Raw genomic sequence first — 72,089 nt, forward strand, 5'->3', positions numbered from 1 at the left:
GAAACATAGAGGATTCGACAGACCTGATCTCATCTCTCTCCATATTTTCTTAATCAAACCTATTTCTTTTATTTGATTTCTTAAAATCAAACCAAATCTACTGCCTAGTGGCAAACTAAAATAAACCTTTATACATCCTATTTTTATAACGCAATTGAATTATTGAAGTTAAAAACAGTCCTCGTGGGATCGATATTTTTACTACTTCGATAGTATTTGGTGCACTTGCCAAACGTCTATCAGCCATGATTAACTGCATAGGAAAGAAGTAACCTGATTGCTTCCAATCTTGCAACTGGAGCAAACGTTTCAGTGTAATCAATGCCTTCTTGTTGACTATACCCTTGTGCAACAAGTCTGGCTTTGTTTCTTGTTACTTCACCTTGCTCATTCAGCTTGTTTCTGAATACCCATTTTGTTCCTACAATGTTCTTGTGCTGAGGTTTGGGTACCAGATCCCACACATCATTTCTTTGAAATTGATTCAACTCTTCTTGCATAGCTAGGATCCATCCATCATCTGAAAGTGCTTCATCAACTGTTGTAGGTTCAATCATTCAGATTAGTCCAATCATTGACTCTACTTGTCTGAAATGTGATCTTGTTCTTCTTAGACTATCTTTGTTTCCAATGATTAGCTCCTCAGGATGTGAAGACTTGTGTTTGAATTTGTTTCTGGGAGGATCTGCTTGATGTGAGCCATCTTGTGCTTCATCAGAAGCAGCTTCATCTTGCGCTTCTGATGTGGGTTCAGCTTCTGGACTATCTTCAGATTCAGCTATCTGATCAGGTTCTGGAGTAACTTCAGGAACCTGTATCTCTGCAAAACTTTCATCTTGCTTTGAAGTTTTATCTTCAAGCTCCTTGTCATCAAATTTAACGTGCATAGATTCTTCAACACAGAGTGTTTCTGAATTATACACTCTGTATGCCTTTGACCTTTCAGAGTAACCTAAAAAGATTCCTCTTTGGGCCTTGGCATCAAATTTCTTTAGGTAGAGCTTGTTGTTCAGAATGTAACATGTACATCCAAATTGATGAAAGTAAGAGATATTGGGTTTTCTTCCTTTAAAGAGTTCATATTCACTTTTCTCCAAAATAGGTCTAATATAGATCCTGTTTTGAACATAACATGCTGTATTCACTGCTTCTGCCCAAAAATGTTTAGCCAAATTGTTTTCATGGATCATGGTTCTGGCCATTTTTTGTAAAGTTCTATTCTTTCTCTCTACAACCCCATTTTGTTGCGGGGTTCTAGGAGAAGAGAATTCATGGATGATTCCATGTTTTTCACAAAAAGCTTCAAATGGCTCATTTTCAAATTCTCCACCATGATCACTTCTGATTTTCAAAATCTTTGACTCTTTTTCAGTTTGAATTTGTGTGCAGAAGTTACTGAATACCTCATATGCATAATCCTTACTTTTCAGGAATTTCACCCAAGTCCATCTGCTGTAATCATCAACGATGACTAATCCATATTTACTTCCATATAAGGATGCAGTACTCACTGGTCCAAATAAATCAATATGGAGTAATTCTAAAGGTCTTGAGGTTGAAACAATGTCTTTGGTTTTAAAAGATGATTTCACTATTTTCCCTCTCTGGCATGCACCACAGAGTGCATCTGAATGATAGTCAATGTCTGGTAGCTCTCTCACAAGTTGCAACTTACTAAGCTTAGAGATTAACCTCCAGTTAGCATGTCCCAACCTTCTGTGCCACATCCATTTCTTATCATTTACTGATAGTAGGCAAATTACCTTCTGATCAGCCAGTTCAGAATAATTGATTTTATAGACATTGTCAACTCTCTTTCCTTTGAACACAATGGATTTGTCTTCCTTGTTGATTACTGTACAGTTGGGTTTTTCAAAAAGCACATCATAACCATTATCACAAAATTGACTAATGCTCAAAAGGTTATGTTCAAGACCATCTACCAACCATACATTATTAATTGAGGTAGAGGAATTACCAATAGTTCCTGTACCTATGATCTTGCCTGTCTGGTTGCCTCCAAACTTCACATTTCCTCCCTCTTTCATTGTTAGGCTGAGGAACATGGACTTGTCTCCTGTCATGTGTCTTGAGCAACCGCTGTCTAGGTACCATGATCTTTGCTTTGGCACTGCTCTTAGACATACCTGCATCATTGACATTTTTAGATTTAGGTACCCATTGTTCTATGGGTCCTGGAAGGTTAGTACTTAAGGCTTTACTCTTTACTTCTTGTACCTTGTGCTGTGAGTTGGGTTACTTCTGATTAACCATCACCTTAGGTTTTGGTACTTCAGGAGCAGTAACTGTCTTCTTCTGAAACTTAGACTTCAGAACCCCAGATTTTGGTTTCACCAGACTCTGAGGAATAGGTTCTGATCTTTTCAGGATCCTAACCTTTGAAGTCTTGGAATCAGATTTGATCATAGCCTTTGACTTAGAGTTCTTTAGCTTTGAAGTAATCTTAGCCTTAGAACTAGAAGCTTCAGGTTCTGATTGAACAACAGTTTCCAACTCAGCTCCTTCTGGTACAAAGAAGGTTTTCAGTCCTTCCTTGATGCATTCACAACAAGATTTTAGATTGGTTTTCTCAAGTTTCACTTCTGGAAAACCAATTCCTCTGCCATTGTTCTTGTAAATGCTATAAATCATAGAAGCTACTCTGCTTCTGTCAATGCCAGATATAATAAAATCTTCAAGAGCAATTTCATGGTTACTTAAAGGTTTTTCATTACACTTTTCTTGTAGCTTCTGACATAAGAACCTGAGCTGATCTTCATATGTTTTACACATGAAGTCAAAGCCCCTAAGTCCTTGTTCAGAAGCTTTCAGATCCAATAGAGTTGATTTTTGCTGTTGTACCAACTCAGCATATTTTTCTTTTAAATCCTTCAACTCATTGGTTCTTACTTCAAAATGTGTAAGAAGTTCTTTAAGTGACTCAACAAGTTCATCTCTGGGAATTTTGGAATATACCTCGTTTTCATCTTCTGAGTCTGAATCTGATCCAGCTTCTGAAGTTGCTGTTGCTACCAACCCAACAGCTACCTTTGCATCTTCATCAGCTTCCTCTTTATCAGATCCAGATTCACTACCCAAATCATCCCAGGTTGCCATTAAACTCTGCTTAATCTGCTTCTTGAATTTGCTTGGTTTGAATGTAGACCTCTTTGACTTGTCCTTTGACTTTTCTCTTTGAATATCAGGGCATTCAGCAATGAAGTGTCCCGGCTTCTTACAGTTGAAGCATCCCTTCTGATCTTCTTTCTTTGAGCTTCTGGAGTTACCCCTTCTGGAGAGAAACTTTCTGTTCTTCTTGGCCAGATATTGAAGTCTGTTTGAGAGCATGGCCATTTCAGCAGCATCTGGTTCAGAATCTGAACTTGACTGTTCTTACTCTTCAGATTCAACCACTTTGAGAGCTTTTGATGACTTGCCTTTGGATGGAAGAGCTATTGATTTACTCTTCTTAGTAGACTCATGTTCATTAAGACTTAACTCATGAACTTTGAGAGAACTAACAAGATCTTCGACACTTAAAGTGTTTAAATCTTTAGCTTCCTCAATGGCAGTCACCTTTGGTCTCCATCTGGCAGGTAAGCTTCTGAGTATCTTGCTTACATGATCAGAAGCAACATAGCTCTTCTTTAGAATCTGTAGCCCAGAAACTAAGGTTTGAAACCTTGAGTACATCTCCTCAATAGTTTCATCATCCTTCATCTTGAATAACTCGTACTGATGTACAAGCAGGAGAGCCTTTGCTTCTTTGACCTTCTTGCTCCCTTCATAATTTGAACAGAGAGAAGCAAACATAGCTTTAGCAGTGGATTTGTCACTCATCTTCATGTATTCTGCTTTGGGTATGGCAGTGACAAGGGCTCCTCTGATAATATGATGCTTCTTGTAAAGTTTCCTCAGTTCTGGAGTATGTTTCTTTCAATCCACAGCAGCTCCTTCTTCATCAAGAACTAAATCACCAACACCATCTTCCAGAATATCCCATAATTCTTCATCTAGGCTCATGATGTAACTGTAAAAGTTGGTCTTCCACCAAGAAAATTCTTCAGCATCTCCATTGAATTTTGGAATCTTCCCAACACTGGATTTCTTACTATCACTATAATCATGTGAGACATTTTTATAACTAGTATCACCAGAACCAGTAGGAGGAGGAATAGACATGTTTTTCTCAGATCTTTGACTGTTGCACGGTTAAGTGTTACACAACAGACCAAGGCTCTGATACCAATTGAAGGTGAGAAAAACACAAGAAGGGGGGTTGAATTGTGTTTTGAAAAATTCTTCGTTTCTCCTAAAAACTGAACACACCGATCAGAGGCTAAGAGAGACAGCTTCTGAAGTGATGATCAGAATCTAAATGCAGCAGAATAAAACAGAGAGAGAGAGAAGAAGAAGAACGACACAAAGCAATTATACTGGTTCCTTCCACAATCCGGAAGTAGTCCAGTCCCCCTTGCACTTCCAAGGAGATTTCACTAAGAGTAATATCTGATTACAATTGCTCAAGCACACAAGCAAGAGACTTCCTTTGCTCAAGCACACAAGCTAGAGACTTCCTTTGCTCAAGAACACAATCAAGAGACTTCCTGCTCAAGCACAACTGCAAGAGACTTCCTAACTAAACAAAATTACACAGAAAATTGTTTAAGATTGAACACTTGATATACAATCAGAGGTGCTCACAATACAAATCAGATACAGACTCAATGGACTTAAGAATTTCTAAGATATGACTTTGAGACACAGAAATTCTAAGTGAATGCAGAACAATTTCAGCAGAGATTTGGCACTTGTAAAAGTATTGAGAGTCTGTTGTTCAGCATTACAAAATCTCTAGGTCTTCACTCCTTTATATAGAGGTGTGAAAGAGACGTGAAATTGCCAGCACCCAAAGAGTCGTTGCTGAAGCTTGATCTTTCACCTTTGATCTTTTGCCTGATTTGGTTGTTGTCCTATGAAGAACTAATTTGAAATCCATTCCTTATCCAAAGGAACATCTATGCAGGCGAAGCCGTATTCTGGAGCTGTTTTCTTGTCTTGTAGCGTGGACACAAAACAGAGTAGTGGAGAACGTGGTTGTACAATTCGTACAAATGTCAACGCTTTCGTCCAAATTGCAAGCACATGCCTTCAAACACCTTTGAAATGACCGTTGCAAAATTCCACTAATCCTTTGTAGCATTTTCGAATCCAATAGACAGCTTTTGCAGTGATAATTCTTCAATTCTTGAATCTTTGCAAATCCAGTTGATATTCAGCTTCTGGTGAAATAGCTTCTGATGAGGCAGCTTCTGATGATGCAGCTTCTGATGATATGACTTCTGCAGCTTCTGATGATGCAGCTTCTGATGATACGACTTCTGGACCTCTTGTCTTCAGGAGCACTATTCTTACTTCAGAAGCGACTTAACTTCAGGAGCATGTTGCCTTCAGGAGCGTCCAAGCTTCAATTATGTTGTTTCCTTTGCTCTTTATTTGCTCATTCAGAACCAATGATGATGTAACTTTTTAATTATGGTCCTGTACACTTGAACAAATATTAGCTAGTCCAATTTACAATTTTTAATACCTTGTTATCATCAAAACTCTTTAAGGTTCATTGTTAAACACATTTTGTTCCAACAGCTTGATCATCCATACAAGCCCTTTGGAGCTCACTCATGACAAAATCCACTCTTTCCTTTAGCCTCTTCCAGAGCATCTCATAGCTATCTTGGTAAATCAAGTCATTCCTTGCTTGGATAAGACTGATTAGCTCCTAACCTATATTCTCACACACATCTGCTAGTATAGTAGAATCAAGAAACAGTGTGGGTGGAGATGGGATATTTGGTTTGGCAGGAGTTATAGGTTGGATGGCTAAGCTTGATGATGAAGGTTGGCTATTTGTGGAGGTATGAGTTGGATTGCTGGTTGAGGGTTGATCAGAGACAGATTGTATAACCACATTAGAGGAAGAGTGTAACTGCTCATCCTCAGCATCTGATGTGATCATATAGTCAGGTTCACTGACAGTTTCAGGGATAGCAGATGATGTAGTTTGATCAGGAACAACTTGTTCAGGAACAATATGTACAGGTGTAGAGATATGTTGATTGGTGATTGAGTCCATTTGGTGGTTTGGTGTTTGATGTTGGGGGCTTTCTAAAGTAACTTCCATAGAAGCTACTTCAGAGGCTATATGTGAGTTGGGCTCAACACCTGGTAGTTCACCAGAATAGTGATTAACCAAGTTATCTAACACAGAAGATTCAGGGGCTTGGTTGGATGAAGTGGGTTGAGATGATGATGAAGCAGTAATGTTGGATGACTCAGAACCTATATGTTCATTTAACAACTCTGCATCAGCAGGAACAACAATTATAAGTTCAATCATTGGTGGTTTCAAAGGATGATTAGCAGGTAGCCTATTACATAGATATGATTTCCTTTGTGACAAGCCAATGATTCTTTCATCAATCTCAAAAGGTTCATCGGGGATGTTATCAGCTGGCTTTGTGTGGTGTTTGGTTGAGTAAAGTTGGCCTAATGGTATATCATCTAAATTTAAAGATGATGATGAGGAGATAGATTGGGAGGATACAGATGGGGTTGAGTCTGATTCTACTACTATTACATCTTCAGAGTGTGCAGAATCAGGATTACCTCTTGGAGCTTCTGGAACAGCAGCTTCTGATTCACCAGCATTGTCCTCCTGGACTCCTTCTGCAGCCTTGACAATCATCAGCATATTTCCAGCTTCTGAAGATACCATTTCTTGCACTTCTTCAGTAGCTTTGACAACCTCCTAAGCATCTGTAATTGCATCTACTCTAGCAATGCTGGATGCAGGGACCTCAATCTATCTTGCAATCTCCATGGTCTTATGAAGTGCAGCAGCATCCTCAGCCTTCTTTCTCTTTACTTCCCTAGTAACCAACTCAGTAACAGGTGTGATTTTATCTTCTTCTTCCACATACACTGACTTTTTCAGCTTTCTCACAACTGTCTTCCTCTTCTTCTTAAGGATTTGAGGTTGATCAGGAGCAGTTTGAGAAGAAGCAGCAGCTTTCCCACTCCTGGTTCTCTTATTCAGAACCATATCAGTGTTCAGGTCCTGAACTTCCTCCTGAATGGTTGGTACAACAGGTCCAACAACATTCACCTTGGCAGGAGCGTTCTCCTTCTTTTCCTTCTTAGCTTTCTTAGCAGGTAGCTCAGGAGCATCTTCTAAATAGTCATCCTTGGTGATTGCTTTCCTTTTGGACTTCCTGCTTCTTGCTACAGGCAAAGCACCACCATACATCTCCTCAGGAACATCTTCAAGTCTGATGACTTTACCAGATGTTGCAAAATGGTCTTTGATAAAGTTCATCTGGACTTCAAGAGGGTCCTTCTTGCAAATGGGAGGAAAGTCTTCCATCAGAATTGACTGAGCATTTGATTCACTCAAGTCAGTGTTGAGCTTTGTGAAGATATATTTGGGCACATTAACTTTTTCCTTCCTGATAAAGTAATGAAGGAAAATCCTGTGCTCCAAAGATGGTTGATCACTGCCACCACATTTTGGTAGCAAGTTTTCATTCTGAATCTTTAGGAGCATCTTCTTCTCCATGCTCAAATCAGCATAAGTTCCTTTCTTGTCGCTGTTGAACATGGATTGATTAACAATCTCGTTCCATGGATTTGTCTTGGGATTGGTTATCCCACCTGTGTGTTTTCCTGATGCATCTCTTCTGAGAACAAATGCTACAGCCTCTTCTGAGATGAATACAGGGATGCCCATGATGTTAGATCTTATCTTTGTGCATCTGAATGGTTCCAAACCCATTTCTTATCTAGTCTTCCCTTTCAAAGTGGGGTCAATCAGCACTTTCTCCGTTTCTTCCAACTTAGCAGCATTTCTGTCATGCACAGAAGCTCTCACCCAGAAGTGCCTTATCAAGGTCTTGTATGTTGGGCCATTCAACATGTTAAAGTACTCCATCAGACCTTGCGTTTCATAGTAGCTTCTGATGTTGCAACCATGATGTTCTAGTGAAGTGAAATCAACTGGATTCTCCGTTAGAATCCTTAGTTCCCATTCTTCCAAGGACATAGTCCTTCCTTTGATTTCATACGCAGGAGCATCTTGTGTAGTTGATTCTGGAACTACTTCTTGCAAGCTTGATTCTGGAACGGAGCTTGATGATGCCATTGATGTTGAAGAAAGCTTTTTAGGGTTCTAGGTTTGATTTTAGAGAATGCGTTTACGTCGCAGAGAACGGTTGAGAATTGAAAGTGTTGGTTGTGAAATGAGTAGTGTGTGAATTGTCTAAGTGTTCTGAGTAAAACTGATTGCAATTCAGAAAGGGGACAAACAAACACAACATTAATGACATAGGGGGCGTGTGATAGTATATTCAAAGCTAAAATCATCATTGCCCTCTTACGTTATACACCAGTACACATAAGCCACGTCAGAAGTTCTCAGAGTAACTGCCAAGTTAGTGGGACAGGTGTTACTAAAAAGTAACCTCCAGCGTTTCCACTAACTCTGCTATTCAAGAGCACAAAACCCAGCTTCTGGACTTCAGATGCTGATGTCATCTTCAGAAGCATATTTTCCTCAGAACCTCAATAAAGAGCTTCTGATGGACCATAGCTTCTAGACAGACTTCAGGACCTAAATTCCTATTTAGGAGCAAGCAAATTCTAATCAGACACAAAGTGCATGTTCAAATTTTTCTTTATAAAATCAAATCTTTCCACAGTTAAAGGCTTAGTAAATATATCACCTATTGATGCTCAGTATCTATGAATTGTATATCTAAAATCCCTTTTGAACATAGTCTCTAATAAAGTGGTGTTTGATTTCAATATGCTTGGCTCTTGAATGTAGAATTGGATTCTTTGACAAACAAATAGCAGCAGTATTATCACAATAAATGGGAATACTGTTCGCATTAATCTGATAGTCTTCCAGTTGATGTTTCATCCAAAGTAGTTGTGTACAACAACTTGCAGCTGAGATGTATTCTGCTTCTGCTGCAGACATAGCAATAGTTGCTTGTCTTTTACTAGCCCAGGATATCAGATTATCACCCAAAAACTGGTAGTTGCCACTGGTTGACTTTCTTTCAATCCTATCACCAGCATAGTCAGCATCACAAAATCCAACCAACTGATAATCTATGGATTTCCTATAAAGGAGTCCAAGATTAGTTGTTCCTTTCAAATACCTGAAAATTCTCTTAACAGCAGTTAAATGAGATTCTCTAGGATCTGATTGGAATCTTGCACACAAGCATACACTGAATAAAATATCTGGCCTAGATGCAGTGAGGTATAACAAAGAACCAATCATACCTCTATACAGCTTCTGGTCTACTTTTGTTCCAATATCTTCTTTGCTTAAGGTGCATGTTGGATGCATTGGAGTGTTCATCACTTTACAATCTTCCAGCTTGAACTTCTTCAGAAGCTCCTTAGTATACTTTGTTTGATGAACATATACTCCATCTTTGCTTTGATTGATTTGAATTCCAAGGAAGAACTTCAATTCTCCCATCATGCTCATTTCAAATTCATCCTGCATTAACTTAGAAAATCCTTGCAAAGAGATGCATTAGTAGAACCAAATATTATATCATCAACATATATCTGCACAACAAGAATGTCTTTCTCAAGAGTCCTTCTGAAGAGTGTTGTGTCAACCTGACCTCTTTTAAAATCATTTTTGATCAAGAAATTACATAGTCTATCATACCAAGCTTTGGGAGCTTGTTTCAAGCCATATAGTGATTTCTTAAGTTTGTAAACATGGTCAGGATGCTTAAGATCCTCAAAACCAGGTGGTTGCTTGACAAACACTTCTTCTTCAATGACTCCATTAAGAAATGCACTCTTGACATCCATTTGATATAATATTATGCCATGATTTATTGCATAGGATAGAAGTAACCTGATTGCTTCCAATCTTGCAACTGGAGCAAATGTTTCAGTATAATCAATGCATTCTTCTTGACTGTAACCTTGTGCAACAAGTCTTGCTTTGTTTCTGACTACTTCACCTTGTTCATTCAACTTGTTCTTGAATACCCATTTTGTTCTAATAATGTTCTTATGCTGAGGTTTGGGTACCAGATCCCACACATCATTTCTTTGAAACTGATTAAGCTCTTCCTGCATAGCTAGTATCCATCCATCATCTGAAAGTGCTTCATCAACTGTAGCAGGTTCAATCACTGATAACAGTCCTATCATTGACTCTTCTTGTCTGAAGTATGATCTTGTTCTTCTAAGACTCTCTTTGTTTCCAATAATTTGATCCTCAGGATGTGAAGACTTGTACTTGAATGTGTTCCTGGATTGATTAGCTTGTTGAGAGCCATCTTGAGCTTCATCGGAAGCAATTTCATCTTGTGCTTCTGAGTTAGGTTCAGCTTCTGGACTATCTTCAGATTCAGCTATCTGATCAGGTTCTGGAGTATCTTCAAGAACCTGTATCTCTGCAAAACTTTCATCTTGCTCTGGAGTTTTACTTCTAGGCACTTTGTCATCAAATTTAACGTGCATTGATTCTTCAACACAAAGTGTTTCTGAATTATACACTATGTATGCCTTTGACCTTTCAGAGTAACCTAAAAAGATTCCTCTTTGAGCCTTGGCATCAAATTTCTTTAGGTAGAGCTTGTTATTTAGAATGTAACAGGTACATCCAAATTGATGAAAGTAAGAGATATTGGGTCTTATTCCCTTAAAGAGTTCATATGCTGTTTTCTCCAAGATAGGTGTGATATAGATTCTATTTTGGACATAACATGCTGTATTCACTGCTTCTGCCCAGAAATGTTTAGCCAAATTGTTTTCATGAATCATGGTTCTGGCCATTTCTTGTAATGTTCTATTCTTTCTCTCTACAACCCCATTTTTCTGTGGAGTTCTAGGAGAAGATAATTCATGGACAATTCCAAGTTTTTCACAAAAATTTTCAAATGGTTCATTTTCAAATTCTCCACCATGATCACTTCTTACTTTTAAAATCTTCATTTCTTTTTTAGACTGTATTTGAGTGCAGAAGTTGTTGAATACATCATAAGCATTATCCTTACTTTTCAGGAATTTTACCCAAGTTCATCTGTTGTAATCATCAACAATAACTAATCCATATTTACTTCCATATAAGGATGCAGTGCTAACTGGTCCAAATAAATCAATATGAAGTAATTCTAAGGGACTGGAGGTTGAGACAATGTCTTTTTTTCTAAAAGATGATTTCACAATCTTCCCCTTCTGGCATGCACCACAAAGTGCATCTGAATGATAGTCAATGTCTGGTAGGCCTTTGACAAGTTGTAACTTACTAAGCTTAGAGATTAATCTCCAGTTTGCATGTCCCAACCTTCTATGCCACATCCATTTCTTATCATTCACAGACAGAAGACAAATTACCTTCTGGTCAACCAGTTTAGAGAAGTTAATTTTATAGACATTTTCCATCCTCTTTCCCTTGAATACTATGGACTTGTTTTCTTTGTTGATTACTGTGCAGTTGGTCTTTTCAAACATCACATCATAACCATTGTCACAAAACTGACTCATGCTCAAAATGTTATGTTCAAGACCATCTACCAACCACACATTATTAATTGAGATAGAGGAGTTACCAATAGTTCCTGTACCAATGATCTTGCCAGACTAGTTGCCTCCAAACTTCACACTTCCTCATTCTTTCATTGTGAGGGTGAGGAACATAGACTTCTCTCCTGTCATATGCCTTGAGCAACCGCTGTCTAGGTACCATGATTTTTGCTTTTCCTTTGCTCTTAGACATATCTGCAGTATTGACAATTTCAAATTTAGGTACCCATTGTTTTATGGGTCCTTTCATGTTAGTACTAATAGTTTTACTCTTCACTTCTTGTACCTTGTGCTGTAAGTTTGGTAACTTCTGGTTAATCATTACCTTAGGTTTAACAACCTTTGGTTTTGATTCCCTAGGAGCCGTAACTGCTTTGTTCTTCTGAAACTTAGACTTCAGGACCTCAGATTCACGTTTCAACAGACTCTGAGGAACAGGTTCTGATCTCTTCAGAATCCTGATCTTTGAAGTTTTAGAATCAGAGTTTATCATTGCCTTTGGCTTAGAGTTCTTTGGCTTTGAAGTAATCTTAGCCTTAGAGTTGGAAGCTTCAGGTTCTGACTGAACCACAGTTTCAAACTTAGCACCTTCAAGTACAAAGAAGGTTTTCAATCCTTCCTTGATGCATTCACAACATGCTTTGAGACTGATTTCATTAGGTTTCCCTCCTGAAAATCTAATCCCTTTGCCATTGTTTCTGTAAATGTTGTAAATCATTAAAGCAACTTTGCTTCTGTCAATACCAGATATAATAAAATCCTCACGAGCAATTTCATGTTTTCTTAAAGACTTTTCATTACATTTTTCCTGTAGCTTCTGACAAAGATACTTGAGCTTCTCTTCATAAGTTTTACAAATGAAGTCAAAGCCTCTAAGTCCTTCTTCAGAAGCTTTCAGATCCATTATAGTTGATTCTTGTTGTTTCATTAGATCAAAATATTTTTCTTTTAAATCTTTCAACTCATTGGTTCTCAGTTCAAAATATGTAAGAAGTTCTTTAAGAGACTCAATAAGTTCTTCTCCGGGAATTTTAGAATATACCTCATTTTCATCTTCAGATTACCCACGGCTTTTTGCTCCTACAGACGGATTTTATCCGTGGGTAATAAGATATTTTCTTGTAGTGTCTTTTCTTTTAGAGCAGGACCTTGTATTGCTAGATTGGCCTTGTTCCCTGTCACATTATCAGAACTGATATTGGAAATAGTATTTTTAGTATCTGGCATAGACACCAAATCTCCGCCCATACTTCCTCCACCTTCAGTATTTTCAACTTGAGTAGTGGCAGACACCTTATGATGTTCAATCATTACTCGCAACATCTCAATGTGTTCCTCATACTCTGAGTCCCATTTGTAACAGTTGTCTCTAGATCTGACCCCTTTCATTATGGTTTCTCCTTCTTTGTTCACAACTCTGCATCCAGTCTTCCTGAAGGTAATTTCTAGATCCTGATCACACAACTGGCTTATGCTAATCAGGTTTGAGTGGAGTCCTTCGACCAGAAACACATTAGTCAACATAGGTAACTTACTCTTCTTAAGGCTTCCTATTCCTATAACTCTGGCTTTAAAGTTATCAACAAAGGTAACAGGGCCAACATCAACCAGTCTCAAGTCTTCAAAGTAATTGCATTCACCAGTCATATGTCTAGAACAGCCACTATCAAAGAACCAACCCTTCTCATCAGATGTTGCTGAGGATGTATGAATCATCAGACCCACACATTTAGATTTCCTTTCTTTATATGTTTCACTCTCTACAGATCTGGATTGATACAGTTCAGGTGTTTTGTACAGATTGAAACACAACAGATTTTTATGTCCTTGTAAGTTGTTAGGAGGACATTTCCAGGTGGAAGACTCTTTTTCAGGCTTAGTTAGGAGAGGTTCTGAAGGATGTTCTAACATTTTGCCAGGTTTATCCACTGTGCTGGAAGAAGTTACAAAATTTAACTTTTCAACTGAGTTCACACTTTTATCTATCTCATGCTGATCTAGAGACTGGACATAGTTACTAATCTTATGTTCATTTATCAAAGGTTCATGAGTATGTTCTATGTCATTAGGTTCTTCTATTGTTTGACCATCTAACGATTCAGTAAAAACATCAGTTCCAGCACTCATCATCATAACTTGTTGTGAGGCATTGTTAAGATGAGATTTGACAGATATTACCTTATGATTAAGATCAGCAACTTTGCTCGAATGATTAGATCTTTTATACTGGAGCTGGTTGATAATCTCATCATGCTCTGCTAGAAGCTTAGACATGTCTGTATCATCATAGTCAGGTACCACAATTTCCCTACCAGCAAGGTCTTTATCAGAAGAATTACACAGGGGTATCACTCTTCCAGTCAAAGCAGTGACAATTTTGGCAGCATCTCTTTCACCATCTTCATCATCAGACCAAGAAACCAACATCCCTTTCTTTTATTTCTTGAGCAAGGTTGCACATTCATTTCTAATGTGACCATAACCTCCACATTCAAAGCATTGCACTCCTTTGTATTGAACATTTTTGTCATTATTTCTGTCATACCTTGGATTGCTTTGTTGCTTGTCAATGTTGAATCAGATGTTTTGCCCACTGCCTCTGATTCTGCTATTGACTTGTTTCAAAAGTCTGTTGAACTGTCTACCCAGCATAGCCATATCATCTGCGATTTTGTCATCTTCTGCATCTTCATACCATTCATCATTATCAGCTGCATTTGATGTAAGAGCAATACCTTTTCCTTTCTTCTCACTTTTGTTGTCAACAACAAGCTCATAGTTCTGTAAAGAACCTATGAGTTCTTCCACTTGCATACTGGAGACATCCTGAGATTCTTCAATAGCTATCACCTTCATATCGAATTTCTTTGGAAGGGATCTGAGAATCTTTCTCACCAATTTCTCATCTGACAACTTTTCACCCAGAGAATCAAATGAATTTGCAATGTCTAAGACATTCATGTAGTAGTCTTGGATGGTCTCATCCTCCTGCATTTTCAGATTCTCAAATTTGGTTGTTAAGAGCTGAACTCTTGAGCTCTTTACTTTTGAGGTTCCTTCATGTGCTGTCTTGAGGATGTCCCAAGCATCTTTGGCAACATCACACTTTTTGATGAGTCTGAACATATTTTTGTCTACCCCATTGAAAAGAGCATTTAACGCCTTTGAATTTGCTAGTGACAATTCATCTTCAGGAACAGTCCACTCCTCTTCCGGTTTCAGAATGGTTGTTTTGTTTCCATCTTTATCAAGGACAACTGGATGTTCCCAACCTCTTAACACTGCTTTCCAGGTTTTGCTGTCAATAGACTTGAGATAGGCACTCATGCGTGACTTCCAGTAGTCATAGTTTGTTCCATCTAGTAATGGTGGTCTGTTAACGAAACCTCCTTCTTTCTCCATATTGCCAGAATAGATCTCCTCTGGATCTCACCCAATAACAGGCAGGGTGCTTGCTCTGATACCAATTGTTATTCTGGCACGTTAGACTTACGATGTTCCAAACGATGTTCCAACACAGGACACAGATACACAGATGTTGTATATGATGTTTAGAACATTAAGCTAACAAAGACAAACATAATAAAGCAAATAATGGACAAGAAAGAAAAGAGGCACAGAGAATTGTTAACCCAGTTCGGTGCAACGTCACCTACATCTGGGGGCTACCAAGCCAGGAAGGAAATCCACTAGTGCAGTCCGTATTCAAAAGCTCTCAGCAAACCACATTTGCACTTAAGACCTAGGACCTACCCCAACTAGACTTCAACCTAGGAACTCCTAGATTTGAGATCCCATCTCACTCCCTTACAACAGATCACAATCCCCTGTGATTCCCAAATTACAGACTCAATCCAAATGAGGTTACCCTCGAAAAACAACAACTTGCAACCTTGCTTAAAAGCTTAGATGCAGTCCACAATCTACCTAGCTCCTTGCTTAAAAGCTTCGGAGTAGTGCACAGTATTACAACTCAAAGCACAGTCCTAAACATGTATCAAGATGATACACGAAAAGGCTCACAATATGTATGACTCAAAACCTAAACAAAAACTCTATTTGTTGCACAATGTCTTGAAATGAATATCTTCAGGTCTTGCAGCCTTTTATATACTGAAGCAAGGCGTGTCATTCCTTCAATCATGCTTCAGATCGGATCAATGACTACTTCATTAAGCAATGGACGGATATAGAAACTCCTATAAAATAGGCTGTATTAAAAGTCACATAAAAATACTTTCCTAAGTCATTTCATCAATTCCTTAAGAAATCACATATGTTCTGATCTCTTCATAATTGCACACGGCTCATACCAACACATGCTGGTGTGGATTCCTTCAATCAAGCAAGCGCGTGCGTAAACATAGGTCAGGCCCAGAACGTACAGAACAACTCTTGATGTTGGAACATTGTGTTCCACATCTGAAGTGAATATTTGTTTTAGGCAAAAGTGAAGCCAACATACAAATATCCAACAGATTTCATAGAGGCTTGGTCCAAGCTTCGAAAGAAAGAGGTGAAGCATATGGGTGTGAGATCCGGTATTGCTCATGAGGCCTATACTCAGTGGGTGATAAACCAAGCTGAAAAGATTGGCATGCCTTACCCCGCCATGAGATATGTGTCTGCATCTATTCCAACCATGCCTTTGCCTCTACTACTACCTACTCAGGAGATGTATCAGGAGCATCTAGCTATGGAGAGCCGAGAGAAGCATCAGTGGAGGAATAGATACTATGAGGCTGAGAATTTGATCATGACTTTGGATGGAAAAGATGAGCAGAAGACTCATGAGGTTTTGACATTGAAGAAGGAGTTGGCTAAAGCTAGAAGAGAAATTGAAGAAAAGGATAAGTTGCTTATGAGGGATTCCAAGAGGGCTAGGGGTGCCCGTAACTTCTATGCCTGATACTGCATCTATGAGTCTGAGACTGAGTCTGAGGATAGTCCTTCCACTTCCTATGTTTGAGGATTTCTGTTTCCTGTTGTTATTTCCAGTTGTTTTAAATTTCAAAGTCTATCCCTTGGCTTAGTATTTCAAAGGGAATTATATTGTAAAACCTTGTGATGTTTGAATGTCTCGTCTGGTTTTGATGTCTCAGTTTGTTTAGTAATGTTTACAAATTTCTAATTTGTCTAAAACCCTTCGATAACACAAAAAGAGTCTTTTTTGCATATGCATTTACACATCTCATGCATCATATGCATTCATTGGTCACAAAAGACTTCCCTTGTGCTCATTGCCTCCTGGTTTTTTCCGCCGCAGTCTGAAAGGTGGCTCGTGCACGTAAGGTTCACCAACCAGCTAGAGTTCATCAAACAAGATTGTACAAGAGAAGAAACATGGCTAACTTAGAAGAAGAAAATGCTCTGCTCCGCGCTGAATTGGCTGCTATGAAAGAAGACTTGGCTAAGGCTCACGACACTATGTCTACTCTGATGGCTGCGCAAGAACAACCAGCCACATCTGTCCCAGCTTCTACTAAGATGATTCCATCTATCCCACTGTCTACTGTGGCTTCTGATGCTTGTTTTGTCATGCCAAATGGGCGTCCCTATGGACTGTCAGCTTTCTATGCTCCTAATACTGCGGCTGGTATCTCTGGTTTTACTAATCAAGGACCTATTCCTACAACAACTTTTGCTCCTACAAATACTTCTATGCCTCAAGTGACTACTGTTGTTACCGATCCTGTTGTGCACATTGTGCAACAGATAATTGATGTTGATACTCCGCGTGGACAAGACCCTATAATGGAGGCTATGAGAGAACAGTTGAGAGAGCTAGCGGGCGAGCTCAGTGAGGTCAAAGCTAACCGTGGGAACGGTGTCTCAGCTAAGGCTCGTGATCTATGCCTGGTATCCCGATTTGAGGTTCCTAAGAAATTCAAAGTGCCAGATATTGACAAATACAATGGATCTTCTTGTCCACATAGCCATGTCATTCGGTACGTTCGAAAGATGGCCAACTACACAGATAATGATGCGCTGATGATCCATTGCTTTCAGGATAGCTTGATGGAAGATGCGGCAGATTGGTACACTGGTTTGAGCAAAGACAATATCCATACTTTTGAGGAACTCGCTGCTGATTTTGAAAATCATTATGAGTTTAACACTCGCTTGAAGCCGAATAGGGATTCTCTTAAGTCTTTGTCTCAGAAGTCAGATGAAACCTTCCGTGAATATGCTCAGAGATGGAGAGGGGCAGCTGCCCGTGTCTCTCCTCGGCTCGATGAGGAAGAACTGACACAGACATTCCTGAAAACTTTGAAGAAGGAATATGTTGAAAGAATGATAGTCTCTGCACCAAACAATTTCTCCGACATGGTTACTATGGGAACTCGTCTAGAGGAGGCCGTCAGAGAAGGTATCATTGTTCTTGAAAAAGGCGAGTCCTCAGCCAGCGCACCAAAGAAGTATGGTAACGACCACCATAAGAAAAAGGAATCCAAAGTTGGGATGGTATCTGGTAACCAGTCTACAGCTGCTGTCGTTCCTATTAATGCTGCTCAGTTACCTTTGCCCTACCAATATATGCAGTACTCTCAACATCCTTTCTTCCCACCATTCTACCAGCAATATCCTCTGCCACCGGGTCAACGACCAGTGCCCGTTAATGCCATTGCTCAACAGGTACAACAGCAGCCTCCTGCCCAACAGCAGCAACAACAGGATCCTCGGCCCAAGACTTATTTTCCACCAATACCAATGCGGTATGCTGATCTGCTCCCAACTCTACTTGCTAAAGGACATTACGTCACCAGACCAGGCAAGCCTCCACCTACGCCATTGCCTCCCAGGTTCCGACAGGATCTCACATGTGAATTCCATCAAGGCGCTCAAGGCCACGATGTGGAAGGTTGCTATGCTCTGAAGTATGTCGTGAAGGATCTGATAGACAGAGGACAGTTGACTTTTGAAAATAGTGTTCCTCACGTTCTTGACAATCCACTTCCAAACCATGCTGCCGTTTACATGATCGAGGCTTTCGAAGGAGTTCGTGTTCCTCGAGAGGCTCCCACTTTAGATGTCCGTAATGTCACTACTCCTTTGGTACCGCTACATGTCAAGCTCTGCCAAGCTGCCTTGTTCAATCACGATCATGCTTCCTGTTCAGAGTGTCTTCAGAACCCTATGGGCTGTTGTGTGGTGCAAGATGATATACAGAGCCTAATGGACAATAAACATCTGATTTCCACTGACGTTTGTGTGATTGTGCCAGTGTTTCATGATTCTCCTGCTGGGAGTGTGCCTCAGACAAGGAATGTTGAACCTTTGGTGATCAGGCTACCTGGCCCGGTATCCTATACCTCTACTATGGCAATCCCTTACAAGTATGATGCAACTATGATTGAGAACGAGGTAGAAGTGCCTCTGGTATCCCCAACTGCGGTTGATAACATTGCTGAAGAAACTACAACTCTGAGAAGTGGAAGGGTCCGTCCACTCTTGTTCCAAAAGAAGGTTGTTACACATGCTGCCACAGTAACTCCACCAGTTGCTCCTCCTGTTGACAAGAATGCCAGCCCATCGGGCCAGTCTATTGAAGAGTCTAATCTGGACGAAATTTTGAGGCTTATTAAAAAGAGCGATTATAAGATTGTTGACCAGCTGCTGCAAACTCCGTCAAAGATATCCATCTTGTCTTTGCTCCTGAGCTCAGAAGCTCACAGGAAAGTGTTGATGAAAGTACTGGAACAGGCCTATGTTGATCATGAAGTCTCCGTGGATCAGTTCGATGGAATAGTGGGTAACATTACTGCTTGCAATAACTTGGGGTTTGGTGACGATGAACTCCCCGAAGCAGGAAAACACCACAACTTAGCTTTGCATATCTCAGTGCACTACAAGTCTGACATGATATCCAATGTGTTGGTGGACACTGGATCATCCTTAAATGTAATGCCCGAGTCTACGCTGAGACAGTTGAGTCATCGTGGAATTTCTCTAAGGGGAAGCAGCTATTTGGTTAAGGCTTTTGATGGATCTCGTAAGGATGTTCTTGGAGAAGTAGATCTCCCAATTACCATTGGACCGGAGACATTCCAGGTCACTTTTCAAATCATGGACATCAACACCTCTTACAGTTGCCTCCTCGAAAGACCGTGGATTCACGAAGTTGGGGCAGTAACTTCCACTCTACATCAGAAGCTCAAGTTTGTGAGAAATGGGTCCGCTGAAGGGACGTCATTTCAAGGATTGACTGTTGAAGGTGCAGAACCCCAGAGAGCTAGTGCTAGTATGGCTTCATTGAAAGACGCCCAGAAAGCTGTTCAAGAAGGGCAAGCTGCTGGCTGGGGCAAAGTGATACAAATTTTGGAGAACAAGCGCAAAGAGGGCCTTAGGTTCTCCCCGACCTCAGGCGTTTCAACATGAACTTTCTATAGTGCTGGGTTTATCAATGCTATTGCTGAAGATGCTGCTGAAAGTAGTTATGTGCATACGTTTGTTGTACCAGAAGGCACCGTGAGAAATCGGGAGGCCATTGATGTTCCTTTAGTCATGCATACTTCCATGTAATGTGTCTTGTTGCTCATACTTTTCTTTGTTTTCAAAATAACAATCCTTTCGCTCTGCCCAAGGCGAAAGTGATGTCTTTGTAAGGGCATGTTTGTTTCGGCATTGCCGTTATCAGTAAAAGTTGTCGTCTTTTCCGCGACTCTTTGTTTTTTTTACTTTTTAGTGCCTTTTTCTTGGAAATAATGGTAATGCCAGAAAAAACCAAAACATCTGTATTTTCTTATTAATTTCAAAAATCTGCATGAAAAACTTTTTTCTAAAATCATCCCAATCATATTATGCAGATTGAACCATAATAAACCCGTTGAACACAGTGACCCTATGGTTCCTCCAAATTTTAAATTCCCTGTATATGAACCCGAAGATGAGGATGATGATGAAGAGATACCGTATGAGATCACTCGACTGCTTGAGCAAGAAAGAAAAGCCATTCAGCCTCACCAGGAAGAAATTGAGCTTATCAACCTGGGTACTGAAGAGAACAAGCGAGAGATCAAAATTGGTGCTGCACTTGAGCCAGAAGTAAAAAAGAAAATCACTCAACTTCTCCATGATTATCCAGATATCTTTGCATGGTCCTATGAAGATATGCCGGGTCTAGATCCCAAGATTGTGGAACATCGGATACCGACAAGACCTGAATGCCCTCCTGTCAAACAGAAATTGAGAAGGTCTCGTCCAGACATGGCTCTTAAGATTAAGGCTGAGGTGCAAAAGCAAATTGATGCGGGTTTCCTCATGACAGCTGAATATCCTGAATGGATTGCCAACATTGTACCAGTACCAAAGAAAGATAGGAAAGTTCGAATGTGTGTTGATTATAGAGATCTGATTAAAGCCAGTACAAAAGATAACTTCCCATTGCCTCATATTGATGTGCTCGTTGACAGTACTGCTCAATCCAAAGTGTTCTCCTTTATGGATGGTTTCTCTGGCTATAACCAGATACGGATGTCACCTGAAGATAGAGAAAAGACGTCCTTCATCACCCCGTGGGGAACATTCTGTTATAAAGTGATGCCGTTCGGCTTAATAAATGCTGGTGCTACCTATCAAAGAGGTATGACTACTTTGTTTCATGATATGATTAACAAAGAAATTGAAGTATATGTTGATGACATGGTTGTGAAATCAAGTGATGAGGAACAACATGTTGTGTATTTGAAAAAGATGTTTTAAAGATTGAGGAAGTACAAGCTGCGGTTAAATCCCAACAAGTGTACATTCGGTGTAAGATCTGGAAAGTTGCTAGGCTTCATTGTCAGCCAAAGAGGCATTGAAGTTGATCCTGACAAAATCCGAGCCATCAGAGAGATGCCGGCCCCTCAAACTGAAAAGCAAGTCAGAGGTTTCCTCGGACGCCTGAATTACATTTCAAGGTTTATATCTCACATGACTACTACCTGTGGACCAATTTTCAAATTGCTCAGAAAAAATCAGCATGTTGTATGGAATGATGAATGCCAGGAAGCTTTTGATAGCATTAAAGAATACTTGTTGGAACCACCTATCCTTGTCCCGCCAGTGGAAGGAAGGCCTTTGATTATGTACCTGCCAGTGTTAGATGAGTCTGTGGGTTGTGTGCTCAGTCAACGAGACGAGACTGGAAAGAAAGAACATGCTATCTATTATCTGAGCAAGAAATTCACCGACTGTGAGACTCGGTATACAATGCTTGAAAAGACTTGTTGTGCTTTAGCTTGGGCTGCCAAACGCCTGCGTCATTATATGGTGAATCATACAACTTGGTTAATATCCCGAATGGATCTAATCAAGTACATCTTTGAGAAGCCTGCTGTTATTGGAAAGATTGCACGTTGGCAAATGTTGTTGTCTGAATATGATATTGTGTATAAAGCTCAAAAAGCAATCAAAGGAAGTATCCTTGATGATCATTTTGCTTGTCAACCTCTTGATGATTATCAGACGATTAAGTTTGATTTCCCTGATGAAGAGATTATGTATCTGAAAGCAAAAGACTGTGAAGAACCACTGATCAATGAAGGGCCGGATCCCAAGAGCAAATGGGGATTAGTCTTTGATGGTGCTGTCAATGCTTATGGTAAAGGGATTGGCGCCATTATTGTAACTCCGCAAGGGCATCACATTCCTTTCACTACTCGAATAACTTTTGAATGCACGAACAATGTGGCTGAATATGAAGCATGCATCTTGGGCGTTGAAGAAGCCATTGATATGAGAATTAAGCACCTTGACGTCTATGGAGATTCTGCACTTGTTATTAATCAGATAAAGGATGAATGGGAGACTCATCATAAGAAGCTGATCCCTTACCGTGACTATGCAAGACGTCTGTTAACATACTTTACAAAGGTTGAGCTGCACCATATTCCTCGGGATGAAAACCAGATGGTTGATGCTCTTGCTACTTTGTCTTCCATGTTTCGTGTGAATCACTAGAATGACGTGCCCATAATCAAGGTGCAGCGTCTGGATAGACCCGCTCATGTGTTCACCATTGAAAATATGCCCGATCAGGCTGATGAAGGTGTGAATGATAGAAAACCTTGGTACTATAATATCAAACAGTTCTTGCAGAATCATGAATATCCACCTGGTACTTCCAACAGGGATAAAAAGACCCTAAGGAGATGGGCTAGTAGATTCCTTCTGGACGGAGAAATCCTATACAAGAGGAACTATGACATGGTCTTGTTGAGATGTGTTGATGAACAAGAAGCTGAGAAATTGATGCACGATGTACATGACGGCACTTTTGGGACCCATGCTACAGGTCACACTATGTCAAGGAAACTGTTAAGAGCCGGCTATTACTAGATGACTATGGAGCGTGACTGCTACAGACATGCCAAGAGATGCCACAAATGTCAAATCTATGCTGACAAGATTCATGTGCCTCCACACGCCCTCAATGTTATCTCTTCCCCATGGCCTTTCTCTATGTGGGGCATTGACATGATCGGAAGAATTGAACCAAAAGCTTCCAACGGGCATCGTTTAATTTTAGTGGCAATTGATTATTTCACTAAGTGGGTTGAAGCTGCTTCCTATGCCAATGTAACCAAGCAAGTGGTGGTGAAGTTTATCAAGAATAACATCATCTGTCGATATGGTGTTCCTAACAAAATCATCACTGACAATGGTTCCAATCTGAACAATAGCATGATGCAAGTTTTATGTGAAGAATTCAAAATTGAACATCACAACTCTTCTCCTTATAGACCTCAGATGAATGGTGCAGTTGAGGCCGCTAACAAGAATGTCAAGAAGATTGTTCAGAAAATGGTCACTACTTACAAAGACTGGCATGAGATGCTCCCTTTTGCCTTGCATGGTTACCGTACTACAGTGCGTAGTTCAACCAGGGCAACTCCTTTCTCTCTGGTATATGGTATGGAAGCAGTTCTCCCTCTGGAAGTGGAAATTCCGTCTCTTCGAGTGATCATGGAAGCAAAATTAACTGAGGCTGAATGGTGTCAAAGTCGGTATGATCAGTTGAATTTGATTGAAGAGAATCGTATGGATGCTATGGCTCATGGACAGTTGTATCAAGTGCGAATGAAGAATGCTTTTGACAAAAAAGTCCGACCTCGAGAATTCAAGGAAGGCGAGCTTGTATTGAAAAGAAGGATAAGCCAGCAACCTGACCCAAGGGGCAAGTGGACACCTAACTATGAAGGACCTTATGTTGTCAAGAAGGCTTTCTCTGGTGGTGCTTTGATCCTTACACACGTGGATGGTGTTGAACTTCCGAATCCTGTAAATGCGATATAGTCAAGAAATACTTTGTCTAAAAATATGAAAAGAACAGCGTGGTAGGTCGAAAACCCGAAAGGGCGGCCTAGGCAAAAATGCGCTTCCCGGTGGATCGAAAACCCTAAAGGGCAATCCAGGCAAAAGTTAGGGACAAAAAAAATAATATGAAAAAGCTCGCTGAGATTGTACGCAACTCAGGCAAAAATGAGCGTCTCGATGAGCCGAAAACCCAAAAGGGCGGTTCATGCAAAAATGAGATTGATAATGAAAGACAAGTAACTATATCTGGCAAATCACCATCACCCCTTGGGGCATCTGCAGCTGTCAATGATCGTCTTCATCAGAAGTTTCTGTACTTGTGAATTCAACATTTCTATGAAATTTAGCGGTCATCGTGTTCAATGTACCACCAACCAATAAAATTACCATTTTCCAAGCTTTGTAAATCCGTGGAGTTATGTCTTTGGCTGACTTCCACTCTACTACATCAATTTGAGCCTGTGCTGTTGTTTGAAACTCTACTTTCTTTCTATTTTCAATGCTATGTACAAAATATTTTCTTTCTATTTTGATAATGTCAATGTCTGAAACAAACATCTTTGAAAATTGAAAAATCTTTTTTCTGTCTATTTTGAAAGCAAACCTGAGCAACAGGGTACATTCCAATGAAACATGCATGAATAAATGAGTGTCAATGTCTATTTCAATACATGTTACAAGCAGGTTGTTCCCCAGGATGATCTGTGGTCAATGGCAAGAATGAAAAAACAGAATGAAAGTGAAAAACTGAAAATGAAAATGAAAAAGCTCGCTAAGTCGAGAACCCGAAAGGGCGGCTTAGGCAAAAATGAGCACCCCGCTGATTGACAACCTATGAAGGCAATTCAGGCAAAAATGGGGCAATGAAAAGAAATTATTCCCGGTGAATCGAAAACCCGAAAGGGCGGTTCAGGCAAAAATGGGATTGAAAAATGAAAGAATGAAAAAGAAAGAATGAAAAATGATAGGAAAAGCATTGACCACAGATGCGAACATCCAATGTTTACCCAGCACTGATACGCCTAGCAATGGCAACCTGTATCAAGGAATCTTCCAAGGTTCCCTCTTTTGCAAGTTTTGTATATGTAATGTGAGATATTGCCCTCAGCCATGGTTTTGATACGTCTCTCAGCGACGGTCTCTCCAAAGAGGATTCCTGTGTATATGTTATAGTACGAGCCACTACGTGCCCAATCTTCCAATGTTTTGTCTGTCTCTGTGAAGCTTTCATGCCAAACTATAAACCAATCAAGCATTTCCAAGCATTCATACATGCATAATCATGCATTTTATGTGCTCATACATTTAATGATCTTGTTATACCATACATACATGTTGCATTTCCAATCTCGATTTCAATTCAACTCAATCTCAACTTCCAAATCAATTCAATTTCAACCCTCAATTCAATGCCTATGTCTATGTCTCTGTTAAACTCTCAATTCAATACCATATATATGTCTATGTCTCTGATTATTTTCAACTTTCAATGTCTCTTTCAATGTCAACTTTCAATTCAATTCAAATCAATGCTAATCCACTCTCAATTTGCTTTTGGGCCAACAATAATGGTCACGTCTATCTCCAAATTAAGTTAATGTCAGTCTACCCTCAATTTGCATCTTGATTCAAACTTTCAATGTATCTTGTTGTATGTCTTGTTATTGGTCAAGTGATTAGTTCGATCCAAAGAACAGCTTGTACCTGCTTATAGGCCTATGTTTTCGGTCAAACGACAAGTTCGATCCAAAGAACAGTTTGTACCCTGCTTATGTTTTGTTATCAGTCAAACGACAAGTTCGATCCAAAGAACAGTTTGTACCCTGCTTATGTTTTGTTATCGGTCAAACGACAAGTTCGATCCGAAGAACAGTTTGCACCTGCCTGCATGTTGTGATATTGATCAAGCAGCGAGTTCGATCCAAAGAACAGCTTGTATCAGCCTTTTGTCTATGTCTCCAGGTCAAACAGCAAGTTCGATCCAAAGAACAGTTTGTACCTGCCTATCTGTCTGTGCTTTTGATCAAGTAGCGAGTTCGATCCAAAGAACAGCTTGTATCTGCCTATATGTATATGTTCCTGGTCAAGTGACAAGTTCGATCCAAAGAACAGCTTGTACCTGTCTTGTATTTCTATTCCCAGTCAAGCAGCGAGTTCGATCCAAAGAATAGCTTGTACTCACCTTCTGTTTGTATTACATGGTCAAGTGGCTAGTTCGATCCAAAGAACAGCTTGTACCTACCTTTTATCCCCTGGTTTGTCTACCCTGTCAATGTCTACCTAGATCCCCAGTGATATGACATGCTCTGTAGATTCCAGTTGTTTGTCTCGCATTCATAATCAAAATGTTGCATGGCATTCATGTTTTGCAAATATGAGAGCGTATTTTTATGTCCAAAAACAGTGCAAATGTTAATATTTAAGTATCTTCGTCCCGTCAAATCAAAGACTTCGTCCCTTGACTCTCCGGACAAAGAAACTTAAATAGGGGCAGCTGTTATACCCTAATTTTGGACCTAAAAATACTTGCTCAAAATATTTTTCCATCTCTGATATGTGTCTATTACTCTTGAGAGATTGCCAATTTGATATTGTTTACCCTGATATTTTACTATGCTTTAGCTGCATGTTTTACTGTCTTTGTTTTGAAAAATTTTCAATTGTGACCTTGTCTATGTTTTCTTGCATTTTAAACCATCCAAAGGGTCTTTCTTGCATTCCAAGTTATTTGAAGATTGTCTCTGATCAATTGCATATTTCTCTGCATTTCATTTCAATGTTATTTGCAAAATTCATGAAAAAGGGTATTTTAGTCATTTCCTGCATTCAAATTCATTCTAGTCCTTGAAATTTGTTTCTAAGTTTCTTTCAATTTGTTTGTATAAATCCTTGTTTCAATTCCATGTTAAAATCAATTTCAAAGATTGCATCTGAGTCATTTTGGGCCAATTTAGTCCTTAAGGGCATTTTGGTCATTTCCTGTGTTAAAACTCTTTTTAGTCCCTAAAAATTGTCTCTGAGTCTTTTTAATTTGCTTGTATAAACTCTTGCTTTAATTCCCTGTTAAAAACCATTTTAAAATTGCGTTTGAGTCATTTTGAGTCATTTTAGTCCCTAGGGGCGTTTTGGTCATTTCACACAAAATTTTGACAGAGAGAGGTTACTTTGAAGTACCTCATTTATGTAATTGGTTCATTTTAGTCCATTTTGTGTTTTTTATTGGTTTCACTTTACGTTTTTTCCCATTTACCAATTTTATTCCAATTTTATTATTATTTGCATTTCAGTCCTTCAAGATTTTAAAAAATTGCACTTTAGTCCTTTTCTTCCATTTTATTTTCCTTTTAAAGTCTTTTTCAATTTACATTTTAGTCCTTTAGTCTTAAAAAAATTGCAGTCCAGTTCATTATTTGTTAATTGCAGATTGGTCCCTTAACTTTCAAAAATTGCAAAAAGGTCCCAAGTCCAAAATTAGTCCAAGGCCGAGCCAAACAAGTCAAGTACAGGTGTCAGCAAGCTATTGGTTCAGATATCACACATGTCAGCTATAAATACGACACATCATCAATGCACAGTGCCAACAACACCATTCATTACACGCCAACTCATCAAATCACAGAAACAGAAAGAAGTTTTCTCTCTCCACTCAGTTAGATCAAAACCCTAACCGTTCCAGAAAATCACCAAGAATATTCATCAAACCCTAAATTTCCAGAACCAAAAATTGAATCGAATTGAAGCAAATTCATTGCAGTTCTCAGAGATTCGAAGGTGAATCTTCATCATCGAACTGGAATAACTGCAATTCAAGCACAAATTCAACGAATTTGTACGATCACAGTGAGAGAAGTGAGAAGAAGAAAGAATCGAAGCAAGTTTTGAACCAGTGAAGAAGAAGAAGAGAAGAACACCGATTTATTTTCGGTTCAAACTTACCAGAAGAATCAGAAGCAGTTACGAAGTTCTCTAGCAAAATCTTTGTTCGAATCTCTGATTAACTCAGGTAACTTCACAAAAACTTCTTCTTTTTCATTGCAAAAGCTCAACAAAGGTCTATTAACACAAATAAACGGTGAATCGAAGCAGATTAACAAGTTCTAAGACTTGTTCTTTCAAAGATTGAAAAAGATTGAAAAAGATTTGAAAACCGAACCCTAAAATGTAGATCTACGAAGATTCACCGTTTATTTTGTAAATCTAAGTTCATATTCGTAATCAGCATGAAAAATAGAGCAAGTTAGGGTTTAGATCCATGTAGATCGGAGTTGTCAAGGTCTCGCCGGAATCTGGAATTCACGGCGGTGACGATGAAGATTCCGATGAATCTTCATCTTCTCCAGCCGTTTCATTCCAGAAACCGGCGGTGAAGGTGATCGGAGAAGAAGAGAGATTGCAGAGCTTCTCTCACTAGGAGAGAAGTTATAGAGAGAAAGGAGAAGGGAAAATGAAGGAAACGTTGGAGAGAGGCTTATATAAGCCTCTAGGTTGCCTCGTCACCGTTAGATCTAGGGTTAGGAGGATCTGGATCAATCCAACGCTCCTGACGCGTTTGGATAGTCCAGATCCATACAGGATCTTGGGCCTGGGCCTTTGTTTGACTGGATTTCGTTTTCTTGCTATGGTTGTGTTATTCTCACACTGTTTCTTGCTGTTTGCACCACTGTTTGCCTAAAAACTTTGATAAAAATTCCTAAAAAATTTGTTCAATATTTTCTTGTTATTTTCAATGAATTTTGATGTGTTTTACATATTAATATTGATGAAAATACATGAAAATAATTTGTTCTTTGTTAATTCAATTCTTTTTACATTTTTGTTAAAAATCTTGTTAAAAACTTCTAAAGACCTTGTGAACTCTTTTGCAACTATTTTTGACACTTGAGACTTGTTTCTTAGGATATTTTTGACATGTTAAAAATGGATAAAAAATAATGTGTTGTGTTTTACTTTATTTCTTGAATTTTATGTTAAAAACTTGTGAAAATGAGCATAATTTTGATGTCAATTTTTGGTGTATGTTTGTGATTTGTGATGTGTGAATTGGTGATGGATTTGTCACTGTTTGGATGTGTTTCTTTCTGTATGTGAATATGTGTGATTAGTTACTTGCTTTACAAGGCAAATTAATGATTGTTTGAGAAAATAAAATGTTAAATATATCTAGAGATGAATCACAATTTTGTAACTTGAGCATGAACCTCTAATTCTCACATCTTGGCTGCATTGAAACTCATTTTAAAATTGTCATAATGGGGAAATTGTGAGTAATGTGTATTTTGAAGCATTGTGATTAATTTCTAGTATGCTTTAACACTTTATCTTTGTGTTCTTGCCTTTGTTTAGTATTTTCTTGCCTTATTGTTTCTTCATTATATTTGGTGCTACTAACCCCTTTCATTTCATGTCTCATACATTCCATAAGCATATTTCATTCTTTAGCTTTAGTTTTATTTCTTGCACTTTAATTTTCATGCCAAGACTTAGCATGTAAAAACTTAGGGATTTTTGTACTTTACCTTATGCTTTTAATTTCTTGCAAGACCATAGAATGTAAACTAGGGCATATGTAAAGGACAATGGACTCTAATGATGTACACCGACACAAGCACCGACACATGCACACACATCACATGGATACTTTAGATGTATGCTTAGGGAATGTATGCTTTAGATGTATGTTTAGGAATCACAATACTTAGGAAAATCCTCTTTTCCAAAAAACATGAACAACTTCACTCAAATAATTTTCCAAAGAAACCTTGGGATCAAAATCCCATTGAATTTCCCTTTATTTTCTTAAGCAAAAAACTTTAATGAATTTTAATCATATTTAGACTCTTTTTTTTTGCAAAATAACTAATTCCACCTCACATTTTTCAAATCTTATGCGCTTGAGGCTTCTCTCTTTATTCTTCAAAATTCCATTTTCAAAATTAAAATCAACCAACAAAAACAAAAACATTTTTTGGAAGAGAACTACATGGAGTTTGATCCCTTAAAAGGGTATGTAGGCAAGAAGTCAAAACTTCTCCAAGTCCAATAAAACAAAAATTCAAACATCTTCTTCTCCCTCCAATTCTTGACTTAGCAAACCCTTAGGTGTAAATAATATCTTTCAAATAGCATTTAAAAATAAAGCGCGCGCGTAGAAAATAAAGACGGTTCATATAGGATACTATAGTTGTTATGGGTGCCTAACACCTTCCCGTAGCGAAAACAACTCCCGGACCTCGATTCTCAAGGGTTTTTCTTATTTTTCCCTTCCCAAGAAAAAATGAGATATCAAAGGTTAAAAAGGTTCAAACTTAATCAATGTTTGACACCCGAAAAACCAAGATAAAACAGGCAGAATGTGGAAGAGGGCCTAAGAATGAATGCATGTTGTTTGAGATAGAGAAGGAGATCAATACTTGAGAATTCTAGATTTTTTATTCTTCTACTGCCTTTGAAGGATTTGGTGTGAAGCTTTGGTTTCCTTTTGTGAGAGGAAAGTCCAACCTTGCAACCATTGGAACTGTAACAGATTTGGAGGAAGATGAAGTCATTGATTTGATGAAGATTCGAAAGAAAGTTTGGATTTTTGAAGGATCTTTAGTTTTCTGTATAAAAAAAAAAAGAAGTTAGGAGCTTTTCTACGCAGATAAAAGAAAGAGGTCGTGTGAAAGAGAAGAAAGAAGGGGGGAGAGAAAGGTTTTATATGGTTCTAAAGAAAGAGAGCGAAGAAACATTTGAGTTTTCGCCATATGATTATTTTCCACTTGGTCGATCTCTGGAATCAGCATTTGCATGTTGAAGCACTAAATTATAGTTGGGAAGTTCAGAAAGGAGTCATGGCACACTAACTTTATGAGAAAGTGGCGCCATAATGAGCTTTTTATGTTGAATGTGTGTTGAAAAGACATGTTTGAAAATAGCCAATGTGATGATGACATCAACACTATATCTTGGGAATATGGAAAAGTTTTCAAAAATCTCACTTTTCTATTTCATTAAAAATTCAATCGAAAATGACATTTGGGGGGGGGGGGGGGGGGGGCAATTTGTTAGCCTATATTTTTTATGTTTGTTTTCGACAGGGAAACTTTCATGTTGAATATGAATTTTATTCTTGGTGAAGTTACTTCGACAGAATGTGATAGTTTTGTCATAATGGACATTTCAAAACAATTCAGTTTTGACAAAAGAAATTCAAATTGTCTACAAAGAGGCAAGATCAATGGTCGAAGACATGTGGAAGCATCTTAGATATGTGTTGAAGACTTGTAGTTTTATGACTGTTATTTTCAGTTACTTCTTATGGGTATATATAATAGTTTTTCATAGGAAATAGAGGTCACAAATCAAGAATACAAAATCTTTCGCTAAAAGTACCTAAGTCAAAGCGAGAAAAAAGAAACAAAAAATGAATGTGTGATTTGATGTACCTGTTTACAATTAATTCAATTGAAATGTTTTTTATTTTAGTTGTTTGTTTTCATCGTTAATTTTTTTATCTTTTCAATCCTGAAATCCTTTTGAAAACTGTCAAAATTGACAGTTAAATTCATCTTCATCTACATTCAAACCTAGCAACAATATGAACATTCAAACTTTTCTAAGAAACAATTGCACAAATATGTTCTACGATTTCTGGTTTGATCGTGCAAGTAATAAATTGACATTAGTTATGTTACCTATTTCCCAAATATCATCAACCTCCACCGCCGGATTGTCATGCAAGACCACCCAATTTTTCCAATCAGCGTTAACACCTTTTTGAAAAATGAATAGTTTTTAATAATACTATCAATTTAATTATCTATAATCTATAATCTATAATCTATATACTATATACAAAGAAAACAACCCCTTTCAGCATTTTTGGGCTGACTTTTTCTCTTTCCAAAAATTTCATCAATTTTTAATACAAATTACACATGTAACAAATAGATAAGAATAAATTTAAATATTAAAATAAAAGTGTAACAAACACAAATGTCCATTTTTTTCCTCTACCATTTAAAAAGTGTAACAAACTGGGTGACAATAAATCCACTGATCAATGAATTGTCTCTATTGGAATATTAGAGGAAACAGCTGCGCAGATAGGTTGGCTACTATGGGTCACTCCAGTGTTGGTGTAGTCTGGCTAGACACTCTTCCTATTGATTTAAGGATTGATTTCTATAGGGATAGATGTGGACTTCCAAATTACAGATTCTCATGATCTGTTTTTTGGTTGCTTTTTATTTGTTTCTTCTGTTTATTTTCTATTTCCTTCTCTTTTTGTTTTTTGAGGGTTTTGGTCTAGTCCCCCCTCCTTTTGTAATTATTTTTCCCCCTTTTTTAATAAAATTTATAGAGCATGGCGGCATAGGATGGAGGTATCTCGGGGTGCCAACCTAGTTGTGATGTCGATGATGCCTCTTGATGTCTGTCTACGTTCCTTGCTTATCAAAAAAAAAAATTTAAAAAGTGTAACAAACTAGATGAGTGTATCTATACTTACTTTTTCATTATCTCAATTATACCCTTAACAACAACTTTTTCTATACTAAAGATTGTTGTTGGTGTCTTTAAAATAATAAGAATTTAGATTATATTTTTTTTATTACGTTGTTGTTTACATTGAAATATATAATCATTGTAGTTTGATTTGTTATAATTTGAAAGCAAAAAACATTTATATTTTTACTTTTAATCAAAATTAAAATTTCATAAAAAAACATCGTTCATAATTTTCAAACGTTGGCGCAAAGTGTCCGTCTTTTCGCTAGTATATATAAAGAAAATAGCCCCCTTTAGCCTTTTTGGGTTGGCTCTTTCTCTTTCCCAAATTACCATTAAAATAAAAATAACATATATAACAAATAGATAATAATAAATTCAAATATTAAAAAAAAGTCTAACAAACTTAATCATTATTGTCCACGATATATCAACTTTTTCCGTATCTTTTGTCCTTTAAAGAAGATAATTGATGGGAGTGAATTCAAAAGTAAAAAAAAAAAAAATGTAACAAACACAATATGAATATATGTCCGGTTTTTTCCTTTATGCTTTAAAAAGTGTAACAAACTAGATCGAATATATCTATACTATATATAAATAAAATATAAGATTTTGGCAAAACCTTTTCATTATCCCAATTATACCCAAAATTAATTTTTTTTTCTATGATAATAATTAGGGTTGGTGTCATTAAAATGATAATAATTTAGATTATATTTTTTGTTATATCATTTGTGTCATTAAAATAGATAAATTTTGGTTTGTTATAATTTGAAAGCAACAACTCATTTATATTTTTACTTTTAATCAAAATAAAAACTTCATAGAAAAACACAGTTCAAAATTCTCAAACTTTAGAGCAAGCCTGTCTTTTCTCTAGTATTTATAAAATGGATTAGTAGGTTAAGAAATATGTACTAGTAATTAAATATCCTCGTTCTTGTCCTCGTGAGCATAACTCAGTTGGTATGGACAATGCATAAAAATATATGCAAGGTCCGGGGTTAAAACCCCGGCCACCACCAAAAAAAAAATAACCTCGTTCTTTTTAAACAAATTTTTTTTTAAAAAAGATAAAAATAAAATAACAGTTGCCCTCAAAAAAAAAAAGAAATAACACTTTGCTCAAAAAATATTAAAATAACAACGAGGGATACAAGCGTTGTGTTCATGGATACTCGCAAACAAAATCCGAGATAGGGTTTCTTCCTTGACAATAATTCAAAGGGTTTCACTTTCAACAACAGAACCGCACCGTTCTCATGAATATCCCTCCTCAGCCCAAACTGGCGGCGCTTCTAGTAATTCTCCATGCCGAACTTATTGTCGAAATCCTAACTTTCCTTGATGTAAAATCTCTGTTATGGATGAAGTGTGTATGCAAGTCGTGGAAAACCCTATTCTCTGATCCAGTCTTCGTCAAAATGCACCTTAAAAGGCAATCGACACGAATGACACACCTAGCACTTCTCTCAAAAATGACCCAAGGTTTAGTAGATAGTAGGGCAGTACCCATCTGTCGTTTGGTGGATTCCTCCTCGAATTCTATCACCCTTACAGACGACGATCCTTATTACCAATTCAATTTCAAGAACGCCAGGGGCATGGTTGGTTCGTGCAATGGATTGGTCTGCTTGCAAGGTTGTTCTTCATCAGATTTAGCTACGTATACCGACCACTCGTTCTCTTTCTTGAACCCGGCCACAAGGACTATATCTGAAACATTAATGTCTTTTCGCCAATATCACAACAGTGATCCCTGGGAAAATATTTGCAGGTTCGTGTTTGGTTATGATAATTTAATGGACACTTACAAGGTGGTGTCGTTAAGTTTGAAAATTGAGAACAGCCTTGTGACATCTTTGGTAAGAGTTTTTACTTTGGGTGATAATGTTTGGAGAAATATTAATTATATTTGTGTATTTATTCGTGTATTTGAATTTCTTGAAAGGTTCTGCTAGGGTTTCTATTCGAAATCTTGGTTCTGCTAGGGTTTCTGTTCAATCTCCACCATTGTTGCCCTTCCTACTTCCTTCTACGAGCTGTCTACAGGGTTCAACAGAATTGGGGAAACACAGTCGCGCTAATGCCCTAGGGTATTACAAAGATTGATTCACGCTTATCTCCAAATAGTTGAAACCTACTGATAGTTCTTCTCTGGACTCAGTCGTTGCCATGCCTTTTGACTGGCAGGCTGAGTTTCCCCCGTTGGCCACTCCTGCTGCTGCGATGTTGCGCTCCACTCCACCGGTTGCAGCTTCTTTTGCTCAGATTGTGTCTGCATCGACACCAACGTCATCTAATGATGGTCTACCTCAGCCATCCATTCGAGGGGAGACCCTTAGTATCAAAATTTCGCAGGGAATGTATGAGAAAGGCATGGCTTTTTGTAAGCGAAACTTGCGAGGTCGGCTGGTTCTCAACAAGGGCGACAAACCGTACGCAAAAATGGATATTGAGCTGAAACTTCAGAAGCTTTAGAAGACTTCAGGCGCGTGGTCCCTGCTCTCTATAGGTAGGGGTTATTATGAATTTTATTTTGCCTCCGCGGATGATTTACGATCAGTTTGGGCGATGGGAACGGTAAATTTGAAACCTGGTTTGTTACGGTTATTTGAATGGTCCAAAGATTTTAATTTGCACACACAACGTAACACACATGCCCAGGTTTAGATCCGTTTGATGGCTATACCTCAAGAGTATTGGATGGATAGGACTCTTCGTGAGATTGCTAGTGCGATTGGTACTCCGCTCCTTATTGATAATGCGACGTCCAAGCGTCTTTTTGGCCATTATGCACGCATACTTGTCGACATGGATTTTACTCGCAAGATTTTCTATGAAATTGTTGTCGAAAGAGAGGGATTTGCTTTTCCTGTTGAGGTGGTTTATTAGCGTATGCCGGATTTTTCTACCCATTGCCAAAACATAGGGCATCATGTTTTAGTTTGTCGGCGGATTCACCCTCGGAAAGAAAAAGAAAATAATACAGAGAAGGAAAAAGTTGCTCAGGGAAAGAAGCAAATGCCAACTCAGAGGATTGAATGGGTTCCTCTTAAGGACAACCCTTCAGGTATAGGCTCATCTGCAGCCTTCCAACAACCTGTCTCTCGGTCAGCTGCTACAGAGGAAGCTTTACCGATTCAGCATTCAAGTCCGCCACCTGTCTCTAAGAAGCTAGATAATTTGGAGACACAACAACAGCCCACTTCAAATCCTGCAGTGGAAAATCTTCCTATTCAGCATTCTAGTCCGCAACATGTCCCTTCAGAGGAGGAAAATTTGCAAACTTTTGATACTTCTCAACAACAGCCCACTAGTGATCAGGCAGGGACTCATCAGGATATCCATTCCACTGAGGAATTTGTAGCTTTGGAGGCCACCTTACGACACAATGAGGCTGAAGATCACAGTAATAATGAGGATAATATTAGTTTGATGCAAGCAGCACCTCTTCCGCAAAAAGAAATTACGGTACAGGTTCCACACAACTCTTTTACGTTGAATTATATGCATATGCCAGAAGAGGTAGGAAGAATAGAGCTTGGGGCTGATCATGACACAGTTTTGTCCCCGGTAACAGAAAAATCTTTAGATGTCAGTAGTATAGTGGCGGCATCTAACGCGCCTGTTAATACAAAGTTACAGAAAGAAGTCGACTTTATGAATAACTGGTTGGCTAAGGCTGCGGAGACTGAAACACCTTATATACCGGTTATTTCAAAAGCACAGAAAAAGAAAGGGGCCAAGAATTCTAAATCGTCCTATCAAACCCGTTCATTGGGTTCCCTTCCGCCTTTTAAATGAATATTATTTTTTGGAACATTCGGGGAATTGGCAATAATGATTCCCGAATCGCTTTGTCTGACATGTGCCGCCTGAATAGACCTTCCTTGATTTTTATTGCTGAACCTATGGTGACTTATAATTCTATTCCTAATTGGTATTGGAGAAGTATTAATGTTGCTCAGTATTGTGTAAATATAAGAGACCCTTTGATTCCTAATCTTTGGGCAGTTTGGGGAGCTAATTGTATTTTTTCAGTTATTTTTGCATCATCTCAGTGTCTGGTGTTGGAGCATATTTGTAACGGGACTAAAGTCTATATTGCCGGTGTCTATGCTAGTACATCTTATTTATTACGAAGACAATTATGGGCAGACTTGACTACTCCTCAGAATATTTATACTGCTCCGTGGATTTTTTGGGGGATTTTAATGCGGTGTTAGGTGCTCATGAAAAAAGAGGTCGTCTTCTTCCTCCTTCTATTTCTTGCACCGATTTTCTTACTTGGTCTAATGCTATTCTCTTGCTGCATTTGAATACAAATGGTGTGCAATTTACTTGGAATAATGGAAGGTTAGACTCGGATTCTATCTTTACTCAGTCAGATCATCATCCTCTGTTGGTGCATTCTGATATTGCTTTTATTCGTAAGACTGCTTCCTTTGAATTCTTTAAAACTTGGACCACTCATGTTGAATGTCGACCTCTATTGCTGAATATTTGGAAAAAAGAGGTGGTTGGTTCAGGTATGCATCGTTTACAGAAAAAATTGTTGAGAGTAAAGGATGCATTCCGGGTTTGGAATAAGTCTGTTTTTGGAGATGTTCAAAGGCAAGTAAAGCTGGCGGCTGATGAGGTTGATCGTATTCAGACTTTGATTGATGAAGAGGGGCTGAATACGGAGTTGCATGGTCAAGATTTGCAAGCTCAACTAACCTTGACCAAAGCTATGAACAGTCAAGACCAGTTTTGGCGTGAGAAGGCTAGGAATCAGAATTTTATCTTTGGGGACAGGAACACAGCTTATTTCTATAGAATGGCTCGCATTAAATCATCTGCTAAACCTATCACTTTGCTTATGAATGGAAACGATCGCATTACTGATCCTACCGCGATGGAAGCACACGTGGTGGGTTATTTTCAAAACATTTTTGGTAGTGCCAATAATTGTATTACTAATGATTTGGTTGCGAAGGTTGTTCCGATTTTAGTCTCAGATGAGGAAAACGCTAACTTAATTGTTATGCCGTTGATTGATGAGATTAAAAAGGCGGTGTTTGATTTGAATGCTGACAGCGCCCCTGCTCCTGATGGATTTGGGGCTCATTTTTATCAATTTTTTTGGGATATTGTGGCGGAGAATGTGGTGCCCTCGGTCTAAGAATTTTTCTATACAAGGGTTCTTATTCCAAATTTGAATGCTAACATCTTAGTTCTGATTCCTAAAATTCCAGGGGCATCTTCCATGGGGGATTTCCGTCCTATAGCGTTGGCGAATTTTCAGTTTAAAATTGTAACAAAAATTTTAGCTGAGAGGGTGGCTGATATTTGTATGAAAATTATTTCCCCTCATCAACGAGGTTTTTTTAGAGACCGTAATATTTCTGATTGTGTCCTTTTGGCTTCTGAGGCAATTAATTTATTATCCAAGAAGCAATATGGTGGCAACATTGCTATTAAGGTGGATATTCGAAAGGCCTTTGATACGCTTGATTGGAATTTTTTATTGGAGGTCCTGAAGTTGTTTGGTTTTTCCCAATTATTTTGTAGATGGATTAAGGAAATTCTTCGATCAGCTCATTTATCTGTGTTGTTTAATGGTAATGTGGTGGGTTACTTTCCATGTCAGCGGGGAGTGAGACAGAGGGATCCTCTTTCCCCTCTTCTTTTCTGTCTTGCGGAGGAGGTGCTCAGTAGGGCTCTTGAGTTGGAAAGAATATCTAATTGCTTGCAGCCTATGTCGTATTGTAGGGGTATGTCACTGCCGACTCATATTCTATATGCGGATGATGTCTTTATTTGTTGTGTGGGTTCAAAAAAGAATATTTGTTGTCTTTTACGGGTTTTTCAAGCCTATTCTGAAGCTTCAGGTCAATTTGTTAATTTCGAAAAAAGTAAATTATATACTGGTGCTATGTCTATTACACGGAGAAATATGTTGGCTCAGTTATCGGGTTTCTCGGTTGGTACCATGCCATTCCAATACTTAGGCTTCCCCATCTTTCAAGGTAAGCCTAAGTGCATTTATTTCCAACCAATTGTTGACTGCATTAAGGTGAAGCTTGCTACTTGGAAAGGTGTTCTTTTGTCTATTATGGGTCGTGTCCAAATTGTGAAGTCAATTGTGCACGGTATGTTGGTTTACTCTTTTCATATTTACCGTTGGCCAACTCGTTTGTTGCATATGCTTGATAGATGAATAAAAAATTTGTTTGGAGTGGTGACATTTACACTCGTAAAATTTGTACGATTTCTTGGAAGAATGTTTGTCGTCCGTTTGAAGCAGGTGATCTTGATCTCAAATCAACTCGAGATATTAATGCTTCTCTGCTTTTGCATTTGAGTTGGAAACTGTTTACTCAAGATTCTCAGTGTTCTCTCCTCTTCCAGCAGCGGTTTCTTTCCTATGGTCTCCCTCGCCACCGTTATTTTAAATCCTCGATTTGGCCGGGTGTTAAGGAGTACTTGTCGACGGTGTTAGAGAACTCGGTTTGGATTATTGGTAATGGTGAAAATATTAATCTCTGGTTGGATAATTGGATGGGAGCATCTTTGGTTTCTATTATTAATCCCCTGTCGAGCATGTATCCTCTTCTCAAGACCATGCTTCACTCGGTTATTGATAATGGCAGATGGCAGATCCTTCCATCGCTCTTGAACTATCCGACAGTGGCAGAAAGTATTCTCAAAATAACTCTCCCAGTTACGCCTTTAATGGATACGAGGGTTTGGAAACATGCTTCAGATGGCGTTCTTACTGCTAAGTTAGCTTTTCAATTTCTTCATCCTTCTCCGGACAGACTTGACTGGGCCACCATTATTTGGCGTGCTTGTATTCCTCCGTCCCACTCGTTTGTGTTTTGGAGGCTGTTGTTATCTAAGCTCCCCACGGACGAGAATTTGCAAAGGCGTGGGTGTACATTGGTTTCCATATGCGGTCTGTGTTACAAGCAAGCTGAAACTTCTTCTCATTTATTTCTTTCTTGTGAGTTTGCGCGGGCTGTTTGGCATTGCATTGGGCTGAAGCTGAATCGAACTCTTTCCTTGGACTCGGTTCTGTCTTTATTGAATTCTATTCCTACTTGCTGTTCCTCTCAAGTTAAGGATGTTTATGTGGCTGCGATTGTGCATTCGGTGTATTGCATCTAGTTGTCTAGGAATGCCTTGCGCTTCAGTTCTGTCCCTCCCTCCCTTCATGCGACAATTGCAAGGATCTCTTCGTTTGTTGCTCTGTCGGGAATGCACTCTAACGGTAACTGTGTATCATCTGATGTTGATGTTCTAAATAATTTTTTGATTCCTCCTTCTTACCGTCGTTTCAAGGACATTATATCGGTGGTTTGGAAACCTCCCACCATAACATGGGTTAAGGTAAACACAGATGGCTCAGTTATTGGACTTAATGCTTCTTGCGGTGGCTTATTTCGTGATTTTAGAGGAACTTTTTTGGGCTGTTTTGCTAGTAATGTCGGACAAGTGTCTGTTCTTGAAGCGGAACTTTTGGGTTTGATTTTAGCTATGGAGTTTGCTGTTAGTAATCATTGGTCTCGTTTGTGGATTGAATGTGATTCTTCTAGTGCGGTGCATGCCTTCAAGAACCCCAATGTTATTCCTATTTCTCTTCGTAACCGGTGGCATAATTGTTTGCAACACGGTATGACTGTTCTTTGTTCTCATATCTTTCGTGAAGGAAATTGTGGTGCTGATAAGCTTGCTTTTATTGGTCATTCTCTGACAAGCACTGTTTGGTTTGATTCCATGCCTCCTACCTTGGCGGTTGATTTTGCTAGGGATAGAAATGGTTTGCCCAATTACCGTTTTCCTTAGGCATTTCTGTCTCTTTTTGTTTTTTTTTTCTTCTTTTCTTCTTTGGAGGGTTTTGGTATAGTCCCCCCTCTTTGTATATATTTTTTTCCCTTTTTTAATAATATTACGTATCAGGACGGTGGTCGAGGATGGGGGTCTCTGTTGGGTGCCAACCTAGTTGGGATGCTTCAGTTTCCCCCTGATGCCTAACCGTCCTCTTGGCCTTATCCAAAAAAAAAAAAAATATTGATTGTTTCCCTGTGCAATTGGTGTATCATCCTTCATGGCTTTTTACGAGCTAGGCTGTTTATTTCAATAATAGTATTAATTGGTTTGCCCGTCACCGATATAATTGTCATTTCATTACAATTGAACAAGTTGTGATTATCTCGCTTGAGTTGGGGACCGAGACGTATACACAGTTGTTGCTACCTCGATGTTGTGAGGAAGAGCTACGCGATCCTCCAACACCTCCTCCAACTCTTTCTATCTTGAATGATTTTCTTTGTTTTTCTTATGATTACAGGAAAACACATTTTATCATATGGCAAATGAAGGAATTTGGAGTTGAAGAGTCTTGGGTTCAATTCCTTAAAATTAGTTATCTAAATCTTCAAATGGATTATAACCTTCGTGAGTTGGACTACAATTGTAATATCCCGCTCGTCAGTTAATGGAAATTCTATCTGTTAAATGTATCAGATGACTGATATTCATGGAAAGCGAGTATGATGAAGAATGTTAAGTAAGACAGAAGATATTTATAAGTAATATCAGTTAAGCATGAGTTATGTATCGGTGTCAGGTTAAACACGGCTAAGGCGAAGGGCGAAGTGGTAAAAAGCCGCAAGTGGCTATATAAGGCCACAATGGCCATTTTCCTTCATATTTTCCATCACTTTCTCTCTCTAGGTTTGTTGGGAGAATGAATTCTCTCCTCCTTCTCTCTAGGCTGCCACCATCCTTTCTTCTTTAAGGCATCAAAGTCTTTCAAAATCATGCAATTGGTGGCTTAACAAGCAAGAAACAAGTGGAGGAAGAGATTTAACCATGGTTTGGTTTGAAGGTTAAGGATCAAGAATGGATCAAAAGTTAGGGTTTGATGCTTGATGCTTGGAAATTGCAAGAAACGTGTTTAGGTGAGTTCTATAGATAGTTTACCACCTTTGGGTTGTGTAAATTCATGTTAGAAAGTATTGATTTATGTTAATGAGGGGTTTTAAACCCTAATGTCCCTTTGAGAAATTCTTGTCGATTACAAGTTAGATTGCCATGAAATATGTTATTTAAAGTCAATATATGTTGCTGGATGATTATGGTGCATTGCAGGATCGAATTTGACGAGTTTTGGGTCAAAATTACAAAATCAGTACCACAGACCCGAAGAAACTCGCTATTAGTGAAATAATTTCGCTAATAGCGAAATTTTCCAGAATAGCCACGCTCCAGGGTCGCTAATAGCGACTTCCTCTGGACCAGCCAACATGCTTTTGGCTTGTTGGCTCAATGTGGGTCGGTGGTGCGTTCCGAAGCTTTTCTTTCATCGTTTTACAACTTTATAACCCCAAAACAACATCTAGGCAATGCACATAACATCAAACGATTCTTGAAATGAGAATCATGGTAATCTTAGCATGTATGGCAAGGATGGCATAAGAGAGTTTAAGCCGAGTTAATCAGGTAGATGATGAATTAAGAAAGGGAATGAATGTAAAGCCTCGACTTAGTTGTTGAGAACTAGAAAGATAGCATGAATCCCTAAGTACGACTAGTATAGGGATGTGAATGCCTATGTAAGTAAGACGCAAAGTGTATTCTCTTCACATATGATCAAGTATGATATAGCAAGCATGTTAAGCCGTGGATTGATTAGTTAATCTCTCCACTAAGATTAAGTATGTACATGATGAACAAGTATGATTTTACCGCTAATCGAATCGATCAAGGTTCCGAGGTAAACAAGCAAGCATGAATAGGTTTAATTTTCACGAACGTCAAGACCATGACTATTACATGCAAGTGGCATGTCTCTTATTATCCACGCCAGGGGGATACAAGGGGTTCTCATGATAGGAACGGTTCAAGCCGCAAGGGACCCGCATGTCACTAAGTAATCAAGATGTAGGTGTTCGTGTCTCTTGTTATCCACGTCAGGGGGATACGAGAGGTTCTCGACCCAAGGGGAACGATTCAAGCTATAAGGTACCCTCACGACACCGAGGGAGTCCGATGTACCCTTGCTAGGTTTCATCGGTCATGTATGGGATTGTTCTCGGGGTTACTCCACCAGGGGCTCTCCGTAAAATGAATCAAGATAATGATGTTTGTTCAACGCTAACATAATGAATGAACTTATGCACGACCATGTACGTTATGATTATGATTATGCAAGAATGATTCCATGTATGATTATGTTTAAGAACAAGAGCACGAGATGCTATTAGACAAGTGCAAGTTATGTATAGAACAAGTAAGGAATGTAATACCGAAGACGATCTTAGGTTTCCCCTAATCGTCCGGTTTAGAATCGTGTCGTGATTATGTTATGCTTAGGCCTCGATACGTAGAGCGTATTCTTGGCAATGCGGTTTTAGTTTTCCCCTTGATCGCCATGACACGTATAGGAAGTGAAGCCTATAACAAGTTAAGATGAGCTTACGACGGATCTAGTATGCACGACCGTCTAGGAAAGCATGACCACACACGTATAATCAACCGTCAGATTGTATTGTAGACACATGGTGACCGTAGGTTTCCCCGAGGTTACCTATAGGCTAGGAATTAGGGGAACTCATTGAGACATTATGTCTCATCCCAATTCTTATTTGCTTCAGATAAGCAGGTTGATATGCAAGCTTGAAGCCGGATGGATGTTTCAACAAGTGCGCGTTCGTATCGCTGGAGGATGCATGCCATGGATATCAAGGATGTACTTTTATATGTATGGATGAGATGTTTTACGTTGTTGTTTGTACGAACGCAAATTGTTGTATACATATTTATTCATAAGTATTGTATGTTGTAATAATTTTATGTATCCAGTACTAAAGATAACGCGCATGCTAAACTTCCTAGGTACGTTTAGTATGGGTGTTACAACAATTATATTCCCGAATTGATTGTAATTCCATTGTGTGTTTCTGAGAATGGTAACACAGTGATATTTGCAATCAATCGTGATGACCAAGTAATTCACTACAATTGGAGAGATAATAGAGTAAAGAGAATTAAAAGTACCAATGAAATTTGTTGGTTTTATGCCAAGGGATATATTGAAAGCTTGATATCGACTTGTTGAAGGTAAGTCTCTGTTCGATGATTTGCTTGTTTGAATTAGTATGAATTTGTGTACGGCATACAATGTACATGTTCCAATTTTTTTCAATTCTCTCTTTGTATGACAAACTTGTTTGTAAGCTTAGCATGAACTAAAATCATGGTTTAACTTATACTTAATAAGGATTAGTCAATTTTTATCGGCGATTATATCTTTGTAGTAAGTAACAGCCATTATAACGGTGTTGCGCAGCAGGGTGCTATGTGAAACTCCTCTACGTTGTGTTCCTTTTTGAGTCTATGTAGACTCGCGAGTCTGACAACCTTGGTAGTGGCGAAATAGAAATATATAGAAGCCAAATAGCGTATGTAAGTGAAGTTTCTGTCAAAACCTTGTAAAATATATAAATGTACATAAAGTATAGTATCCTCATGCACATAAATACTTGTAAGATATCTGTCATATGTTTAGGTGACATAAATTAGATAAATTATAGAGCATTGAACATTCAGCCGATCTACAAGGAATAAATTTTAGTGCATATAGCTAAAAAGGAGATATATAAACTTCAACATCAAAGAAAGCTAAAGATGTCTGGTGGGGTATTGACCATGATGATACTGATTCTACATCTGATGGTATAGAAGAACATTTGTCATTTAAAAAAATAATAATAAAATAAAAAACTATTTCTGTAAAGTCATTTTCTGGTTATAGAAAAATAGATAGTTATATAATTGGGTTCTCAGTGTTTAGGTTCACAATGGCAAAAGTGGTTATTTAACCATGTCATTTTATGTGTAATAATAACCTTTTAAAAATAATACTGGTAATAAGCATGTTTGAGGTGCAAAGTCACTTTTAAATAAGGTATTATGTAGTTTTGCTTAGATTTTGATGATTATTGAGTATTGTTTTTCTGAGTCTAATTGATTAACCTTAGAGGATTTTGAAATTGAAAGCAGCAAGTTTTCACCAATAATAACCTAATATAGAGTTACATTAATTGGGCTTTTTTAGCCTTTTAATCAACTTTGTTAATTTGGACCAAGCAGGATCAATATAAGCTGAAGCAATCATGTGTTTCATTTGCTCCCCCAATAAAGCAGAGGCACTGCCATGCTCATACAAAGAGGACTTGATCAATTGTTAATGCTAGCTTATTTATATCAAGCACTGAAGTTGCAGGTTGTTACCTACTGATTATCATTTCATTTTTTTGTATTTTGATTGCACGGATAATATGTTATTTGTCGACCCAACTTAGTAGGATAATGCTTGGTTGTTGGATAATATGTTTCTTGGTACACCCATAGGTTTTTTATTCATACCATTTTGTTAACATAATACATTATTTCCAGGGGCGGATCCGAGATTGAACTATTAGTGGGGCTATTTTTTTTCTTTTTAAAGGAAGCAAGACTAAAAATTTTGGCAAAATAAATTACACAAATAACAAATGAGGTACTTTGCCAAAGTTTTCACTAAAAAGTCAGAGACTAATCAGGGTCAAACGGCGCATGAATGTGGGACCTTAGGTCAAAAATTGGGGTATGACAGGGGTAGTGATTAAGCTTGTGAGTAATAGTGTCGCGTCATTTTTCGGAGATCAAGGCTATTTAATTAGCGTTTGACTCACTAAATTATTTCACGATTGAACATTTTAATTTTTTAAGGAAAAGGGGAAAAAAGTTCAAACTATCCCATTTTGAAAAGATTTAGGGTTCGGGGGTTGGTTATATTTAGGGAAGGTATTAGCACCCTAAATATTCGTAGTACTCTACGAGAACCTCTTGATTTTATTTAACTTTTTGTGCTATAAACTTGCTTGCTTTTAAAAATGGAATTTAAAGTGATAAAAAAGAAAGAAAAAAAAAAGGAGACCTATTTATCTACATTTTTATTGATTTGAGAGGACGAGTGTCCTTTGCCTACGTACCCGTGAAGGATCAAAATCACGTAGTTCGTGATTGAAATTGACGTTTGATTAGTTGTGTGTTTTTTATTAGTTTTGAAAAAAAAGTTTTTAAAATAAAAAGCCAAGTGGCAAATAAGAATTGGTTTGTATTTTTTATATTGAAAGAGAATAGACTCAAAGTATGATTAAAATTGATTTGATATTTGATTAAGAAAGAAAATAAAAAGAACGATCACTTGATTGAAAATCAAGGTTTATTATGAAAATATTTTTCTGATTTTTTTGATTATTTGAATGTTTTTGTGGTTTTGGAATAATGAATGAAAATTAAACTAACGGAGCAATGAAATTAAAAGCGCATGGATTTTTGTAGTGACGTTGGATCACCACAAAATCCCTAATCTATTTTTTTGTATTTTTTGATATATATAAAGCGGTAAAGAAATAAAAGACACACACACACACACACACTTTGTTCTCATTTATATTTACATTGGACCTAAATACATTCTAATTGCTGGAAAATAAATGACAATAATTAAAATGCTAAATAGAAATAAAAAAAATGCTAAAAAAGAAATAAAAATGCAAGAAAATAAAAGAAAATAAAAGGAAGGGACAAACGAAGGGACAAAGTTACCGAAGGGACAAAATTCCGAAGGGACTTATTCCGAAGGGACAGAAAAAAGAGAGAGAAGAAAAGAATAGCTCGTCAACACAAGCTAAATGAGGGAGAAGAGAGAAAAGTTCTTTGACAACTGAAGAGAACTTTGGGTGTGTGAAATTGTGAAGGATGAGAGCTCTATTTATAGGTTCTAATGTTGATGAAAAATGGAAAATTGGTTTAATGCACTTTGATGAGAATTTGAATGAGATTGATGGTTTTGGAATGTGATTTGAAAGATTTTTCAAATGGGAGTTGACATGTAAAAATGGCATGATTGGTGGCACACTTGAGAAAGAAAAAAAAATTGGACCTTGACACTATATTTTTTGACAATTTTTGGACTCATTAAAAAAACCTAAAGAAGTAATTAAACGAAAAAAATAAAATGGTAAAATAGAAAATAAAAAAAAATATAAAATCAAGACTGGATAAAAATGAAAGATAAAAATAAAAACTAAAAGTTAAAAAAAAAAAGACTAATAAATAAAAAAAGTGAGAAGAGGTATTGATGATGAAACGCGTTCCTGATGAAAAATGGGAAAGAACTTTCTGACTTTGTGATTGAGGCTGTGATAGTGGCATGGTTGGAATATAATTTTCTTTGGACCCCAGAGACAATTATTTCGGACTCATTAAAATGGTTCAAAAAAACTAAAAGAAATAATTAAACTAAAAAAAATAAAAAAGGTAAATTGGAAAATAAAGACTAAATAAAAATAAAGTATTAAAAGATGGAAACTAAAAAAAAGACTAATAAATAATAATAAAAATTAAAAAAAGTGAGAGGAGGTCTGGAAAAAAAAACAAGGAATATTCCTAGTCAAAAGACATGTGTCAGTGGGACCTTAGGTTAAAAATTGGGGTATGACAGATGCCCCTATTTAAGTTTCTTCGTCTGGAGATTTGAAGATGGAATCTTTGATTTGACGGGCCGAAGAGACTTAAATACAAAATACACCAATTTTGGACCTAAGATGCTATGAATGCTCATGATGCAAAGATGATTTGACTGAGACGAGAAACAACAACGGGAAACCCAAATTCGTTGAAGAAAGGGATCCGACACCGCTGGGGAATGTAATTTCACTGGGGAAAAGATTTTCTACTACCGTATCGGTTTGAGACGATAGCTTAATGAAGACAAGGCTTTTAGCGACATCTCTAGAACAGCTAATGCTGCGGATGACACTTTTGAAATTGAAATTGATTGGCGACTTCTCTAGAACAGATAAACTGGGGACGACACCATTGAAATTGAAATTGAAATTGAAATTGATTAGTGACATCACTGGTACAGCCAATGCTGGGGATGACACTTTTGAAATTGAAATTGATTAGTGACATCACTAGAACAGCTACGCTGGGGATGACACCATTGAAATTGACATGATTTGTGACATCGCTAGAACAGCTACGCTGGGGATGACACTTTTGAAATTGAAATTGATTGAAGGCAGACTCAAGCTCTCCCTTGTTTAGGACTGGCGGCTTAGAACAAGATAAACATTTGCGAGAATCCACTCGGCTTGGTAAACATTTGCGAGAATCCACTCGGCTTTTGATAAAAGTTGGCCAGAATCCACTGGGCTTCATAAGAGTTTTGCGAGAATCCACTCGGCTTGGTAAACATTTGCGAGAATCCACTCGGCTTGGTAAACATTTGCGAGAATCCACTCGGCTTTTAATAAAAGTTGGCCAAAATCCACTAGGCTTCATAAGAGTTTTGCGAGAATCCACTCGGCTTTTGATAACAGGTTTGCGAGAATCTACTCGGCTTTTGATAAAGGTTTGCGAGAATCCACTCGGCTTTTGATGAATGGTTTACGAGAATCCACTCGGCTTGGTGAACATTTGCGAGAATCCAATCAGCTTTTGATAAAAGTTGGCCAGAATCCACTGGGCTTCATAAGAGTTTTGTGAGAATCCACTCGGCTTTTGATAAATGTTTTGCGAGAATCCACTCGGCTTTTGATAAAAGTTGGCCAGAATCCACTGGGCTTCATAAGAGTTTTGCGAGAATCCACTCGGCTTTTGATAACAGGTTTGCGAGAATCCACTCGGCTTTTGATAAAAGTTGGCCAGAATCCACTGGGCTTATAATGAGTGACATCTCTGGACCAGACACACTGGGGATGACACTTTTGATAATAAGAAGGTAAATGTAAGATGTTCATGTGTAGAAACTTGCGGTTTGACGCAAGGATAAGTAAATACCGAACTGAAAAGACACGACCGAAACAAGATTTTGGTGACTAATGCAATCATGTGTGAATGATGTCGTGTGTATGTTGTGTATGCATGAGTGTATGAATGTGTGAAAGTATTGACTTATGAATGTATGATTGTATGAATGCATAAATGTATGATTGTATGGATTGGATTGTGACAGGTGACTTGACAAAACAAGACAAAACAGGTAAGATGGGAGGCATACTGACATCGTAGTACAAACACTCGGCATACTTCCTTGGGGATGATAGTATTGAAAACAAATCGAGCCGCTGACGGGGTAAAACCTGGCACAAGGTGAAATTCTATCGCATTTGTTTTAAAAGTTTTGTCAGATGTTTTAATGTTTGCAATGTTCCGGTTAATATTTCAACATCGAGCGATAAAACAGAAATAAAAACAAGAAAAAATAAATAAAGGACAGGAAAATAAAGAACACAGTGAGTTTGTTGACCCAGTTCAGCACAACACGCTTACATCTGGGGGCTACCAAGCCAGAAAGGAAATCCACTAGTGTAATCCTTATTCAATAGCTCTCAGCAAACTCCTCGTTTACACTATATGACCTAGGATCTACCCGTCTAGACTTCAACCTAGGAACTCCTAGATCTGAGATCCCATCTCACTATCCTAATGGTCAGTCACTGCCCCAGTGACCTATCAAACCTCAAACACAAAAAGATTAGAAGTTAACTTCCAACACAAACAACCAAACCTTGTTTCACAACTTCGGTTTGATGCACAAGAGTATCAATACTCACAAAACCAGTCCTAAACAAGTATCTAAACCGACACAAGAAAGAACACACAAAAGATTCTAGACTTGCATCACAAACGACACAAGAACAGAATACGTGAAGACTCAAACCCTAAAGATCTAAACTTTTTAGTATGACGGCTTGAATGAGCAATTAGGTCTTGAAGTCTTCCTTTTATACTGAAGCAGCTTGGGCTAAATAATCATTGGGCTTCAGTAAACTTGCAGATCGGTTCAGCAAACCTGCAAAACAGAATCAGAAACAATTCTGGAAAGTCCTAATATGTCGGAACCTATTTAGAAACATTCCAGATCGTAACAAATATTTCCTAAAACAAAATATCTATTTTAGTAATATTCCACAGTTGATTCTTATAAGATATGCGCGTTACTTGGTCAGTAAGTGAAGGAAATATGGTTTCCTTAAACAATAAAATACGCGCGTACAGATAAGGCAGAAACCCAGGCACACTGAACCGTGCCAGGATGTTGGAACATTGTATCCAACATCTTACAGAGTTGCCTAACCACATGCCTAACCACATGCTGGAACATTGGAACATTGGTTCCAACAATCTCCCCCTTTGGCAAATTTTTGGCTAAAACAAATCAAGGCCAATACTTATGAAATAGAGGGATACAAAAATACCATTCCTCCAAGTGCATGAGCACACACCAAAGAAGAAACAGCTAGCACACAGAGTCTAAAGAGACACCATAGATACACTTCCTCAAGTCATCACGAACACATATTCAAGAAGAAGAAGTATCAGATAGTATCACTCTAGAGAAGGCAAAAGTGTGCATACATAGAATACCTCACGTATCTTCAATCTCAGCATAAGCTGCAGAGGTATTACACTGGATCAAAGACATGCAGCAGCGGATCAGATCAGTAGCATAGTCTCAAGAGCTGAGGAATAAATTCCTAAGCTACAACTAGGGAACCTAAGTTCTTGTACAAAGAGAGAGAGAAACAAGTTCTCTCAAGAGCAGAGGAAAAATAAATTCATGTGCTACAGTCAAGGAAGATAACTTCCAACACAGAAGTGGAGAGAAGCAAGATCACTCAAGAGCAGAGGAAAAATAAATTCCAATGCTACAGACATAGGATGTTCCAACATCCTTTAGCACATCAGACAAGAGTACCTGCCACACATAGAGGCAAGGAAAAATAAATTTCCCATACCTACAGGGTACTGTCACCAACCAACCATAGAAGCACAGAAACCTAAATTCCAATACTTACATGTGACAGACTTGGATGCCTTCAGAGAACTATCACCAATAGCATAAAGAAGTCAGGAAACACAAATTCCCAAACTTACAAGTGATAGATACAGATGTTTAAACTTCTCACTCAACATCCTTCACCCAGCTTGGTTCAATCAAAAGCACACATAGAAGTATCACTCCCCCTGAATATAATATCTCATAAGTGACTACTTACAGGAATATTCCATTACTCCCCCTGAATACATGCATACAGAAAAACTGAACAGATAAACTCCTAATGCATAAACATAAAAGATTCAGGATCTGGTCATAGACATTCAAGGAATATTCACAAGCTAGCAAACTATCAGCAGATACATGCTAGCAGACCTATCAAAGGCCACACACAACAACTTTGACTTTAAGGAGTCATTCAGACAGATTCCATAATATAAGACAATAGTAGGGAACCTGTACACTAAGAATCCTAAGAAAAATAAATTCTCGGAATTACAACAAGATGTTGCAGCGAAAGTGCCAACATCTGCACAGAGTCTCACAGACATGTTCTAACCTTGTATTGAACGTTTGCAGGGAACATGTACAGCATTTGAGAGAACCAGAATCTCAGAAGCACAAAGATGTTCTAGCACAAGTGCTAACATCTACACCAATCTTCATAGACATGTCCCAACATATCAGAGAATGTCATCAAGGAACATGTACAAACAAAAATACTGAGACAGAATCGCAGATTATCATGAAGACCTAATAAAACATCAAGATGTTGCAACATAAGAGCCAACATCTACACATAACCTGAAATAGTTGCAAGTAAATGCAACAACATAGAATATGAATATAACATCCAGGCATACACATACAGGCATATTAAAGATACATGCAGAGCACATATACAGATAGGGAGTATAAGCAGAGAAACATCAATTTTTCTCCCCCTTTTTAGCCACAAAATATGCCAAACAAAAATGTCCAGAGCATCAGGATTACATCATTGATTGTATACCCCACATTACAAAGACGTGCAAAAATAGAAGTTTGTCAGCACGCCTCACACTGCAGATGATTAGGCTTCCTCATGTAGGCAAATTCGTAACTTGCCTCTTAGATGTTCAAATTGTTTAGCATCCAAAGCCTTAGTAAAAATATCTGCTAGTTGTTCCTCTATGTCTACATGCTCAAGTGTCACAACCTTTTCTTCAATAAGATCTCTGATGAAATGATGTCGAATGTCAATATGTTTTGTTCTGCTGTGTTGAATAAGATTTTTTGAAATGTTGAAAGCACTTAGGTTGTCACAGTATAATGTCAGATCATCTTGCTCCACATTATACTCCTGCAGCATCTGCTTCATCCAAACAAGTTGAGAACAACTACTCCCAGCTGCTATGTATTCAGCTTCAGCAGTAGATAAAGACACACAATTATGTTTCTTACTAAACCAGGAAATCAGATTATTTCTTAGAAAGAAACATCCTCCAGAGGTACTTTTTCTGTCATCAGCACTTCCAGCCCAGTCAGCATCACAGTATCCTATCAGTTTAGTATCTTCACAGGATGAGTACAAAATTCCATAGTCACTGGTGCTATTGATGTACTTCAGAATTCTCTTCACCTGAGTAAGATGACTCATTTTTGGGTCAGCTTGATACCTTGCACACACACCTACAGCAAAGGTGATGTCTGGCCTGCTTGCAGTAAGGTATAGTAAACTCCCAATCATGCTTCTGTACATGCTTTGATCAACAGATATGCCTCCTTCATCCTTTGTCAGCTTCAAGTGAGTGGCAGCTGGAGTTCTTTTGTGACCACCATTATCCAAGCCAAATTTCTTCACAATGTTCTTGGCATATTTACTCTGAGAAATGAAGATTGTATCCTCCATTTGTTTAACTTGAAGTCCAAGAAAATAGGTCAATTCACCAACTAAGCTCATTTCAAACTCTGACTGCATCTGATGAATAAAATGTTGAACCATCTTGTTCGACATTCCACCAAAAACAATGTCATCAACATAAACCTTGGGAAATCATCAGTCTACCATTGTCATCCTTTACAAACAAAGTTTTGTCTGTACCTCCTTTCCTGTACCCTTGACCTACAAGAAATTGAGTGAGTCTTTCATACCAGGCCCTAGGTGCCTGCTTCAATCCATACAAAGCTTTCTTCAATCTGTACACATGATTTGGAAAGCTAGGATCAATAAAACCTTTAGGTTGTTCAACATAGACTTCCTCATTCAAGTACCCATTCAGAAAGGCACTCTTAACATCCATCTGAAACAGCTTAAATTTTAGAATACAAGATACACCTAGCAGTAATCTTATAGACTCCAGTCTAGCCACATGAGCAAATGTTTCATCAAAATCCAGACCTTCTATCTGGGTGTAGCCTTGAGCTACTAGTCTTGCCTTGTTTCTGGTCACAATCCCATGTTCATCAGACTTGTTCTTGAAGATCCACTTGGTGCCTATCACATTTACACCTTCAGGTCTTGGAACTAAATCCCATACTTCACTCCTTTTGAACTGATTCAGTTCCTCTTGCATTGCTTCAATCCAGAACTCATCTGTCAGAGCTTCTTTGACATTTTTAGGCTCAATCTTGGACACAAAGCAAGAGTTGGCAATGACTCCAACTGATCTTCTAGTTGAGACTCCTTCATCAGGATTTCCAATAACAAGTTCTAATGGATGATTCTTCTGAACTCGTGTGGAAGGACCCTTCTTAGTGGACAATTGTTCTGGCTCAGTATCATTATTTTCATCTTTCTCTGGTTCAGACTCAATCACCTGAGTAGGTGCATTAGTTTCCCTAGTAGGTGTTGCAACATCATCATCAACATCAGGAACCCTTTCTTTAGGCACATCATCAATCACTACATTGATTGATTCCATCACATTTTCAGTTTTAGAATTATAGACCCTGTAGGCTCTGCTGTTAGTGGAGTACCCCGGAAAAATTCCCTCATCACTCTTAGGGTCCATCTTCCTTCTATAATCTCTATCAGACAAAATATAGCATTTGCTACCAAACACATGAAAGTATTTAACAGTAGGTTTTCTTCCCTTCCAAAGCTCATAGAGAGTTGTAGTGGTACCAGTCCTTAGTTTCACCCTGTTGTGAATGTGGCAAGCTGTGTTCATAGCTTCAGCCCAGAACCGATATGGTAGGTGTTTAGCATGAAGCATGACTCTTGCAGATTCTTGAAGAGTCCTATTCTTTCTTTCCACCACACCATTTTGTTGAGGAGTTATAGGGGATGAAAATTCATGTTAATACCCTCTTCAGCACAGTATTCACTAAACCTAGTGTTTTCAAATTCAGTTCCATGATCACTCCTGATTTTAACAATACCACACCCCTTTTCTCTTTGTAATTGTGTACACAATTCTTTAAATACATCAAAGGTGTCTGATTTTTCTCTAATAAAGTTAACCCAAGTGAACCTAGAGAAGTCATCAACTACAAGAAGAACATACCTCTTTCCACCAATGCTTTCAACTTGCATAGGTCCCATCAGATCCATGTGCAGAAGTTCAAGAACTTGAGAGGTTGTTTGATGTTCCAACCTTGGATGAGACATCCTCGTTTGTTTTCCAATCTGGCATTCACCACATATGCTGCCTTCAACAATCTTCAGATCTGGTAAGCCTCTAATGGCTTCAGATGTCATGGCCTTTCTCATCCCTTTCAGATGCAAATGTCCCAACCTTTGATGCCACAGTTTGATCTCTTCTTCTTTGCTCAAGAGACATGTTGAGATGAATGATTCTTCCTGAGATACCCACAAATAGCAATTTTCTTTGGATCTTGTACCTCTCATAAGAACTTCTCCTTTCTCATCTGAGATCTGACATTCTGGTTTGGTGAAGTTTAATCTCATAAGACCTCTGACTAGCAGCACATCATCAAGTCTTGGTAACCCATGTTTTATCAGGTTTCCAATTCCCACAATCTTTCCTTTAACTCCATCACCAAATGTGACATAACTGGTTACATATGGTCTTACATCCTCCAAATACGTTTCAACACCAGTCATATGTCTTGAACAACCACTATCAAAATACCAGTCTTCTTTAGATGATGTTGTAAGGGATGTATGAGCAATCAGACCAGCCTTGGTGTTTCTGTGGTTCCACCCATTCCTGGACAGATTCTGTTGGAAATGCTTGAATTCACCTTTCAGCTTGAAGCAGTAGGGTCTGATGTGTCCCTTTTCTTTACAGTGATCACAAACCCATATCTTTGGCTTCTTCTTAGTCGGATGTTCCTCAGAATGTTGGAACATTGACTCTGCTGACTTTATTCCAGACTGTTCCTCAATCCTGTTCAGTTGAAGATTCAACCTTGACAGTTCATCATTGAGCTTTGAGATATGAGCCACATTATCAAACCTTTCATCCTGCAGTTGAGCAATCTCTCTTGCTTGCTCTTCAAGTTTCTGAGTTAGTTCACTGTTTTTGGTCATCAGGTCATGATAGGATATAGCAAGCTCTTCATAAGACATTTCTTCCTCACAAGACTCAGTGTCTGACATTATTCTACCTGCTAAGGCAGAGACATGATTAGCAGATTTAGCTTTCACTTCATCATCTGAGTCATCCTCATCTGACCAAGACACATCCAAACTTTTCTTCTGTTTCTTTAGAAAAGTGGCACACTCAGTTCTGATATGACCATAGCCTTCACATTCATTTTGTCTGGACCTTCTGTCAAATCTTTTGAAGATCTTCTTGAACTGTATCCCAAGTAGTGCCAGAGACTTTGCCATGTCTTCATCATCTTCAACATCTACTAGTGCATTATCAGCATTCACACTAGAAGTAAAGGCAATACCTTTCCCCTTTTTGTCAGACTTGTTGTTGACAGTTAATTCAAAATTTTGCAGGGATCCTATCAATTCATCAACCTTTAGACTAGATATGTCCTGAGCTTCTTCTATAGCTGTAACTTTCATGTCAAATTTCTTAGGTAGAGATCTGAGAATTTTCCTCACAAGCTTTTCATCAGAGATTTTCTCCCCAAGAGACTCAAAAGAATTTGCAATGTCTAGGATATTTAAGTGATAATCCTGAATGCTCTCATCTTCTAACATTTTCAGATTCTCAAATTTAGTGGTAAGAAGTTGAATTTTAGCACTTTTTACCTTAGTTGTCCCTTCATGAGCAGTTTTGAGAATCTCCCAAGCATCCTTAGCCACAATGCATTGCTTGATTAGTCTAAACATATTTTTGTCCACACCATTGAACAGAGCATTCAAAGCCTTTGAGTTTCCAAGAGCCAATTCATCTTCATCAGCACTCCATTCTTCTTCAGGTTTCAACACATCAGTCCTGTTGCCATCAGCATCAAGTTGCACAGGATGTTCCCAACCTCTCAGAACTGCCTTCCATGTTTTGTTGTCAATAGATTTGAGGAAGGCACTCATGCGTGATTTCCAGTAATCATAGTTGGACCCATCCAGTAGAGGGGGCATGTTAACAAAACCACCTTCCTTGTCCATAGTGCTAGAATAGTACTCCCTGGAGCTCACCCTAAAACAGGCAGGGTGCCTGCTCTGATACCAATTGAAACTCTAGCGCACTTGTTTTAAAAGTTTTGTCAGATGTTTTAATGTTTGCAATGTTCTGGTTAATGTTTCAACATCGAGCGATAAAACAGAAATAAAAACAAGAATAATAAAGGACAGGAAAATAAAGAACACAGTGAGTTTGTTGACCCAGTTCAGCACAACACACTTACATCTGGGGGCTACCAAGCCAGGAAGGAAATCCACTAATGTAGTCCTTATTCAATAGCTCTCAGCAAACTCCTTGTTTACACTATATGACCTAGGACCTACTCGTCTAGACTTCAACCTAGGAACTCCTAGATCTGAGATCCCATCTCACTATCCTAATGGTCAGTCACTGCCCCAGTGACCTATCAGACCTCAAACACAAAAAGATTAGAAGTTACCTTCCAACACAAACAACCAAACCTTGTTTACAACTTCGGTTATATTCACAAGAGTATCAATACTCACAAAACCAACCCTAAACAAGTATCTAAACCGACACAAGAAAGAACACACAAAAGATTCTAGACTTGCATCACAAACTACACAAGAACAGAATACATGAAGACTCAAACCCTAAAGATCTAAACTTTTTAGTATGACGGCTTGAATGAGCAATTAGGTCTTGAAGTCTTCCTTTTATACTTAAGCAGCTTGGGCTAAATAATCATTGGCTTCAGTAAACTTGCAGATCGGTTCAGCAAACCTGCAAAACAGAATCATAAACAATTCTAGAAAGTCCTAATATGTCGGAACCTATTTAGAAACATTCCAGATCGTAACAAATATTTCCTAAAACAAAATATCTATTTTAGTAATATTCCACAGCTGATTCTTATAAGATATGCGCGTTACTTGGCCAGTAAGTAAAGGAAATATGGTTTCCTTAAACAATAAAATACGCGCGTACAGATAAGGCATAAACCCAGGCACACTGAACCGTGCCAAGATGTTGGAACATTGTATCCAACATCTTACAGAGCTGCCTAACCACATGCTGGAACATTGGTTCCAACTTACAGAGCAAGGATATTTGTTTTAGCAACAATGCAGCCAATACAAATACCCAACACAAGGTAGCAGCTGATGCTCCTGGGGATAAAGCCCATTGTTGACCAAGAGTCTGGAAGAAGTCGCCATTTGTAAATCGACGCAGAGTGTTCTTCCACTGGTATGCTTCAACAGTCATTTTTTCATTTTTTTTTGAAAATCCCTAACGTTTGCCTGGACCGCCCTTTCGGGTTTTCAGTCCACCGGGAATATATTCCTTTTTATGCCCCTAATTTTTGCATGGACCGCCCTTTCGGGTTTTTAGTCCACTGGGACGCTCTCTATTGCCTAAGCTGCCTTTTCAGGTTTTCAACTTAGCGAGCTTTGATTTTTTTTTTTGTATATATTTTTTCATGGACTGTGACAGCATCTTGTTCCAAGCAGAGGTCCTCTCCATAGTGCTTAGCTATGTTTCTCTTCCGGAGTGTAACCGTTCTCGAGGCGGACGCGGATGTATGCTTCAACTACTCACGAGTTCAAAGAGAATGTGCTTGTTGTTCACACTTTTCAAAAGATGTAAAAAGTTTTGTATTTTTTTGAAAATTTTTGCTTCAAGTATTGCCATCAAAAATAGAAGAAATTTTGCAAATAGAATAAATGAGAGTTCCAAATAAATGGGCATAGGCTCAAATTTTGATGAATTGAGTGGTGACCTGCCAATGGCATGGCTCCACGGATCTTTGAAAAATTTGGAAAATGGTAAATATATGGGAAGGTACATTGAACACAATAACCGTTATACTCCCTAACAACTTTGATTGCCCCTGTTTCGATTCTTTGATTGCCCCTGTTTTGAGTCTTTGATTTGTGGACGCTTCGAATCAGAGGTTCTTTTGACGACTGGATGCCCCAGGTGGACTGTGCTGACTGATGCAGTTACTTGTCATGATCCTTAACTTTTGCATAGATCGCCCTTTCGGGTTTCGACCTATCAGGATAATCATTTTTGTTCATGTCTCTAATTTTTGCCTGGACCGCCCTTTTGGGTTTTCAGTCCACCGAGACGCTCATTTTTGCCTAAGCCACTTTTTAAGATTTGCGACTTACCGAGCTTTTATTTTTGACAGAGTATTTCTTGACTGCACTGGCCTTCATAGGATGTGCGAGATTGTCACCACCCATAGTCGTAAAATTATTGCACATGGGCCTTCATAGTTAGGCGTCCACTTGCCCCTAGAGTCTGGTTGAAAAAGATAATACCCTTTTGAGCACAAAGTCTCCTTTTTTAAAATTCACGGGGACGAACCTTCTTGTTGGAAGTTTGTTTCAAACCTCTTTTGATATATTTGTACAAGGTCGTCATACATTTAAATTCGATCAAGCTTGGACTTTAGCAGAACTCTTATTGACGAGACTACGACCTCCACGGGAAGCACGATCTCCATGTTGTATACTGAGGGAAGGAGGGGGGTTACCCCTGTTGAAATGTGTACTGAAGTATGATATCCATACGAGGCAATGGTAACCTCTCATGCCAGTCTTTGTAAACGACTGCCATCTTCTGGACAATGTTCTTGATTTTTGTTTGCAGCTTCGATGGCTAAGATGCCCCAGTATGTGAGAGATCTCATTGGGAATCTCTTCATTCTCTTCTTCAGTTTCGGACACAAGGAACTCAAAGTTGGAAGAGAGTACAAGGTTAAAGTGTTCAACGGGTTTATTAATGCATGATTTGATTATTGATTTTGACAAGTAAGTACATGTTATGATTATGCAGATGCTTGAGAATGAAATTTATTTTTTGGTTTTTTGTATTACCATTTTTCCAGAAAAAGCATGAAATAAAAACAAAGTCGGGATATAAACGACTTTTTATTAATGATGGAAAATACATGAAGCAAAAAGCCCTGCAATAATTCACTTTTGTCTCGGGCAGGACGAAAGGATTTTTTTGAAAAGCAGCAAACAACCAACAAACACATTATTTGAACAGATAAGTACTAGAAAGAACATCAAAAGCGACCCAATTGCGGCTATCCACTCCATGTGTCACAATATAGTCCGACGGTGGGTTAACTAGCATGTCCGAATTCAATCTTCAAAAAGCAAGACATTGGCTTCAATCATCTTCTGGACTTCAATCATCAAAGAGAAACAGTGCTCGATGTCATGGCCGGGTGCTCCTTGATGGAAGGCACAGGAGAGGTCAGGTTGATACCAAACCGGCAACTCGTTAAGCACCCGAGGAGGCGTTCTAGTTTGGACAAGGTTCTTCATGAGCAAGATGGGAAGCATCTCCGCATATGTCATTGGGATTGGGTCAAACTGCATCCTTGGAGCCTGTTGTCAATGCTGTTGTTGATGTTGGCGTTCGGGCCCTTGCTGGAACTATGAAGCCAATGAAACTACCAGGGTACTCAATCTTTCTAACTCGGCCTGGAGTGTTGTTACCTCTTCACGAATGCTCGTGGATTTCTTGTTCAAACTGATGCATTCTGTTTGCACGAGTGTTGTACTTGCGAGTAGACTGATGGATTGACCTTTTGTAGACAGAAACAAAGTATGAGACACGGACTAGAAACTATGAATGCAAAATGATGCATGATATGTTTATGCAAAAATAGACACATTTTTTTGAAAGACTTGTCAAAGTAGTTGTAAACTTCATAAGGAACATTGTTTCATTTGATATTTTGAAATATTACGAAAAGTTCCCTTAAGGGAAAAAGCAAAGTCAAGGAAAAACACCCCAACAAAGGCTAAGGTCCATTAAAGACTTTTGAAAATGTATTTCTCGGTGTTCCTTTTACAAGGTTCATACCTCTGATGTTTATAAAAACTTATCGAAGTCCTTCGGTATTTAATGAGAAAAGGAGTTGTTTATGAATGAATACATGTATGCATGATTATGCAAAAAGAACGGTGAAAACATGGTTAGGTTCAAGTCCATAATGTTGGAGTCAAGGGTAACAACGCCATTTGGTAAGGACTATGGTTTCATTTGCACTTGTAATAATGGTTCTACCAAGTTCCCAAATTAGTGTATAGGAATGCTCCTAGTCCAATAACATTCATAAGGTAGTCTAGTTTGAGTGTAGTATCGCGTATCAACTAAAGTCAAGAATGCTCTTGGTTTAGCCACCGCACTACGTCCTAAAAAGGCCAAGATGGGTTAAGGGTAACTAAGGTCCACGGCTTCATGGGACACTCACATTGAAAGTAATAACGTCGACATGAATGTTCATGACAACAAGAGTACTACCTTCCGTGAGGCCTCCACCGAGTAGGGTTATCACATGTACACATGGTCCAAGAATGCTCTTGGTATGGCACTATGATTATACCCCGTCCTATCTTATATTTCCCTCAAGTCCGAGTTAGGACTTATCTCACCACTCACGTTAAAAGAAAGAAGAAAGAAAAAGGAGAAAACATATATACATGTATTTCCATCTTTTATTTTTTTGATTTTTTTGATTTTTTAAGCAAGTTGAAAGCACAAAATTTTAAACAAAGCCAAGTTAGGCTTAACCCTCTTAGGGGGTCCCCAGTGAAGTCGCCATTTCTGTCGTGTCATTTTTCGGAGATCAAGGCTATTTAATTAGCGTTTGACTCACTAAATTATTTCACGACTGAACATTTTAATTTTTTAAGGAAAAGGGGAAAAAAGTTCAAACTACCCCATTTTGAAAAGATTTAGGGTTCGGGGGTTGGTTATATTTAGGGAAGGTATTAGCACCCTAAATATTCGTAGTACTCTACGAGAACCTCTTGATTTTATTTAACTTTTTGAGCTATAAACTTGCTTGCTTTTAAAAATGGAATTTAAAGTAATAAAAAAGAAAAAAAGAAAAAAAAAGGAGACCTATTTATCTACATTTTTATTGATTTGAGAGGACGAGTGTCCATTGCCTACGTACCCGTGAAGGATCAAAATCACGTAGTTCGTGGTTGAAATTGACGTTTGATTAGTTGTGTGTTTTTTATTAGTTTTGAAAAAAAAAATTTAAAATAAAAAGCCAAGTGGCAAATAAGAATTGGTTTGTATTTTTTATATTGAAAGAGAATAGACTCAAAGTATGATTAAAATTGATTTGATATTTGATTAAGAAAGAAAATAAAAAGAACGATCACTTGATTGAAAATCAAGGTTTATTATGAAAATATTTTTCTGATTTTTTTGATTATTTGAATGTTTCTGTGGTTTTGGAATAATGAATGAAAATTAAACTAACGGAGCAATGAAATTAAAAGCGCGTGGATTTTTGTAGTGACGTTGGATCACCACAAAATCCCTAATCTATTTTTTTGTATTTTTTGATATATATAAAGCGGTAAAGAAATAAAAGACACACACACACACACACACACACACACACTTTGTTCTCATTTATATTTACATTGGACCTAAATACATTCTAATTGCTGGAAAATAAATGACAATAATTAAAATGCTAAATAGAAATAAAAAAAAATGCTAAAAAAGAAATAAAAATGCAAGAAAATAAAAGAAAATAAAAGGAAGGGACAAACGAAGGGACAAAATTACCGAAGGGACAAAATTCCGAAGGGACTTATTCCGAAGGGACAGAAAGAAGAGAGAGAAGAAAATAATAGCTCGTCAACACAAGCTAAATGAGGGAGAAGAGAGAAAAGTTCTTTGACAACTCAAGAGAACTTTGGGTGTGTGAAATTGTGAAGGATGAGAGCTCTATTTATAGGTTCTAATGTTGATGAAAAATGGAAAATTGGTTTAATGCACTTTGATGGGAATTTGAATGAGATTGATGGTTTTGGAATGTGATTTGAATGATTTTTCAAATGGGAGAGTTGACATGTAAAAATGGCATGATTGGTAGCACACTTGAGAGAAAAAAAATTGGACCTTGACACTATTTTTTGACAATTTTTGGACTCATTAAAAAAACCCAAAGAAGTAATTAAACGAAAAAAAATGGTAAAATGGAAAATAAAAAAAATATAAAATCAAGACTGAATAAAAATGAAAGATAAAAATATAAACTAAAAGTTAAAAAAAAAAGACCAATAAATAAAAAAAGTGAGAAGAGGTATTGATGATGAAACGCGTTCCTGATGAAAAATGGGAAAGAACTTTCTGACTTTGTGATTGAGGTTGTGATAGTGGCATGGTTGAAATATAATTTTCTTTGCACCCCAGAGACAATTATTTCGGACTCATTAAAATAGTTAAAAAAAACTAAAAGAAATAATTAGACTAAAAAAAATAATAAAGGTAAATTGGAAAATAAAGACTAAATAAAAATAAAGTATTAAAAGATGGAAACTAAAAAAAAGACAAATAAATAATAATAAAAATTAAAAAAAGTGAGAGGAGGTCTAAAAAAAAAACAAGGAATATTCCTAGTCAAAAGACATGTGTCAGTGGGACCTTAGGTTAAAAATTGGGGTATGACAAATAGTGTCGGGGGTCGTAAGGCGAGGCCGGTGCCACCGAGGTGTGCATGCGGGACCCACCCTGCAGGGCTGTTACATTTAAACCTCAATCAGTGCATATATAATGCAATGTTTATACCAACTAACTTAAACTCACGAGACGGTAGTTTCTTTATTAAAGGCAATATCAAATATCAAATTGGAAAAAATTAAGGCATTTGAATTAATTTTTGTGAAATTGTTTAATGCAACCATTAAAATTAAAATCAAACATGATCATAATTTTTTAAATTTAAAACTTGTGCATCGACTTCTTATGTCTATTCCATTTGTTGTATTGAAAATCAGTTTTTAATCTATTTCTTTTAAGGAAATACATTTAATGTTGTTTTTATAGGCATTTTATGTTGTTATTAGAATCCATAAAAAAAAAACTTATTGACCATCAATTGAGACTCTTTCCAATGGTTTACAAAATGAGACCTAAACTTAATCACTAAAATTCTCTAAAATACTTTTTTTACGGATTCCTAAAATTGCTTAATCACTCAAATTGGTGATAGTGTTTTTAAATCGTTTTTTTGTAAGAATTATTTTCAATCATTTAGGGTCTGTTTGATGGTCAGGAGGGAGACGGGATGTGATATATTAATCATATCATACTTAAATTATTTAGGGTCCGTTTGATGGTCAGGAGGGAGACGGGATATGATATATTAATCATATCCTACTTAAATCTCATGTTTTATGCACCAAAGAGATATGATAAAATAAATCATTTTCTTATCCTATCATGACTTTTTCTTTATAATTTTTATCCTGAGTATAGGCTAGGTTAGAGCCTATCTTGATAGAATTAAAAAATCATTTGTAACACCCATACTAGACGTATCTAGAAAGTCTAGCACGTGCGTTAAGTTTAGTACTGGATACATTAAAATATACAACAATAAAACTTCGAATGAATATTATTTGCAACAACATACGTTCGTACCAAGATAAACTACTCATCTTTTCTAAAACATAATAAATATGTCCTTGAAATCCATAAGATCCTGCTGCGGGTACGAACGATCTCTTGTTGAAACATCATTCGGCTACTAGCATGTCGGCCAACCTATTTATCTAAAACAAATAAGGATTGGGATGAGACATAATGTCTCAGTGAGTTTCCCTAAATCCTAGGCTATAGGTAACCTCAGGGGAAACCTACGGTCACCACGTGTCTACAATACAACCTGACGGTTGATTATACGTGTGTGGTCATACTTTCCTGGACGGTAGTGCATGCTAGACCCGTCATAGGTTCATCTTACTTGTTATAGGCTTCACTTCCTATACGTGTCATGGCGGCCAAGGGGAATCTAGGACCGCATTGCCAAGAATACGCTCTTCGTATCGAGGCCTAAACATAACATATCATGACACAAGTCTAAATCGGACGATTAGGGGAAACCTAAGATCGTCACCGGTATCATAATCTTTACTTGCTCTATTCCACTTCTTATACTTGTCTTATAGCATCTAATGCTCTTGTTCTTGAATATAATCGTGCATGGAATCATTCTTACATAATCATGAACATACTCATAAACATAACATGCATGGTCGTACATAAGTTCATTCATTAAGTTAGCGTTGAACAAACAATCATTATCTTGATTCATTTTACGGAGAGCCCCGGGTGGAGTAACCCCGAGAACAATCCCATCATGACCGATGTACGTACATCAGACTCCCTCGGTGTCGTGCGGGTCCCTTACGGCTTAAACTGTTCCCCTTGGATCGAGAACCTCCCGTATCCCCCTGGCGTGGATAACAAGAGACACGAGCACCTACTCTTGTTTACTCAGTGACATGCGGGTCCCTTGCGGCTTGAACCGTTCTCATCATGAGAACCCCTTGTATCCCCTTGATGTGGATAGCAAGAGACATGCCACCTACATTATACTTGAAATGGTCTTGTCGTTAATTTAGGTTAAACCTAATCATGCTTACTTGTTTACCTCGGAACCTTCATCGATCCGATTAGCGGTAAATACATACTTGTTCATGCTTGTAAATTCTTAATCATGGTGGAGAGATTAACTAATCAAACCACGACTTAACATGCTTGCTATATCTTACTTGATCATATGCGAAGAGAATATACTTCGCGTCTTATCCTACATAGGATTCTTGCTTAACTTCTAATTCTCGACAAGCTAAGTCGAGGCTCTATAATCTTTACCTTATTTAATGAATAACTTGCTACCCGATTCATACCATAATTCTCTCGTTTGCCATGATTTTCCAACATGTTAAATACTTGCTTATTCTTAAGAAAACATTTAAAAACCTATGCCTTGGTGTCATGACTTGAGGGGTTTATTATTGTAAAAAGACTGCTCGAAGAAAAACTGGACCGAAGTACGTTAAAAGGGCCTGAAGCGAACAAACAGAGTGCTATCACCATGTTACTCGCCATTGCAAGTAAATTACTCGCCATTGCGAGTTGCCTTACTCGCCACTGCGAGTTGGTTGCGAGTTGGGGGCGAGCAACTTCCCCCATTCTGTTTCCAGCTCGCCTAGCGAGCAATTCTACTCGCCGTTGCTAGTTATGACAGTCCAGACCTGCAAAAATGGTGTTTTTGACCCAAAATCCTCAAATCCAAATGACCCAAAGCATAATATGACTCTAATGATCATTTGAGAACCTGTAAAACATCTTTCCAGCAAGTATAAACAGGTTAGCAAGCATGGCATGAAATGGGAAACTAATCATAACATTTAAATTCCTAATATACATATTATCCTCACTAGATAAAAACATAAACCCATGGGTAGGGAAACTATCTATGGTACTCACCTAGCAAGTTTCTTGAGACATTTCCAAGCTTCCAAGCCCAAGCATCAAAACCCTAACTTGATTCTCTTGCAATCTTAGCCCATGCCATTCAAACTTGTCATCCTTTTCTTGCAAACCAAGACACCTTATCATGCTCAAAACCATGCTCCAAACATCACCCTCAAATCACATATTCAAACCTTAAACTCAAGAGGAACTCTTTGTGAGAAAGAGTAGTGAAATCATCCATTCCAACTTCATGTTACTTCCTTGATCATGCTAAATCCAAAACAAATACTAGCTCAAGCTTCAAACATAACCATCACGCAACACCAATCAAACCCTAACTTCTTAAATTCATTCTAGAGAGGAGAAGAAGAGAAATCAACAAAATACATGCTTCCCTTAAGCTTAAAAGATCTTGAGGAAACATATACTAGAAGCTTGCCATGATTAGAAGAAGATTTGATGAATTATTGAGGTGGGGAGAGAAGAGAGAGATCGATGGAAGAAGAGAGAAGGAAGAGAATGCTCTTGCCAAAACCTAGAGAGAGAAACACAAAGGAGAAAATGAGATATTTTGTGCCCAACACAAATAAATATCTTTTAGACGTGCAATTACCAAATTTCCCTTGCCTCAAACGTGTAAAATACGACACTAATACTTTTCCCGTTTTAAGCTGACATCTCATAAAATATTTCCATCACACTTATCTTCCATGAATTTGATTCCTCTGACACAATCAACGGGTAAAATACTGATACTGACAGGCGGGATATTACATCATTCCTTATTTATTATCGTGATATTCTGCCACTTTTTAAATGTTGTCATTTTCAAAATAATGATGTCACGAATTTTCAGCCGAATGTTAGAGAAAATTTTCAACCGAATCTTTGGGCTCTTTGGGGCAATGAAGTTTCCTCCACTGTCGACGGAGTTGTATATGGATTTCTTTCGTGGTAGAGTTGGTTTGCCTACCAACAGGCTTCCATAGTTTGCTGTAGTTTTTTTTGTGCATCCTACTGTTTATTTTCTTTTGAGGGTTTTGGTCTAGTCCCCCCTCTTCTTGTACATATTTTTCCTTTTTTTAATAATATTTTAGAGTTTGGCGGCATAGGATGGAGGTTTCCCGGGGAGCCAACCTAGTTGGGATGTCGGTGTTTCCTCTTGATGTTTGTCCTTACTCCTTGCCTAGCAAAAAAAAAATGTACATTTTTTCCCAAAAAAAATGTACATTTTTTCCCAAATTTAAAATAGTTTTTTTTATGGCCGGGTTTGAACCTCGGACCTTGCATATTTTATGCATTGTCCCTACCAACTATGCTAAGCTCACGAGGACAAAATAGTACTCCCTCCATTTCTTTTCTTTTGATGTTTTAGGTGATTGCACAAGTAATAAGGAATCAAAGTATTGGAATAGTTGTAAGGTTTAGACTAAAATTCCCTTATTTATATTTTTTGGCTACTGTATATTTACTCCTTGATTTTTCTCCAAATTCCAATCTACTTAATTATCACTCACCACACAAATTGAAACTTCAATTGCATTTATTATTGAAACTTCCAATTAAATAGTGTGTTTTTCAACAAGGGTAAAATTGGATAAAAAATATTAAAAATCCTAAATAATCAAATATTTTGAAATAAAGTTGAAGTCCTAAAACATCAAAAGAAAAGAAATGGAGGAAGTACTAAAATACTTTTAGCATTATTGAAAGTATCCCATTATTATAGATGTATTCCATTATATTTTTGTCAATAGTGCTTTTTTTTAAGGAGTCGATAATACTTTTATGTAAAACCCTTAAAAAATAAAATATTTGAATAATATTATAAAAGTGATAAAAATTTAAATTAAATAGTTTAAATGAAGGACATAATTGAAAGAAAAAATACTATCAAAACTATGCAACTCCCATTTTTTTTTTTAAATCATATATTCTGTGCACGCAACTGTAGAGAATATTTTCTTAAGTATGTGTAATTAAATTAGTGGCTGTAACACCCACGTCGTGGCTTTCGATATCCCGCTAGGTGGATACGAAAGGTTCCCGACCTAAGGGGAACGGTTTAAGCCGCAAGGGACCCCCACGACAATAGTAGGAACCGAAACACATCGGAATGAGAGGGATCCGGAGGCCGTGTAGGTATGGGACTACATGGTTGAAGGAAGGCTTATAAGAATTGTTAGGTACTACCCATATCAACAAGATGCATCTTCTTTTCGGGAGCTCAATCCATAGGAACTCCACAGTTAAGCGTGCTTGGCTTGGAGTAGTACTAGGATGGGTGACCTACCGGGAAGTTTCCCGGTAAGCATGTGAGTGAGGACAAAGCATGCTGAAAAGACTCGTGTTGGTTTGTGGGGTTAGTCGGCAATCCTGTAAGCAGTCTGGGATGTTACAGTGGCAAACTCTCCCTAAGTATTTTTTTGAAAGAAAAAATACTATCAAAACTATGCAACTCCCATTTTTTTTTTGTGTAAATCATATATTCTTTGCTTCCTTAAGTATGTGTAACTAAATTAGTGGCAAACTCTCCCTAAGTATTTTAATGTTGTTGTATACCCAAAGACAAAATCGAACTCGAGATCTTAATAAAGTTTGAAAAGACTCATGCCATCTTTTTTAAAGGCATGTTTTGATTGTTACTTTCTTTTTAAGATGTTTTTTCTTATATCTAAATTCTAAAATCAATTGACACACATAAGATTGATCCACCCTCATCCCATTTTTCTTAGGTTCTCTCTTTAAATTCTGATGTATTGAAGATCAAGCTCCCATCCTTAGGTAACTTGAAGTGATTGAAAGTGAAAAGGGAACCACTTGCATATAGTTTTTGCAAGATGCTGATGGAGGCCAAGTTACAGGAAATTAAGTCGCGGAAAGAAGCTGCAAAGTTAAGAAAATCGTTTAAAGCAGGATTGGAACCATCTGCACCCATACCCGATGGAATATTTAACTTCTTGCTTCAAATTGTTCAAATAAACTTACATGTTTGTGTCCAGATTCAACTTAAGTAATCTTATGTGGATGTGCTCTATTGCAAGAATTAATCTGTTGGTTGATATTTCACCGTAATGTGTGTGGCTTCTTTTTTTTTGTGACAAATAATGTGTGTGGCTTCTTATTAATCACATGTTGGACCAATAAGAATTAACTTCTAGCTTATATTAGGATGTTATGTTCACACCGTGATTAAAGTTAATTCCTATCATGCAATATAAGTTAAACTTTGCAGCTTATAGGTACTTCTAGCTTTGCAAGATTGAAGGACATGAGATTTTTGAAGCCACACACATTATTCATACGATAAAGGATACTAAATTCAACAAATTAATAATTTTTTATTAAACAATAAACAAATTAAACAACCCATTCACAAAAACAAAACAAAAAAAAAATTAAACAAAAGCAGTAAATATCATTTTCTTTAATATTGAATTCTTACAAGAGCCGTCATTTACACATAATGTCACACTTTATTACTATTGATGATTCAGGCTCTTTTTTTCCTTGTCAAAAGTGAGAGTTAAAGTGAACACCTTATTTTAACACAAAAATGAAAACCAAGACCTAAACCGGGGGAGGAGGTGTACTTAGATCAACAGGGTTAACAGGATCAAACCTAACAGGACCAGGCTGAATAGTGACAGGAGGTTTAACAGGAGTAGGCCTGATAGGGGCACGTTTAACAGGTGAACGAGGCTTAAAACTTGGAAGCCTAAATCGATCTGTTTCAATGGCAGGAGGTGTATTTGGATCAAGTGTGCTAACAGCAGGATCAGTTATCATAAGATCATTAACTGGATCAAAGATAATTGGATCGATCTTAACAGGGACACGAGGACTAAAAAACGGAAGCCTAAAACGATCAGGTTTGTCAAAATCAGTTTTAAGCTCTTCAGCAAGTGCAGTGAAAGTAATTAGTTGGAGTAAAAGTAGCAACAATGCTAGGGTTTTGGCCATTTCCCTTGTAAGAAAAAGTAACCTTGAAAGATAGGGTGAAAAAAGTGATGTTGGAATTGTGAAATTGTGAGGGTTGATTTATTTATAGGAGCTAATGCCCATAATCATTGGAGTTTTTGTATATTTGTAGTAAATGAATTTTCCTAAAATAAAATTGTTTCTTTAGTGAATTCCCAAATTCATTGAGCTGTATTTAAAAAATCAAATAATTTTTTATTTATTTATGTGTTTTAGTGCAAGATAACATAAGTAACGATTTTTTTCCTCATGTAACTAAAAAATATATATGCAGCCATTTCGGAAGGAAATACTGAAATGTAGAAAACTAAAGTTAAAATTAAAATAAAACTAGTGTAGGAACACGCGTTGTGCGCGAAATATGTTGACCCTTAAAATTTTAAATAATTTATAATAAATTTTTTTACTAAATAAGATATAAGTCTAAATTTTTTTTAAAAAAAATAGCAGTTTAAATATTCTCCTTGCAATTTTTAAAGCAAAAATTTTAATCTAATTTTATTTTAATGGTCGATAGTGAAATTTTCTTGGTGGAGAATATTGAGAGAAAAAAAAAGAGACAAATGTTAGTATAGTCACAAAGAAAAATAAAAATTAAATAAAATATATTCGAATAATAGGAAACAAAAAGAAGAGTATTGTGATGTAAAAAATGGTAAAAAGCAAATGAAATTTTGTGATAAAATATTACACACACACACACACACACACAAGTAGTAATTAGTGAAAATTTGAGATTGAGCGGATTAATGCATATATTAATGGAAAGAAAAGAAGAAGCTGAAAATATGGGTGCTAGACTGCTGGTAGTTTTTTTTAGACAGACAAATTCGCAAATAACTATGGAACTCACACAAAAGTGGATAAGCCTTTTATTAGATAGTCGAAATGTCAATTAATTATAAAATTACAAACAAGTTGAGAGGTTTTTGTTCGAAACTCGATTACGTCGTGAATTGAGTTGAGGACTTCTGAACTACTAGTACTTTTTTGTCAAGGAACCTAGTGGCGAAAAATTCACGGATAAGTGAGATGTCTGGAGTTTAAACCTCAATCAGTGCATATATAATGCAATGTTTATACCAACTAACTTAAACTCACGAGACGGTAGTTTCTTTATTAAAGGCAATATCAAATATCAAATTGGAAAAAATTAAGGCATTTGAATTAATTTTTGTGAAATTGTTTAATGCAACCATTAAAATTAAAACCAAACATGATCATAGTTTTTTAAATTTAAAACTTGTGCATCGACTTCTTATGTCTATTCTACTTGTTGTATTGAAAATCAGTGTTTAATATATTTCTTTTAAGGAAAATACATTTAATGCTGTTTTTATAGGCATTTTATGTTGTTATTAGAATCCATAAAAAAAAAAACTTATTGACAATCAATTGAGACTCTTTCCAATGGTTTACAAAATGAGACCTAAACTTAATCACTAAAATTCTCTAAAATACTTTTTTTTAGGGATTCCTAAAATTGCTTAATCACTCAAATTGGTGATAGTGTTTTAAAATCGTTTTTTGTTAGAATTATTTTCAATCATTTAGGGTCCGTTTGATGGTCAGGAGGGTGACGGGATGTGATATATTAATCATATCATACTTAAATTATTTAGGGTCCGTTTGATGGTCAGGAGGGAGACGGGATATGATATATTAATCATATCCTACATAAATCTCATGTTTTATGCACCAAAGAGATATGATAAAATAAATCATTTTCTTATCCTATCATGACTTTTTCTTTATAATTTTTATCCTGAGTATAGGCTAGGTTAGAGCCTATCTTGATAGAATTAAAAAATCATTCCTTATTTATTATCGTGATATTCTGCCACTTTTTAAATGTTGTCATTTTCAAAATAATGATGTCATGTATTTGTTATTATAATTAATTACATGTCATTTTTACAATATTTAATTAATTGTGAGAGTAATTCTTTGTTTAAATACAATGATATCCTCTTTGTTATCATGTGCGTCTCAAACACGTGATTGGATTAATGTTTATCATGTTCATATCATATCATATCTTTATCTAGTTTTATATCATATATTGTCTCTATCATATCCTAACTATCAACGACGATAAATAAAATTTCATCGATTTTATTGCTCGAATTCAAAAATATAATGTTGGATTTTTTTTTCCGATAAGTTAGAACATGTTAGAGCATGACATGTACGATTGCTTTGCTAGGAATGAATCATATATGAAAAATTGCATTAATTTTTTTTTTTGCTTGTAAGGAAACTTGTTATTGTTTATACTACATATATCCTTAACTATAAGACTGATTTGGTAAAAGCATAATTGTTTATACTACATCTATCCTTAAATATAAGACTAATTTGATAAAAGCATAATGATTAATTAAATACTTTTTGCAATTTATTTGTCAATGATGTACATTTTTTTCAGCCGAATGTTAGAGAAAATTTTCAACCGAATCTTTGGGCTCTTTGGGGAAATGAAGTTTCCTCCACTGTCGACGGAGTTGTATATGGATTTCTTTCGTGGTAGAGTTGGTTTGCCTACCAACAGGCTTCCATAGTTTGCTGTAGTTTTTTTGCGCATTTTACTGTTTATTTTCTTTTGAGGGTTTTGGTCTAGTTCCCCCTCTTCATGTACATATTTTTCCTTTTTTTAATAATATTTTAGAGTTTGGCGGCATAGGATGGAGGTTTCCCGGGGAGCCAACCTAGTTGGGATGTCAGTGTTTCCTCTTGATGTTTGTCCTTACTCCTTGCCTAGCAAAAAAAAAATGCACATTTTTTCCCAAAATTTAAAATAGTTTTTTTTTTATGGCCGGGGTTTGAACCTCGGACCTTGCATATTTTATGCATTGTCCCTACTAACTATTCTAAGCTCACGAGGACAAAATAGTACTCCCTCCATTTCTTTTCTTTTGATGTTTTAGGTGATTGCACAAGTATTAAGGAATCAAAGTATTGGAATAGTTGTAAGGTTTAGACTAAAATTCCCTTATTTA

General features: G+C 37.5%; 6 protein-coding genes and 1 pseudogene across 6 annotated transcripts; 5 read left to right on the forward strand and 2 right to left on the reverse strand.

Annotated features, from left to right (window-relative positions):
• Positions 1-8,809: 8,809 nt before the first annotated feature.
• Positions 8,810-9,552, reverse strand: LOC146905974 (secreted RxLR effector protein 161 pseudogene; annotated as a pseudogene).
• A 7,413-nt stretch (positions 9,553-16,965) lies between these two features.
• On the forward strand, positions 16,966-32,128 carry LOC146905975 (uncharacterized). Its single transcript, XM_085728693.1, has 2 exons — positions 16,966-18,137; positions 31,990-32,128. The coding sequence occupies exons 1-2, from the start codon at positions 16,966-16,968 to the stop codon at positions 32,126-32,128; spliced, it is 1,311 nt and encodes a 436-aa protein (XP_085584819.1).
• A 1,216-nt stretch (positions 32,129-33,344) lies between these two features.
• LOC146905976 (F-box/kelch-repeat protein At3g06240-like) lies at positions 33,345-34,893 on the forward strand. The gene is made up of 3 exons (XM_085728694.1): positions 33,345-34,296; positions 34,364-34,465; positions 34,580-34,893. The coding sequence occupies exons 1-3, from the start codon at positions 33,675-33,677 to the stop codon at positions 34,891-34,893; spliced, it is 1,038 nt and encodes a 345-aa protein (XP_085584820.1). The 5' UTR covers positions 33,345-33,674.
• Positions 34,894-35,310: 417 nt separating this feature from the next.
• On the forward strand, positions 35,311-36,219 carry LOC146905977 (uncharacterized). The gene has a single exon (XM_085728695.1). The coding sequence runs from the start codon at positions 35,311-35,313 to the stop codon at positions 36,217-36,219; it is 909 nt and encodes a 302-aa protein (XP_085584821.1).
• Positions 36,220-36,565: 346 nt separating this feature from the next.
• Positions 36,566-37,579, forward strand: LOC146905978 (uncharacterized). The gene has a single exon (XM_085728696.1). It carries the CDS (start codon positions 36,566-36,568, stop codon positions 37,577-37,579), a length of 1,014 nt encoding a protein of 337 aa, XP_085584822.1.
• An 84-nt stretch (positions 37,580-37,663) lies between these two features.
• On the forward strand, positions 37,664-39,567 carry LOC146905979 (uncharacterized). Its single transcript, XM_085728698.1, has 2 exons — positions 37,664-38,549; positions 38,705-39,567. Exons 1-2 carry the CDS (start codon positions 37,664-37,666, stop codon positions 39,565-39,567), a joined length of 1,749 nt encoding a protein of 582 aa, XP_085584824.1.
• A 13,994-nt stretch (positions 39,568-53,561) lies between these two features.
• LOC146905980 (uncharacterized) lies at positions 53,562-55,814 on the reverse strand. The gene has a single exon (XM_085728699.1). The coding sequence runs from the start codon at positions 55,812-55,814 to the stop codon at positions 53,562-53,564; it is 2,253 nt and encodes a 750-aa protein (XP_085584825.1).
• Positions 55,815-72,089: the final 16,275 nt, after the last annotated feature.

Source organism: Medicago sativa, chromosome 7, assembly GCF_051527215.1.
Source record: "Medicago sativa cultivar Bolivia chromosome 7, Bolivia_mono, whole genome shotgun sequence".
NCBI classification, from domain to species: Eukaryota; Viridiplantae; Streptophyta; class Magnoliopsida; order Fabales; family Fabaceae; genus Medicago; species Medicago sativa.

Excerpts from the sequence above, each read along its gene's own strand:
- LOC146905975 (XM_085728693.1), top strand. The coding sequence starts at position 16,966 with ATGGCTAACTTAGAAGAAGAAAATGCTCTGCTCCGCGCTGAATTGGCT. Across the intron at positions 18,138-31,989 it reads GTTCCTATTAATGCTGCTCA|AGGAAACAGCTGCGCAGATA; the intron begins GTTACCTTTGCC and ends TTGGAATATTAG.
- LOC146905976 (XM_085728694.1), top strand. The coding sequence starts at position 33,675 with ATGAATATCCCTCCTCAGCCCAAACTGGCGGCGCTTCTAGTAATTCTC. Across the intron at positions 34,297-34,363 it reads GGTAAGAGTTTTTACTTTGG|GTTCTGCTAGGGTTTCTATT; the intron begins GTGATAATGTTT and ends ATTTCTTGAAAG. Across the intron at positions 34,466-34,579 it reads TTCTACGAGCTGTCTACAGG|TCGTTGCCATGCCTTTTGAC; the intron begins GTTCAACAGAAT and ends CTCTGGACTCAG.
- LOC146905977 (XM_085728695.1), top strand. The coding sequence starts at position 35,311 with ATGCCGGATTTTTCTACCCATTGCCAAAACATAGGGCATCATGTTTTA.
- LOC146905978 (XM_085728696.1), top strand. The coding sequence starts at position 36,566 with ATGGGCAGACTTGACTACTCCTCAGAATATTTATACTGCTCCGTGGAT.
- LOC146905979 (XM_085728698.1), top strand. The coding sequence starts at position 37,664 with ATGGGGGATTTCCGTCCTATAGCGTTGGCGAATTTTCAGTTTAAAATT. Across the intron at positions 38,550-38,704 it reads TGTGAAGTCAATTGTGCACG|GTGATCTTGATCTCAAATCA; the intron begins GTATGTTGGTTT and ends CGTTTGAAGCAG.
- LOC146905980 (XM_085728699.1), bottom strand. The coding sequence starts at position 55,814 with ATGGACAAGGAAGGTGGTTTTGTTAACATGCCCCCTCTACTGGATGGG.